This window comes from Nicotiana tabacum, chromosome 22 (assembly GCF_000715075.1).
Source record: "Nicotiana tabacum cultivar K326 chromosome 22, ASM71507v2, whole genome shotgun sequence".
Taxonomy (NCBI): Eukaryota; Viridiplantae; Streptophyta; class Magnoliopsida; order Solanales; family Solanaceae; genus Nicotiana; species Nicotiana tabacum.
In genome coordinates this window covers 163429606-163501694 of record NC_134101.1, presented here as the reverse complement: position 1 = coordinate 163501694, position 72089 = coordinate 163429606, and the positions used below count along the sequence as shown (strand labels likewise).

Here is a 72089-nt window from a genome sequence, read left to right as displayed (position 1 = left end):
TCAATTACATGTTGAACAACAGAACCATAGATAGAAACAAATTAGAAATATGATAAACTGAAGCAGTAGAAGAAACATATTGGTTTTGGAACTTGAATTGAAATCAGAACATACTAGTGAAGAGATAGTAAACACAAAGTGAAGAATAGGAGAGCATAATAATTAGCCTTGGCTTGCAGTCGGCTAACTCAGAATAATAGCAAGTAACCAAAGAGAGAGAGCAGAAAATTTTTAAGTGTGAGAGAGTTTGAACTAATGTGTTCGTGTGTGCTGACTGTTAATGAGAGAGAATATATATAGTAGTTCGAAACTAGGTAAAATAAGGTAAGAATCACAATTGTATAGTAATTATGGAACTCAGAACCAATTAGAGCAAAATCAGTACAAGTACTCCCTTAATTAAGGGAATCAGTTCAAACGGTAAGAACAGGTGGCAAATAAGGAAAGAAATCAATGTGTAACTGGAGCATAACAGACAAGGAAATAATTCAAACATAGTAGGCACAGAGTAAACAATTAGGGCTAGGTTCAGAAAATTCTAATTAAGGAGATAGTCGATAAGAATCAAGTAACAATGCAGAAAAGGTAAGGGAAAGTTAGTTTAGGCAAGCAAATCAATCATATTGAGTAAGAAGGTATGAATCGAAGGTTTAAAGAAAAGTTTTCAAATCAAACCAAGAAACAGGGAATTCATAATCAATTAAAGAGAAAGTCATGAAAAGAGTTAGCGTTTAGCATATAAATAAAGTAAGACATGGATAGTCAAGAGTCAACATACAACTCTAGCAAACATAAAAGTTAAACAATAATGATTCAAGGAGAAAGAGGCAAGTCTTGAACAGTCAAGATGAACACAAGCAAATAAAATCAGTGTAAGCTTAGGCTAAGAAACTCAGTAGAAACATATCAAGGTGAGATAATCACGAGAAATCACAGAAACGCAAAACGAGAACCGGTCAGTCATGCTAATACACAGAACGAAATGTAGAACCCTAAAAATTAGGGCTTTCAGCATAAACGAGTTAAGATGTGGTAAACTCACAGAATTAGTCAAAATATGTAAGAAATAGAAGTTTAAACACAAAGAATCAATTAGACAAGTTTTAAAAGAAGTTCTGAAAACCTTGGTTTTAGAAGAAGACGAAAAATACTTGAAATCACATGATTCTTGTAAAGAACCTCACGGATGGTGTAAAACATTTAATAAATAACTCAAATCGTCCTAGATCTGTACAGATCTAGGAGGTGTAGAAGAAAAATTAGGGTTTCAAAAGAAACCCATTCAGAGATGACGAAACCTGTCTAGAAACCCAAGGATCGTAGCAAATATAGAATGATTTCGCTTTGAATCACACTGGAGTAGCCAGAAATAGGCGGGAGATGAACCCTAGATGCAAGTCGGCATGGCCCTGGGCCCTTGAGGACCTTAGAGAAGACAAGAATGGCATGAGAGAAGCCATTTGAGGCTTAAGAAATGATGAGAGGTCACCGGAGATGACCAGAGATGGGAGGTCGGCGTTTGAATATTAGGGTTAGGTTGAGAGTATTTTGAGAGCAGAGAGGATTTTAGGGCGGTGGGTGCATAGAAAATGATTAGGGTTGGGGGTTGTTTGGAATTTAAAAAGGTAAGTTTTAACGAGGGCCGTTGATCTTTTAGATCAATGGCCATGATCTGGTGGGGTCTTGGGTTGGGTAATTTGATCTGAAATTGGGTTGGGGTATTGGGTTGAATTGAGGCTAAAATTGAAATACAATTTGGCTAAGCTTTAAATAGCCAATTTAACCCTATATAATTTAAAATAAATAATAAATGATTTCTACAAAAATAATTTCATGCACTAAAATGATTTAAAATAGTTGTTTAATATTTTAAAAATATAAAAGGCCATTTTATGTATTAAAACGTAATTATGCTTTAATAGGGCTAGTATTGCAAATATATGCAAATCGACTTTTAAAAATGCCAATGCAATTATAAAAATGCACAAAAAATATTTTAACAATATTTTAGCATAAATATAGAATTTTATGACTAAATAACCACAAAAATAATTTGAAGGATAATTATTGGAGACTTTATGAGTAAAAAGGAAGGAAATAAATCAATTTGAAGCCTTTAAAAATTATAGAAAAATTATAAAAAATGCTTATGCATCATATACGGAATTTTGAAAGTATACTTATGTATTAAAAATATATAGGGAAAATTTGGGTATCACAGCTGCCCCTCTTTACCCGAGAAGGATGAAAGAGTTTTCGGGTAAAGAAATGATGGCCAATTTTGACTGAGCGGGATGCTTTTAAAAAATAGATGTTGGACTCTGGTGTTCGAGTTGCCTACATATCTCTGGTTTTACAAGAATCAAGTCATGTGTAGTTCTGGATTCATCGGCGGAATATGCCGATGAAATTATTGCAAGAACGGACACGTGATGCGGAAGCGGCTATGGTGAGCGGTTAAGGTTCGGGACAGTTGAAGGAACTGGAGCGAGATCGCTCCTACTAGGATAGTGGTTGCTTACTGATTACCTGCAGATAAAAGATGCTACAAACATGTATTTGCAAAAATTTAAACATGATGTAGATTCCCTTTGGACCATTAAGGTTGTCTTTGGACGGTTAAAGATGACGTCCTTGGACCATGACGTCCTAGGCCATGAATTGTTTAGTGAGGGAATTGTAGGCCATGAAATGATGTTCTCGGGCCATGAAAATGGTGCCTTCGAACCATGACACCTTTGAATAATGATATGCAAATTTGAGAGATCCTCAGGCCATGGCATGGTGTCTTCCGGCTATGAGGATGATGCCTTTAGACTATGATGTCTTCGGATAGATCGGCGATATTTCAGCCCATGATATGCAGTAATGATGTTAACAAGACAAGGCTTAGTCTTGTAAAATGGAGGGCAGATCTTATCTCGATCGAAAAGCAAATAGATAGTGCTAGAAATAGAGCAAAATTTGTGCGAAAAGGGACAGTGCTTAGTCCCATGCAAATACGGAGGCAGGGATTAACCTCATGCAGATATGGAGGCAGGGATTAGCCTCATGCAAATAGGGAGGCAATGGATTAGCCTCCTAAAAAAAGGAGGCAGGGATTAGCATCATGCAGATATGGAGGCAAGGATTAGCCTCATGCAGGTAAGGAGGCATGGATTAGCCTCATGCAGGTATGGAGGCAAGGATTAGCCTCAAGCAAGTATGGAGGCAAAGATTAGCCTCATGCAGGTATGGAGGCAAGGATTAGCCTCATGCAGAAATGGAGGCACGGATTAGCCTCATGCAAGTATGGAGGAAAGTATTAGCCTCATGCATATATAGAGGTAGGGATTAGCCTCATGCAAGTATGGAGGCAGGGATTAGCCTCATGCAAGTATGGAGGCAAGGATGAGCCTCATGTAGATATGGAGGCAAGGATTAGCCTTATGCAAGTATGGAGGCAAGGATTAGCCTCATGCAAATATGGAGGTAGGGATTATATAGAGGCAGAGATTAGCCTCATGCAAGTATGGAGGCAAGGATTAGCCTTATGCAGGTATGGAGGCAAGGATTAGCCTCATGCAGAAATAGAGGTAGGGATTAGCCTTATGCAAGTATTGAGACAAGTATTAGCCTCATGCAAATATGGAGGCAGGGATTAGCCTCATGCAAATGCGGAGTCAAGGATTAGCCTCATGCAAATATGGAGGCAGGGATTAGCCTCATGCAAATGTGGAGGCAGGGATTAGCCTCATGCAAATAGGGAGGCAGGGATTAGCCTCATGCAGAGAGCGAGTAGCAAATAAGGGTAGTGTATTTCTTAGCTGGAAGTATATTCAGTGTCTGATGGCCAGATGGATGATGAATTTGCTTTGTGCATATATGTTTGTGAGTGCTATCGTTACGTCAAATGTGCCTGCGTTCAAAAAAAAGTTGTAAGTTTTGTGGGGGAAGGTTGGTTTGTGCTTCTGTCCGCTGGCTTTGCTTTGCTCCATTCTGAAGGCCTTTCGAGTTCTCCTGGGTGACACCTGACTATTATGAAAATAGAGTATTCAAAAATATGCAATTATTGATAAAAATAGAGTCGTTGTAGAAATATATATCAAGTAATTTTAGATGAACTAGTGATTGTAACACATTTCAAGAGACACTGCAGCTTTCTTATGTAAGAATTTTGAGGGTCCTCCTCAAATTTCTGCCCCGGTTTGGTAGATGATCTTTTTATCGTTTGCGGATGATGGATCCTGCTGAACCTTCTCCGGAATTTTGAGAATCCTTCTCAAAATTCTGCCCCAGTTTTTTAACTGATTACTGACTTCCTGGCATGCGATGGCGTCGGCTGGACTTGCTCTGGAATTTTGAGGACCCTCCTCAAAATTTTGCCCCAGTTTCTGATCTTGGGGGAAATGAAAATTTTATTATGATATGACCGAACCCATAAGGCTACCTACATATCCCCTCTTAAATGAGAATCAGGTCAAGCATAGTTCAATTACATCAGATGAGGAGAATGTAAATAATCTAAGCATATTATCTCGTGACTGCGTCTGAATTGATTGGTTTTGGCCAGACTTCTCCGTCCATTTCTGCAAGTATGAGTGCTCCTCCAATCAGCACCCTATGAACCATGTACGGACCTTGCCAGTTAGGAGAGAATTTCCCTTTGGCTTCATCTTGATGTGGGAAGATCTTCTTCAGCACCAACTGACCTGGTGCGAATTGCCGTGGTTTGACCCTTTTGTTGAAAGCTCTGGACATTCTGTTCTAATAAAGTTGGTCATGACACACTGCGTTCATCCTCTTTCCATTGATAAGGGCCAATTGTTCATAGTGACTTCTTATCCACTCTGCGTCGCTGAGATCAGCTTCCTGGATGATTCTTAAAGAAGGAATCTCTACCTCGACTAGAATGACGTCCTCATACCATAAACCAACATGTATGGAGTTGCCCCGGTTGATGTGCGAACTGTAGTGTGGTATCCCAATAAAATAAAGGGTAGCTTTACGTGCCATTGTTTGTGATTCTCTACCATCTTCCTTAGTATCTTCTTGATGTTTTTGTTGGCAGCTTCTACGGCTCCATTCATCTAAGGTCTATAGGTTGTGGAATTCTTGTGCTTGATTTTGAAAGTTTCACACATAGCTTTCATCAGATCACTATTGAGATTGGCGGCATTATCAGTAACAATGGATTCGGGAACACCGAATCGGCAAACAATTCGATCTTTGACAAAATCTACGACGACTTTCTTGGTTACAGATTTGTAGGATGCAGCCTCTACCCATTTTGTGAAGTAATCAATGGCTACCAGAATAAATCTATGTCTGTTTGAAGCAATGGGCTCGATCGTACCAATAACATCCATTCCCCAGGCGGCGAATAGCCATGGTGAGCTCATTGCATTGAGCTCGTTTGGCGGCACTTTTATCATATCGGTGTGCACCTGGCATTGAAAGCACTTGTGGACATACTGGATGCAATCTGTTTTCATGGTCATCCAAAAGTAACCGGCCCTAAGTATCTTCTTAGCCAAGATGAAACCATTCATGTGCGGCCCACAAGTCCCAGTATGTACATCCTCAAGAAGCTTAGAAGCTTACTTTGCATCAACAAACCTTAGTAAACCCAAATTAGGAGTTCTCCTGTACAAGTTTCCTCTACTGCGGAAGAATTGATTGGACAATCTCCGGAGTGTGCGCTTCTGAGTGTGGTTTGCATGCTCAGGATATTCTCCCTTTGACAAATACTCCTTGATGTCATGGAACCAAGGCTTTCCATCTGTTTCTTCTTCAATATTAGCAAAATATGCCGGCTGATTATGGATCCTCACCAGAATGGGATCAATATAATTCTTATTTGGATGTTATATCATGGATGACAAAGTGGCCAATGTATCGGCAAACTCATTCTGAATTCTGGACACATGTCGGAATTCTATTTTCGTGAACCTCTTTCTCAATTCCTACACATGGTGCAGATATGGCAATATCTTCGAATGTTTGGTGGCCCACTCTCCTTGTACCTAGTGCACGAGCAAATCTGAATCATCGATCACCAGCAGCTTCTGGATGTTCATGTCGATTGCCATGTTGAGCCCAAGTACGCAAGCTTCAGACTCCGCTATATTGTTGGTGTAGGAAAATCTGAGTTTAGTAGATACCGGATAATGTTGACCCGTTTCTGATACCAAGACTGCTCCAATACCCACTCCTTTAAAATTTTCAGCTCTATCAAAGAACATCCTCCAACCGTCATATGCTTCGGTAATGTCTTCTCCTACAAATGATACTTCTTCATCAGGAAAATAAATTTTCAAGGGTTCGTATTCTCCTCCCATCGAATTTTCAGCAAGGTGATCTGCCAATGCTTGTCCCTTGAACGCCTTTTGAGTTACGTTGACGATGTTGAATCTGCCATTTGGCCAACTTTTTAGTTGGCATGGGTTTCTGGAATATGTACTTCAGAGGGTCCATCCTGGATATGACGTATGTAGTATAGGCACAGAAGTAATGCCTCAATTTCTGAGCTGTCCAGGTCAAAGCATAGCAAGTGCGTTCAAGCAGAGAGTATCGTGCTTTATAAGGTGTGAAATTCTTGCTCAAGTAATATATGGCTTGCTCCTTTATTCCTGTCTCGTCATGTTTTCCCAGAACACATTCAAAGGCTCAATCCAATACAGATAGATAGAGTAGCAAAGGTCATCCTGGTTCTGGCGGGACCAGAACTGGTGGTGTGGACAGGTACTCCATGATCTTGTCGAAAGTTTTCTGACAATCCTCTGTCCAGCTTTTTTCGGCATCTTTCTCAGCATCTTGAAGATGGGTTCACATATGAATGTGGACTATGCTATAAATTGACTGATGTAGTTGAGACGTCCTAGGAAGCTCATCACGTCCTTTTTGCTCCTAGGTGGCGGTAACTCCTGAATAGCCTTGACTTTGGACGGATCTAACTCGATCCATTGATGGCCGATGATGAATCCCAATAACTTCCTTGCGGGAACCCCAAAGGAACACTATGTGGGATTTTGTTTCAAATTATACCTCCTTAGTCTGTCAAAGAACTTTCTCAGGTCCGCTATGTGATCTGCGGCCTTTTTGGATTTGATAATGACGTTGTCCACATACACCTCTATTTCTTTATGGATCATGTCATGGAAGATAGTTTTCATGACTCTCATGTAAGTGGCCCCAGTATTCTTCAAACCGAATGACATCATCTTGTAACAGAACACACCCCATGGCGTAATAAAAGTTGTTTTCTCTGCGTCTTCTCATCCATTCAAATCTGGTGATAACCCGCGAAGCAATCTACAAAGTATTGGAGTTTATGCTTGGCGCAATTATCAATCAAGATGTGTATATTTGGTAGTGGGAAGTCATCCTTGGGATTTGCTTTGTTTAAATCTCGATAGTCAACACATACTCTAACCTTCCCATCCTTCTTCGGAACTGGCACAATGTTAGCTAACCAGGTTGGGTACTCAACCACCCTAAGAACTTTGGCTTTGATCTGCTTGGTAACTTCTTCCTTGATTTTCAAGCTCATGTCTGGTTTGAACTTTCTGAGTTTCTGTTTCACTGGCGGACACATAGGATTAGTGGGCAACTTGTAAGCCACTATAGACGTGCTTAAGCCGGTCATATCATCATATGACCATGCGAAAATATCCTCATACTCTTTTAGTAAGCCAATGTACTCTTCTTTCTCTGTTGGTGACAAGTGAATGCTTATGCGAGTCTCCTTGACGGTCTCGGCATCTCCCAAATTCACTGCTTCGGTCTCGTCCAGATTAGACTTAGTCTTATTCTCAAATTTTTCAACCTCCCTGACAATTTCCTCGGGTATCTCATCTTCTTCATCTGAATCACTATTCTCATGTTGCATTTGTCACACCCCATTTTTACACCAAACTTCACTAACCCCTCTTAAATAAATAAAAGGAATTTATAAAAGCTTGAAAAAAGGTTTTCAATTTGAAAAGTGACAAAATTGTGTGTTCAAAAGGATTAACCCAGAGTCGCCACCTGACATTTGATTTCGGTGTGTCAGGTCACCATTTGTCCACAAGTAATAATTTTCCTTTCAAAACACTTTGAACTCTAAAACTAAGTCACCACCAGATTTTCGGGTAAGGGGGTTCATTTGACTCGGGGAGAAGGTGTTAGCCACTACCCAAGTCCCGTAACTAGTACGGTCGCATACTTGATTTAGTCGGCTTTCAGAATATTCGAATTGAGGTAAAACAAACAAGCAAAAATAAACACATAAAAGGGCTCGAGGTCGTCCCCTCCTAATAAAATAAAAATAAAAATAAAAACAAAATAAACTACTGCAAGCTCTACTTTTGGCCTCCAAATACAAGTACTACGGGGCATACCCCGGATAAAAATATATACAAAACTCTACGGGGCAATCCCCTGAATATAAACTAACGGGGACAACCTTTCACCTCGAAAGAAACTAAAAAATAAACGTACTAAAGGTTTTCCTACCCAAGTATTTACGGCTTAAGCGTGCTCCCATGATTAATTAGTTGAATAAAGTAATCAAATGATTAATCCCAGTTGTTACTGTGAGGTTTACTAAACATTTCATAGGCCTATGATTCAATTGGCTCAAAGAATATTGATCATACAAATCAATTCAGCCTAACCCACACGAAATGATTGCAGTAATTAATTACGGAAACACTGAATTCCTATGTCAACTTCTCTTAGGGTGTAGTAAAAAAGGAGGTGTGACAATTACGACCATAGTAAAACATAAAGCAAATTGCAAACTCACATAAAATTCTATTATAAGAGTGCATTCAGGGAAGATAACACAAATTCTCTCACACAATAACATATACGAACAGATTTGAAGCATAAGATTTAGAAACGGACCTCAAATGAGCAAACTTCTTTTAATATATGAATTTGATTACATCTAACTCCGGCAAACTGAGCCTGAACCGTAGAGATGACATGGTAACAGATCGATAGGAACTCGAATGCCTCAACAAACTTCACCTCAAGCAAAATTCATAGTTGAAATCTCAGAATCGGAACCTTCTTATTTGGTGAATCTTATATTTCCCTAATATGTTTCTATCCCTCACGTCCCTCCTCTCTATGTGTGTGTCTGTTTTTGTTGCTGTATCATGCGACGGGAGGGAGGTGGGCAACTATTGTAGCTCGTTTTCCGGCGAGCTGGGTGGCGGCCAGCGTGGTTTATGGAGGTGAAGGTGCCGCTGTTCTCGGTTCATCCATGTTCTCTAGTGTCTAGCATTTTTATAGTTGATGGGAACGGCTGAGGTGAGGTCGACGACTGGGAGATAAGGTGTTGCTGCTGGGTTTTTTGGGTGTTGCCGGAATTCCGGCGAGTTTGGTGGTGGAGTTAAGAGGGTGGCAGATGGAGAGTATTAGGGATCTTTTAGGGTTAGGTCTTGTGTGTAGGTTAAGGTGGCTGCTCCTATGGTCTAGGGATTTTTTGTGTTGTAGTCTAAGGTTGAAGAAGAAGACCCTAGGGTTGGGGTGTAAGGGTTTAAAGAAGAAGGGGTAATGGGTTAGGTCTTGCTGGGCTTAAAATTTGGCCAAAAGATTAAAAATGGACCTCTCTCATTAAAAATGTGATAAACTAACCCAAAAACTCACTCTTCCTTTTGAAAATGATATAAAATTTATAAATAAAAATATAAAGCTAATCATAATTAATTAAAACAAATAATATTATACTATGAAACTATTTTGGTATTTTTCAAGATTATGTAAAAATAAAATAGGTTCAAGGTAACATATCTTTCTAAAAATATCTAATACGTGAATCAAATAGAGAAATATGGAACTATTTTTTTTGTATTTTTCAATTTTGTGATAAAAATAATGTAAAAGAGTCAAACTTAATTGAAATAATTATATTAGACCTAAACTAAGTATTTTACGCTAAAATGGGTGAAATTTTGGGGAGGGTCAAAAATCACATGTCTACAGCTGCCCCTCTTTGACGGGAAACACAAAGTGTGTTCAGACAAAGAACAACAGGACATGTTTTTTGGCCCGACCCTTATTTAGAGAGACAAAAACTAAAGAAAAGAGGATGTGACCGAGCTCTGCCTACATATCCTTGGCTATAAAGGAATCAGGCCATGTGTAGTTCGGAGTGGGATGAGCGATGGAGTATACCGAGGTGGAGAGCCGAGTGAAGTGCCGTCGCGGTTCTGATCCGCGGGTCCTGCCATTATATAAAAAATAAAAGAAAAATTATAGCAGAAGAAAAACAAAATACAAGATCCTATCTACTTCTTGTCTTGAATCTTCCGTGAATCTCTATTTGATCTTCAATATGAGATGGAAAAGTTGACCTTGTTCTTCAGGAGGTCTCCTGATGCTTCTTGAATTTGCGAATTGAAAGTAACTCTGAAATGAATTCACTCGTTCTCCAGGTGGGCACCTTCCAATAGTTTGACTTTGGTATAAAATGTGTTCCCTCGTTCTCTAGGTGGGTGCCTGATTTCCAAAACTTGAATTGTATTCCCTCGTTATCCAGGTGGGCGCCTGATTACCAATAACTTGAATTATATTCCCTCGTTATCCAGGTGGGTGTCTGATTGCTAGAACATGAACTGTATTCCCTCATTATCCAGGTGGGCGCCTGATTGCTAAAACTTAAATTGTATTCCCTCGTTATCCAGGTGGGCGCCTGATTGCTAAAACTTGAACTATATTCTCTCGTTATCCAGGTGGGCACCTGATTGCTAAAACTTCAACTGTATTACCTCGTTATCCAGGTGGGCGCCTGATTGCTAAAACTTGAACTATATTTCCTCGGTATCCAGGTGGGCGCCTGATTGCTAAAACTTGAAACTGTATTCCCTCGTTATCTAACTGTATTCCCTCGTTTTCCAGGTGGGCGCCTGATTGCTAAAACTTGAAACTGTATTCCCTTGTTATCCAGGTGGGCGCCTGATTACCAAAACTTGAATTGTATTCCCTCGTTATCCAGGTGGGCGCCTGATTACCAAAAACTTGAATTGTATTCCCTTGTTATCCAGGTGGGTGCCTGATTACCAAAACTTGAACTGTATTCCCTCGTTATCCAGGTGGGTGCCTGATTACCAACAACTTCAATTTTTTTCCCTCGTTATCCAGGTGGGTACTTGATTGCCAAAAATTTGAATTGTATTCCCTCGTTATCCAGGTGGGTGCCTGATTACCAAAACTTGAACTGTATTCCCTCGCTATCCAGGTGGGCGCCTGATTGCTAAAACTTGAAACTGTATTCGCTCGTTATCCAGGTGGGCGCCTGATTGCTAAAACTTGAAACTGTATTCCCTCGTTATCCAGGTGGGCGCCTGATTGCTAAAACTTGAAACTGTATTCCCTCGTTATCCAGGTGGGCGCCTGATTGCTAAAACTTGAAATTGTATTCCCTCATTATCCATGTGGGCGTCTGATTACCAAAAACTTGAATTGTATTCCCTGATTACCAACAACTTGAATTGTATTCCCTTGTTATCCAGGTGGGCGCCTGATTACCAAAAACTTGAATTGTATTCCCTTGTTATCCAAGTGGGTGCCTGATTACCAAAACTTGAACTGTATTCCCTCGTTATCCAGGTGGGTGCCTGATTACCAACAACTTCAATTTTATTCCCTCGTTATCCAGGTGGGTGCTTGATTGCCAAAAATTTGAATTGTATTCCCTCGTTATCCAGGTGGGTGTCTGATTACCAAAACTTGAACTGTATTCCCTCGCTATCCAGGTGGGCGCCTGATTACTAAAACTTGAAACTGTATTCCCTCGTTATCCAGGTGGGCGCCTGATTGCTAAAACTTGAAACTGTATTCCCTCGTTATCCAGGTGGGCGCCTGATTGCTAAAACTTGAAACTGTATTCCCTCGTTATCCAGGTGGGCGTCTGATTACCAAAAACTTGAATTGTATTCCCTGATTACCAACAACTTGAATTGTATTCCCTCGTTATCCAGGTGGGCGCCTGATTGCCAAAAATTTGAATTGTATTCCCTCGTTATCCAGGTGGGTTCCTGATTACCAAAACTTGAACTGTATTCCCTCGTTATCCAGGTGGGTGCCTGATTACCAACAAAGCTTCCTTTTTTCTTTTTAGTCTTTCCTTGCAATGAACCGAAAGGTGAGAGGCAGGGCTCGGTTCTTCGTCTCAGTGCTCTCTCGGCGGCCAGCTCGTCAAAGTACCAAACCCTGGCTTTCAATTTTATTCCCTCGTTATCCAGGTGGGTGCTTGATTGCCAAAAATTTGAATTGTATTCCCTCGTTATCCAGGTGGGTGCCTGATTACCAAAACTTGAATTGTATTCCCTCGTTATCCAGGTGGGCGCCTGATTGTTAAAACTTGAAATTGTATTCCCTCGTTATCCAGGTGGGCGCCTGACATTACAACAAAACAGACAAAACAAAAGAAATTTTCTGCCCCAGTTTGGAATCTGGGCACATCTGTGAGTGTTAGTCGAATCATGTTACCTAAAGAGCTCTAAAAATTTAAAAGCTAAATCCCATTATCCAGGAGGGCCCTGAAAACTTCAAATTAAATCTCATCTTAAGAGTGACAACTTTAAAGCTAAATTATATTTCCAAAAGGTAGAACTTACGCTAATTCTTGTTATCTAGGAAGGTCTTGAAATTTAACTAGATCTCATTATCCATGAGGGGATTGAAAACTTAAAAAATTAAATCTCATTATCTAGGAGGGTCCTGAAAAGCCGAGAATGAACTTACCTGAGCCATGCTCTCTTCTTGGAGGATTCTGAACAGAATTTCTTGCCCCTAAGCCATGCCTTCTTCATGGGAGGGTCCCTGTGGATTAACAAATTTCTTGCCCCTGTTTCATACAAATAAAATCTTGTTGGTTTGAAAACATGGTGGTTAGTTTGTTGCATCATTGCTGAGTGTTTGCTTCTGCACTTGCTAAGATAACTTTGATTTCAACTTGGACGACCTTGACTGTTATCGACTACCTATTTTCTTTCAACCCTTATCACAGAAAACACCTCTACTCCATTTGATCCCAATATCCTCTATCTATCACATTTTGCTCATGAATTGACATTTACCGAACCCTTGCATTTCACATGAATCCCAAAGCATGTTGATTGTTACCCACTCAATGCGCATACCACTTTTCTTTGACTTATGCCACTTTGATGTGCTAGCCAAATTCGTTTTGTGCAATTGGAAAGCTTGTAGTAAATTTTAAAGTCATTTCTCACTTGTTCTAATCAAACAGACTCAAGAAGGGACTCAAACAAAACAAGAGGAACAAAATAAGGGACAAGGGAAAGAGATGATACCTAACAAGAAAATTACAAAATAGAAATTTATCAGATGTGGATACCAACTCTAATGATCATGACATGCACCTTTGGATTAAGTGGCCTAATCTCTCAAGCAAGTCTAATATTCAACTCTTATTGTACCTCTTCGCTGTGAAACTGGGCTTCAGCGCTTCAATTGTCCCATTTGATCCACAATCCTCAGTCGACTTATAGTGCCCTGAAGGTGTTCACCATCAAGCCTCTCTCATTTTGCTCTTTTCTCAACTCATCGTCGCCTTACGGCGCCCCTAAGGGTTTTTACCGATAAGATTCTCTCATTTTATCGTTTTCTCTCATTGTGCTGAGAACAAAGGTATTACCCATGATGCACGAAGATCATACTTTCACCATATACTTGATTTGACATCCTCAGAGATTGGTTGGAAGGTCTTTCTTTGGACCGTAATGTAGTCTTTTGGACAGGGTTAGAAAGGAAGGATGGCATGAAGACTCAAAATAATTTAAGATGAAAGGGTTCAAAATTACAACTTTTGGAATCAGATCTTTTGGCAAAATTAGAATTTCTGCCCCAGTTTCTTGGAGATTGGGGAATTATTATTTCTTGGGATTTCTAAGAAAAACTGCCCCACTCTTGACTTCGGGGAATTATGCAATATTTTATTTGGTGTGACCGAACAGTAAGGTTGCCTACGTATCTTGTGGCGACAAGAATCAGGTCGAACGTAGTTCAAAAGACAAAGTTGTTGTTTTTTTTTTCTTTTCCTTTTCTCTTTTTTTTTCTTTTTTTTTTATTTTCTCCTTTTTTCTTTTTTTTTTTTATTTTTCTCTTTTCCTTTTTTTTCTTTTTCTCTTTTTCTTTTCCTTTTCTAGTTCCGAACTCTATTTCTGATTCCAAAAGAGGGGTTTGAAACAAAAAATTAGGGCTCAAAATGGGTAGCAAAGGATAAAAGTGTTTGGGTAACAGAATAAAATGCCTTCGTCATACCAAACTTTAAGAATGCCAGGTACAAGCATGCAATTGAAGATAGACAAATAAATCATACATAGTATTCATTGACGGCATCAACACAAACAAAAAGTGCCAATGGGTCATACCTTTGTCCCAATGAATGACCCTTGCCAGTTCGAAGCATACTTGACTCAACTTGATCTTGATGTGGAAGAATGCATTTCAGCACTGACTGATTTACCTCATAATGCTTGACAGACATTTCCTTGTTGTATGCTCTTATCAACCTCTTGATTTCCCAGACTTACTACCTCAATTTCACTTAATCCAAAGTTCAGGTCATCTCAGAATGCGTGAATCTTTAATTATTTCCTCAAACGCATCCTTTTCTCATATTCAAAATTGTGTCATTGCTTCGTGATTAGACTAACTTTTAAGATCAGGCTGAGAATTATGCGGCATGTCATGTCACTAGAGTCGGCATGAAAAGAACTATAAAATGAAAAATGACCTAAACAAAAACTAACTAGAATTAACAAAAAATAGGAGATTGCATTAGACAGATGATGAAAAGGGTTTGAACAAGACAAGCAAAATAGACATGGATTACAACCATGGAACAATCCTAAATAACACTAGACGAGTTACTACAACTAAACGAACTAGACAAAGTGAGAAGAAGAAGAGTTTGAGTCACAAGACAATATCCGGATTACAACCCTGAAATAACCCGGACAAACAGAAATGACAACAATATAAACCACCAAAACTCCTCCCTGGCTAGCCAAGAAAGGAGTGTCTTTCCAATTACCAAGCTCGACATCTTAGCCACTAGGTTGCACATCAAAATTGCTAGGACCTTCACCAATTTCAATATCGTTAACTTCAGTCAGCAAGTTCCCAAGAGAATTCTCATACTCCCTGCCACCACGCATCTCCCCCACAAAATGTGCATATTCATGTGCAGGTAAAGGATATTGTGCGATATTCTGGGTGTCACTATACTGGACCACAATTATCCCTTCTTGAATCGTTATTTCTATCTCCCTTTTTCAAAGCACGACAATATTCAATGCTATGCCCTTGGACATTAGAGTGGTACATGCACCGTACAGAAGGAACAAAACCTTTTGCATATGGGTCCAGAGTATAGCCGAGGAGAGTCTCAATCAGGCCAGACTGTTTCAACTTTTCAAACAAGCTTGTGTAGGATTCTCCGATTGGCGTGAAACTATTTCTTTGCCTTTGTTCCCTTTTATTACCCTATTTCCTAGGGTTGTTGGGTGCTAGACAATGTTGTGAAGGCGAAAGAGTATTATGCGGTGCTGGTGCTCGCCATAAGGAGTGACCCAGTGGTTGAACAAATGATTGGACGTTGTTCGGAGGATAATACTGAGATGGATTATGTGGAGCTAGGGGATAGGTTTGGGGTTGGGGTCGGGGTCGAGGCTGATTATATTGGTGAGACAGACCCGTTGGGCCATGTCGCGATCCTGATACAGCCATGGCAACATCATCATGTTTTTTCTGAATTGCCTGTGTTTTGGCTTTTAAGGCAGAATAGCTCATGATCTTACTTGACTTCAATCCCTCTTCCACCATTTCTCCCATCTTTACCACATCATTGAAAGGTTTACCAATGGCTGAGATCAAATGGCTGAAGTAAGTAGGCTCCAGGGCTTGAAGAAAGTATTCAACCATCTCATCTTCTTCCATCGGAGGATTGACCCATGCAGCTTGCTCCCTCCATCGGAGACCATATTCTCTAAAGCTTTCACTGGGCTTCTTTTCTACCTTAGTCAGGGACAGGCGATCCGGGATAATATCTATGTTGTACTGAAAATGCCGAGCAAAAGCCTGAGCCAAATCATCCCATGTGTACCACCTGCTGACATCCTGGCAGGTGTACCATTCTAGAGCTACCCCACTCAGACTCTAGCTGAAGTACGCCATCAGTAATTCGTCTTTTCCCCCGACGCCTCTCATTTCACTGCAACAACCTCTCAGATGAGCTACAGGATCCCCATGTCTGTCATACAAGTCAAACTTGGGCATCATGAACCCGGTAGGCAGTTGAACATCAGGGAACATACACAAATCCTTATAAGCCATACTCACCTAGCTTCCTAACCCCTGCATATTTCTCAATGATTGCTCCAGACTCTTTACCTTCCTAAATATCTCCTCATGCTCCACGTTCTTGGGTGGTTTCTCAGTTTCAACATGAGGCTCAAAGTGAGGAGTGTAATAATAAGGATCTAGGACTTTGAAAGTCGGTTCCAGGGCATAGTATTGGGTATCTAGAGCTGGTAATGCGGTTGTTTTGGCTGGTGGAGCATGGAAAGTTTGGGAGGAAGTGCCAGGGCAATTGTGGTAAGGGGTGAAGCCTGGGGCATGTTGAGGGGAAAGAGCAACAGTAGTAGGAACCTAGGCTTGTGTTTGTGGTAAGATAGTTGCAGGGTTTTCAGTGTACTTAGTAGGGAAGGAGGGTGGAGGATGCCCCCTGATCCAAGATTGATACATTTCTGCCATCTGTTGTTTCAACCTTCGGACCTCCTCTTTCAGTTCCATTTCTGATTTTACAATCTCCCTTGGTGGGTGTACAACCCCAGTGTCTGTTTCTTTACTAGCCATGACTGCCTTGTGCTTTTTGGTGATGTATGGACGAATCACCAAAGTGCCACAAACTAACCACCCTCTGTTATGTTAACAATAAAAGTAACAAAGAGGAGCAAAACGAAGCCAACATGTTAGCGTTAGGACATTTGTCAGATAAAATATCACATTTCGTGCAATGCCCCTAGTCACAGTTAACGGTTCTAGAATGGCTTCGAGGGTACGAAGGTCATATGGCAGCATCCCAGATTCACTCTTCTTGCCCCATTTCCTTCTTCATTTTCTTTCTAACACCACTTGGTTTTTCATTTCTTTCCCCCTCTTTTCTTTCCACTCATTTCTCACGTCCCACAACTTCATTCTTTTTTTCTCTTTTTCTTCTTTTTGTTTTCTTCTTCTTCTTTTTTTTTATTTTTTTTAAATGATGATTCGATCGAACACTATGTAGGTTGCCTACGTATCATGTCCCTCATGAATCAGATCAAGCGTAGTTCTGAAAAAGTAATGGACAAAATAAATTAAGAAACAAAAATCTTTTTGAATTTTTCATTTATATTTTTTTTGGTCTTTCAAATACAAAACAAAAAGTACGATAATGAAAGACTCGACAAACTCTTAACCACCTAAAAGACTTAAAACCAGGCTCAAAATATAAAATGTCTCCTCAAGTAACTCCTGAACGCAATTGCCCTGGGATATCTGTCATGCTCGAGTCCTGGTACGTAGATCCACACCTGAATGAGAAAAATAGGGCCAAATAGATTAGCGACTCAAGACACTATGTGAGACCACACCTCCTATTGGACACATGCAAGACAACTATTTTTGAAAATTAACCTGCATGGCCAAGAGTGGCTATTAATGCAAACTCAACAAGATTGACCTCATGGACATGGAAAATGCCTCATTTTGCAAAAATGACTGATATGGCCAGAAGTGGCTAAAAATGCAAACTCAAAAGGACGAACCTTAAGGTAGTGGGACACTTAGTTGCGAACTCGGGATTCTGAGACATGGGTCAATGAACTACTTTTGCGAAAATGACCCTATTTTGAAAGAATGGCCAATGTGGCTAAAAGTGGCTAAACATGCAAGATATGGCTAAGACCCCGCAAAGCCAAGAACCTAAGACTTACTAGGAAGACCGGACCCTATGTGGGTTGCCTACGTATCACGTCTCGAAAGACGAGAATCAGGTTCGCGTAGTTCGAAAAATTGAACATGGGAGAAAGCTTAAAAAATGATACTAATTCGAAAAAAAATATATTTTGGCCAGAATTGGCTAAAAATGACCGATACGGCCAGAAGTGGCTAAAAATGCAAACTCAAAAGGACGAACCTTAAGGTAGTGGGACACTTAGTTGCGAACTCAGGATTCTGAGACATGGGTCAATGAACTACTTTTGCGAAAATGACCCCATTTTGAAAGAATGGCCAATGTGGCCAAAAGTGGCTAAACATGCAAGATATGGCTAAGACCCCGCAAAACCAAGAACCTAAGATTTACTAGGAAGACCGAACCATATGTGGGTTGCCTACGTATCACGTCTCGAAAGACGAAAATCAGGTTCGCGTAGTTCGAAAAAATTGGACATGAGAGAAAGCTTAAAAAAATGACACTAATTCGAAAAAATATATATTGTCTTTTTGAAAAATGATGGAAAATGTAAAATCTTTTTGGATTTTCTTTTTCTTTCTTTTTTTGATTTTTTGGAAAATGATGGGAAAGTGTAAAATCTTTTTTTTTTTTTTGGTTTTTTTTTTTGAAAAAGTTGTGAAAGAAAAATATAACTAAGCCTACTTGCTTCATTTTTCACCCTTCTTTCCCAAGCATCGGTCTGCCAAATAACCTTTTTACCCTCAAAGATGCAACATGTATCACATAAGGATGATTGAATGTCTTTTTGGGCCACGGGCCCATTTTGACAAAATTTGAATAGGCTTCCTACAAAGGGACGCGGTACCTGGGACCGAGCTCTGCTAGGTCTAAATGACATGATGCAAATAAAAATGACCTAAAGGCTGACCTAGGTTTGGGGTTCACTAACAAGGCAATTCGGGGGAGCGTATGGTCGATGGTGGTTGCTCAAGCTTTCCACCCACTCCATACGTCCGACGGCCCCCCTTCTAAATTAAGGGTGACTCAACAAAGAGTTCGTGCACGCGACGCATACTCCGAGACTTGTTGCAGAAAGAAGACCCATGGTTATGCAAATGATGACAGTTTATAATCAGTAACACATTAAGAAAAGCGATAAACAAATAACCAACAAAACAAGAAATAAAACAAACAAACTAAACAAACAAAGCAAATAAATAAAACAAACACCTCTACCGAATATCCTAAAAGCGAACAAGATCAAATATCAGCTCGAACCTGCAACTCCCCAGCAGAGTCGCCAGAGATGTCACACCCCTTTTTTACACCAAACTTCACTAACCCCTCTTAAATAAATAAAAGGAATTTATAAAAGCTTGAAAAAAGGTTTTCAATTTGAAAAGTGACAAAATTGTGTGTTCAAAAGGATTAACTCAGAGTCGCCACCTGACATTTGATTTCGGTGTGTCAGGTCACCATTTGTCCACAAGTAATAATTTTCCTTTCAAAACACTTTGAACTCTAAAACGAAGTCACCACCAGAGATTCGGGTAAGGGGGTTCATTTGACTCGGGGAGAAGGTGTTTGGCACTCCCCAAGTCCCGTAACTAGTACGGTTGCATACTTGATCTAGTCGGCTTACAGAATATTCGAATTGAGGTAAAACAAACAAGCAAAAATAAACACACAAAAGGGCTCGAGGTCGTCCCCTCCTAATAAAAGAAAAATAAAAATAAAAACAAAATAAACTACTACAAGCTCTACTTTTGGCCTTCAAATACAAGTACTACGGGGCATACCCCGGATAAAAATATATACAAAACTCTACGGGGCATTCCCCTGAATATAAACTAACGGGGATGACCTTTCACCTCGAAAGAAACTAAAAAAAATAAACGTACTAAATGTTTGCCTACCCAAGTATTTACGGCTTAAGCATGCTCCCATGATTAATTAGTTGAATAAAGTAATCAAATGATTAATCCCGGTTGTTACTGTGAGGTTTACTAAACATTTCCTAGGCCTATGATTCAATTGGCTCAAAGAATATTAATCATACAAATCAATTTAACCTAACCTACACGAAATGATTGCAGTAATTAATTACGGAAACACTAAATTCCTACGTCAACTTCTCTTAGCATTAAAAATTCATTTAAGCTCTAAAATGACTACCATAGCAAAGCATAAAACAAATTGCAAACTCACATAAAATTCTATTATAAGAGTGCATTCAGGGAAGATAACACAAATTCACTCACACAATAACATATACGAACAGATTTGAAGCATAAAATTTAGAAACAGGCCTCAAATGAGCAAACTTTTTTTAATATATGAATTTGATTACATCTAACTCCGGCGAACCGAGCCTGAATCGTAGAGATGACATGGTAACAAATCGATAGGAATTCGAAAGACATCGGGGAACTCGAACTCGAACGCCTCAACAAACTTCACCTCAAGCAAAATTCATAGTTGAAATCTCAGAATCGGAACCTTCTTATTTGGTGAATCTTATATTTCCCTAATATGTTTCTATCCCTCACGTCCCTCCTCTCTATGTGTGTGTGTGTTTTTGTTGCTGTATCAGGCGACGGGAGGGAGGTGGGCGACTATTGTAGCTCGTTTTCCAGCAAGCTGGGTGGCGGTCGGCGTGGTTTATGGAGGTGAAGGTGCCGCTGTTCTTGGTTCAGCCATGTTCTCTAGGGTCTAGCATTCTTATAGTTGAGGGGGACGGCTGAGGTGTGGTCGATGGCTGGGAGCTAAAGTGTTGCTGCTGGGTTTTTTGGGTGTCACCTGAATTCCGGCGAGTTTGGTGGTGGAGTTAAGAGGGTGGCAGCTGGAGAGTATTAGGGATCTTCTAGGGTTAGGTCTTGTGTGTAGGTTAAGATGGTTGCTCCTATGGTCTAGGGTTTTTTTGTGTTGTAGTCTAAGGTTGAAGAAGAAGACCCTAGGGTTGGGGTGTAAGGGTTTAAAGAAGAAGGGGTAATGGGTTAGGTCTTGCTGGGCTTAAAATTTGGCCAAAAGATTAAAAATGGACCTCTCTCATTAAAAATGTGATAAACTAACCCAAAAACTCACTCTTCCTTTTGAAAATGATATAAAATTTATAAATAAAAATATAAAGCTAATCATAATTAATTAAAACAAATAATATTATACTATGAAACTATTTTGGTATTTTTCAAGATTATGTAAAAATAAAATAGGTTCAAGGTAACATATCTTTCTAAAAATATCTAATACGTGAATCAAATAGAGAAATATGGAACTATTTTTTTGTATTTTTCAATTTTGTGATAAAAATAATGTAAAAGAGTCAAACTTAATTGAAATAATTATATTAGACCTAAATTAAGTATTTTACGCTAAAATGGGTGAAATTTCATAAGGGTCAAAAATCACATGTCTACAGTGTTGCCTCATTACATGTCACAGTCACTGGTTCATCAGGAAAAGTAATAATAACGTCGTAGAAAGGAAAAATGTAAAGATAGTAGTGAATAACAAAGAGCAAATATGTTTGATTAAAATTGAAAAATCATCTGAACAAAGTGTGGCTCGATGAATCGAGCATTTATTTTGAAACAAGTAAATCTTAAAACAAAATTACTGAAAATCTTAAATGCCTAGAATGGCTATAGAAGTAAAATCTGCCAAGCTACCCAGGGACTCGGCGGGCTCGAGATGGTGTAGCGGTCCAATTCCTGAGAACAGCTCCCTTGTTTACGGTCTGAATGGTGAGGCCTTCTTCCTCCTCCTCCTCAATTATGGCACTGCAGTCCATGTCCTCATCCTCCAAGAACAAATTCTTCAACCCAGCTAGTACTTCCTCTTCTGCAGTCCCCCATATCGTATCAGCTTGGTGAAAAGCTTGTTCTAGGTGTTGCACTGGTTGCTCGAGAGGGTAATATGTTCTGCGCCATGGAGGCGACCAATCATTGTATTCTTGCCATGTGTACTGATATCCAAGCCCAAAGGTGGTACCATGTTTTTTCAGCCATATTGGTTTGGTGATACCTTTGAGGCTCTTTCCTAATCCTTTGTTGGGTTCATATCCAGACTAGGCCAATATGCTTTCTATTTTACCACTCCACCATTTATCCTTCTCGACGGCGTTGACCCATTCAATATGATGATAGGTTTCCCCTCCTAGCCTTCTTCTATGTCTAATGTCCAAGATGGTTTGACTAGTGTAAATGGGGTTACTTCCATCTCCGTGAATGATTACCTACTGACGGTTCCATTCAAACTTCACGGCTTGATGTAGTGTGGAAGGCACGGCTCCAGCAGCATGGATCCATGGTCGGCCCAACAGAAGGTTATATGAGGTTGGTATGTCAAGCACCTGAAACTCGACGTCGAACCAAGTTGGCCCCATTTCCAAGCAAATATTGATTTCCCCGATCGCGGCCCTCTGGGACCCGTCGAAAGCCTTCACATTCATGCTTCCTACCCGTATCTCATGGAGTCCTTTGTCCAACCTTTTCAGAGTGTCCAATGGACAAATATTTAGGCTTGAACCTCCATCAACCAAGACCATAGCAATGGATTTGTCTTCAAATTGCACTGTAATGTGCAATGCCCAATTGTTATTCAACCCTTCAGGTGGTAGTTCATCTTCATGGAAGATAATCTTATGACTTTCCAATACTTGCCACACCATATTAGCCATTTCTCTGTTAGTGATGTTATTGGGTACGTAAGCCTCGCTCAGCACTTTCATTAAAGCGTTCTTATGTGCCTCTGAATTTTGCAATAGTGACAGGATAGATATCTGAGCTGGTGTTTTGTTTAGATGGTCAATGACGGAATACTCATTTGCTTGTACTTTCCTCCACAAGTCATCTAGCCTTGTCTTGATAGGTTTCCTAGTAGTGGCATCCTTACTTGAACCTCCCAAATGTTGAGGTGTATAGACTCTCCCAGTTCTAGTCATTCCTTGTGCAGCGCCAGATTCCTCTACCTTGGCCTTCCCTTTTCGTCGAGCCTCGGCAACATAATCCCTAGGTATTGCTTTTGAGTTGAATGGAGGTGTGGTTGATACTGTTACAGTGAAAGGTGTGACCACTTCTACTTCAAATGGAGCGGAAGTGACCGCAGGCAGAGCCACCTCTACCTCGAATGGGACTGATACAGTTACCTCAACCTCGATTGGTGGCTGAGTCTGTACCACGATAGGGGTAAGTGTGACTGCAACTTTAAAGTCATCACCTTCTCGAATAAGCCCAATCGACCCTTCGGGGTCCCATTCTTTGTTCGTCTCTATCACATGTACACCATCACCTCTATGATCAGGGATGGGGTTGTCGTGGATATTAGGTACGGCTTCCCTTGCCTGTATGACCTTGTTGTCAATTAACATCTGGATCTTATCCTTTAATGTTCGACACTCAGCAGTGGTGTGCCCCTTCATACTGGAATGGTATGCATAAGTCTTGTTCGAATTAACCCATTGGGATAGGTTTTCTAATGCCACAGCGGGAACAGGAGTGACGTAACTCGCGGCTTTCAACCTTTCATACAACTGGTTGATGGGCTCAGCAATAGCGGTGTATTATTTGGGCGGCTTGCGGTCAAAGTTGGGTCTTGGTCTTGGATAATTTTGGCGAGCTGGTGGTGATTGGAAGTGGGATGGTTGGGAGTTATAAGTGTGATGGACAGTGGTTGTTTGAGAGTATTTGGGAGATGAAGGTTTATATGTAGGCAGTGGTGCTTGGTATGTGGACGGAGGTGTTTGATATGTGGGTGGAGGTGTTTGATATGTAAGTGGAGATTTCGGGCCTTGGGCCACCATTACTGCCCCAACATCTCTCTCCTTTGATATGCAGCCTAATTGTAATGCCCTATTTGTGGCCGATAGTGCCTCAAAATTCGTTATCATCCCGCTTTTGATCCCTTCTTCAATTCTTTCTCCGAGTTTGATGATATCAGAGAATTTATGATTTTCGATAACCATCAACCTTTCATAATATTGCGGATCATATGCTCTGACGAAGAATTTGTTCATCTGTTCTTCGTCCAAAGATGGCCTGACTTTGGCTGCTTTCGACCTCCAACGAGTAGCATAATCACAAAAAGTCTCAGTAGGTTTCTTCTTAAGATTCTGAATGTAGAAAACATCCGGTGTGTTCTCTGTGTTGAACCTGAACCGGTCCATGAAATCTGACACCATACTTACCCAATTGGACCATTTCTTGGGATTTTGGCTGACATACCAGGACAAAGCATCCCCAGTAAGACTCCTCATAAAGAGTTTCATCTGGATCTTTTTATTTTTCCCGACCCCGACAAGGTTGTCACAATAGGTCCTTAGATGAACCTTGGGATCACCTGTGCCGCCGAACATCTCGAACTTGGGAGGTTTGTATCCCTCTGGCAGTTCCACATCTAGCTTTATGCATAGGTCTTCATAGTTTAAACCTTTTATTCCTCTGTCGCCTTCAACACCCTGAACTCGGGTGGTTAACTTCTTCAGCTCTTCAGCCATGTTTTTAATGAGCAAGTCCTTTTCGGAGAATTTTGGTGTATAGGAGATGGGTTGGATAGAGCGAGGTACAGTTTCTACGTATATAGGATTGCTTTGATGGGTGCTAGGAACTTGGGTGTAGTGATGGTCGTTAGTGGAGTGTTGGGGATCGGGAATGGGTTGTGGTGTATTTTGGGGAGTGTGGTAAGTGGTGGTTGGTGGGTACTGAATTGGTTGAGTGTGATGTTGCGGTGGAGTTGGTATTGGAAATGGATTGAGATTTTGGGGTGGAGTTGCATATTGATTTGGTGCGGGAGAATTTTGTGGATGTTGGTTTTGTGTGTTCTGGGGAGGTGCTAGGTTCTTTGTGTTTTGTTGGTAGATGTCGAGGACATTTAAGGTGAGTGATAGGTTTGCCAAGTTGCGAACCTGCTCAAGTTATCCTTGCAGTTCCAGTATCTTTTGTTCTAGTCTCGAGACTAGATCATTTAGGACCGGAGTACTACGGCCATCTGAGGTTTCTGCGTTCTCAATATTTTCCTTTCGGATACCACTTAAATCGTCCATTTTTGCTTTTCCTCTACCTTTTGTATTGCTTGGAGGAGGAGGAGGTGGAGGGCCTCTAAATCTGGTATGATATGCTGATGAGGCTAGTATAAGTGAACCAACTTAAGGGGATGGGAATAATCAAAATAAAGAAAAAACAAAAAAGGTAACAAGTCAGTGAGGATCCTAAAATGTTTGCAGTATTTAAACACATATCGTGGAAATGTAAATTCGCGTCTTAATTTGGGAGTCTCGTTGTGCCCGAGGCAGGCCTAGCGACAAATAGATTTGGAGAACTTTAAATGCCAATAAATGCTTCATTTCATAATATAAAAATAGACGAATCCCAAAACGATACTAAGATAATAGAAAAATAAGTCACTATTGGCACTTGGCCTTATTACATTTTAAGAAAGCAAATAAATCTAGCCTACTTGGTCCCAGAAGGATCTTCCCCAGATTCGATCTTCCTGACTCTATCATATAGGTTCCCCAGTTCGCGCAGACCCAACAACAAGTAGGCTCTGGCCAAATGTCCTCCTTCAGCTCTTTCAGCATTCTGGCAATCCTCGATCCTCTTTATGACTTTACATTCCAGCTCCACTATTCCTCGCTCCAGATATTCCAACTTCCGGTTTGAAGTGACTGCCATTTCTTTCCATTCTTCAATCAACCTCGCATTCCTCTCATGTATTTCTCGGTGCTCATTCTTAGAGTCGTGGACCCTCTTGCGCAGCCTATTGTATTTGACTTGAGCTTCAGCTTCTTCATCTAGGACTCTATTCCCTCGACCAGCTCCTGGCATCACCATTCCCTTTAGATTGTCTTCTAGCCATGGTGGGTAGAGAAGCTCATACCCCGCATGATACATGTCTGGCTCGATGGTATTCTTTTCAACGATGATTTTGTAGTGCCACATGTGTTGGGCTTGGCACTTGTAAGGGACGTCGTCGTCCTGAAAGTCTGCCCTGAAATGTCTCATCTTGGCAACCCTTGGTACAACCGGTTTCCTGCCTGCTTGCATAACTCGGATAGGGACATAAAGGTATATCCCTCTCAACCCAATCAGCACCAAATATGGAGCGTCTCTAGATCTGATGATGAATTCATCTATCGGGAACCATTCAAACATCCATTGCACTTGTTCATCGGTCAGATTGTCGAAGAACTCTACCCATTCCTTGGCACTTTCCGGCTGAGCAAATCTGTTTGGAATGTAAGTCATCCGCTTGTGGTGATGGAAGGCAATATGGTCGTTCAAAGCCCTTCGCGAAAATTCTTGGCGATAGTGACCCTTTTGGAAATTCTTCAACAACCATAATTGCAGCAACAAATTACAACCCTCGAAATGTTTGACCCCTCTTTGACAGCGCTCCAAAGCCTTATAGATGTCGGTTATGATCATGGGGACTATGGTATATGTCTGTTCATTAATCCCTTCCATCAAAGTCTTGGCAATCATAGCCAACCTAGTGTAGATTCCTCCCTTTTTCATTGGGAACACTGTCAGGCCTAAGAAGCATACAATAAATACGAACACTCTGCGGTGGATGTGACCCAGAGAAGTGAGAGAGATCTCATAATGGTAGGTACGGAAAGACTTGTTATGGACATACCTCTCATACGGGTATTCGAAAGGTATATAATATTCCTTCAGGCACACTAGGTGGGCATTCTTCTTAAGCCCTATCATCTTTAAGAACCCTTTGCCAGTACGATTTTCTGGTACCAATAACCCGGGACTATCCCAAGTCAATCCCGCAAGCATTCCAATTTCTTCTTGAAGCGGTGTCATTTCTATGTCACCGAAACGAAACACAACCCTTTCACTATCCCAGAATAAAGTGGAAACCTCGATCAACTTGTTATTTGGCTCAATATCTAGCAAGGAAGGCAAGTTACCTAGGTACTTTCTCGCATGTTTCTTATCACTCGAGGAAAGGTCCTCCCACCAATCTAGCGGCAATGGTGGGATGTTGCTAACCATAACGAATCTGGGGACCTCGTGCCTCATTTTCTACAAAATAAAAGGGTTAGTCCTTTCTCCCCCACCAGACTCGACTATTTATACATTCATGATTAGCATATTGGCATTTAGTTCTCCAAATTAATGCACAGGACGTGGTTGTATCCGTTGGGATTGTGGAAACCTCGGTGGACTTTTGGATAAGGCTTATCTTAAAGGATCATTATGTGGACAGCATAATTGATCCGACTAGGTTTGACCATGATGCATGCATAATTTCAATCAGAGTAAGGTTACTATGGGGTTTTAGACTGGTACCCTCAAGCGAACAACCTAAGGGGGAAGGCACGGAACCGTCGACTGCACCGTTGATCGACTGGTTTTACCGCAAATAAGCCTTTTCGAATTTAAGGGTAGTAAATAGGAAGAGTGCAACCACTCATTAAGCGTTGTTATAGGATTTGATACGCACGAGTGGAATATGATGTGGAACATGATATATGCAGCAATAAATAGCATGTAGTCAAGTATTTGCACGTAGAAAAAATAAATGCAGTATTTAAATAATTGAAATACAGTTACGGAAAAGGAAAACAAAGAGACAAGTCAGTTTCATGAATAAAAGGAATATAAATGCTTAAAATAGGCAGTTAAATTCAACTAAGGGGAAAGGGTACGAGGTAAAACATGCTTGGACTGATTCACAAAAGACAAGTTCGTTATGCTAAAAGCCTAAAGGTATCCCCAGCTGAGTCGTCATGCTGTCGCGCCCCTTTTTTCCCTCCGCGGAGAGAAGTCCGGGTTTCGACATTACATGGGGAGTAATAACTCATTTCCTTTTGGAAATTGGGTATTTGAAGAGTCGTTACCTAACGGATTACGGTGCGTTAGGGCACCTAGAGCGATTAACTCTTGGATTGGTTTGCATTACCAGAGATTTAGGGTAAGGGCTTGAAATAACCTTGAGGGAAAGGTGTTAGGCACCCCTCTCGGTCCATAACGGTGGATCCCGACCGAACTTATACTTATGAACTAGTCCATTAACAAATAAATAGCTTTAAACACATAATTACAAATAAGACATGTGACATTGCATGACTCAGATAATAAGACAAAGGATTTGAACAAGTTATGTACATATAAAATAAAGTTTTAATCAGAAGGGATTTGGGAAAGAGGGATCCTAGGTTGGTTAGCCTACAGGATCATCCCACGCAATGTTCGGTAAACACTCCTTAAAAAGGGGCTACACGTGACATTAGCGCGTAGTCATCATATCATGTTCTACCCTTCCCACCCCTTAACGGTTATTAAAGCGAGTGTTGTTTAACGATCTTTATTGCGTGCTGTTACCTGTCCCTTCTTAATGGTCCTGGAGGAAATCAGGACCTCTACTTATAGGCAGTTCTAGACAGACCCTTAAAGTTTAAAAGGAGAAAATACTAAGCAACATGCAAGAACAAATAGGACTTTAGCACATAAGGCATAAAAGAAGCAATTAGAGGCTCAGGTTTACCTCAACAAATAATGCACATAAGCAGCACGGCTCAAACACAAATAAGGGCAGTATTATTAAACAGGATCCTAAGGCATGATGTCTAAGTGAATATCAAAACATAAAAGATAGACAGTTTTTATTTTGTAACTCAGAAGCAGGGGCCCTAATCAGTTTGCCTACTGATTTTAAGCATGTTAATCATTAAGCAGTACACACAAAGAGGCAGCTTTCAGTTTTATAAGAGTTGATTACCTAAGGCTTTGCCTGAGAGCATGCTGTTCTAGGTGTTACAAAACACGGGGATTATTACCAGTTTGTTTAAAGCAGGATGAGACTGTTTATATTTCTTTTCATGCACCAGTAATTTAACTAGGCGTAGCTGAGTGAGTATGAACGAGAACCTAAAAATGGTATCTAATATGCACACATAAGGTATAGAATGATTTATATGCAAGATTCCTAAAGCAGGATTTCTAAATGCACAACATGATTGCAAAATTTCCTAAAAGCAAGATTTCTAAATGCATAAAGGTTACAGCATTGTAGAGTATACTGTCAAGTGTGCAGGAGTAGCAGTTTTTGTTTTAATGCCCTTTATCCTAGAACAGGATTTCTGAGTGATAGCAAGAATGTCAAATGAGATGCTGAAACATTATACATGAAACCTAAGAGCATGGTCTCTAATACATGATATGTTTTGCACATGTTGGTTCTAAACATGGATTTTATTGCGCATATAGAAAATGTAAACCTAAAGCATGGTTTCTACCCTTTTGATGTCTATAACATACATAGCTACCCTCCCATTTTCACTATCCATCTCCAGTATCTGTGTACAACAAATTATTACAACCAATATTGCATGAATTACGTAAGTAGATAAGAAAAATAAGAAGTTACACTATAGGGAGCCTGAAGCAGACCTAAATGATTTTCCCAAGCCTCCAATAGCCTCAAATGCCAAATTCCATAGACAATATCATTGTCTAGGTGCGTTAGAGTTCCCTAAAGATCTCAAGGATCCTGGGCAGTGCTCACACCTAGACTTTATAACCAGAACTGAGTAGATGCAGTGTGGAAGAGCCAGCTCCAGTACATCAGAGTTCAGAGGGATCTCATAGGGATCCCAAGGCAGTCACACACTTGAGGGGCAGAACTTAAGGACCTAAGAGTGGAGTGAGAATGCTTGACATAGTTTTGAAAAGATTAAACGAGAAAATAGTTTGAAAAGAGACTTGTTTGAAAGAGTCTTGTAAAAACAATAGAGGGAGTTATTCAATAAGACAGTTTCGAAAAGAGAGTAGAGTAACAGTCCAAACACAACACTCAAAACAGGTTCATACATAATCAAAAAACATAGAACCAAGGCAGGTTCAGCAACCACAAACAGGGGTAACGGGATTTGGGGACACATAGAGCATATAGTATATAGGAGCATAGCAATTCTTGCTGGGGTTTAAGGGATTAGAAGATATCTAGTGGTACCAACACAGTATGAATTTCAGAAACAATCATAGAATCAGCCATTTAAAGTGGCAGATCAATTTGCACAGTAAATGTATATCAAAACTGAATAACAAGTAGACAAGCATTCAAAACAAGGTTGAGACAGACTACCCGGGGAGTAGAACATGTTCTGAAATACCCTAAGAGGGTTAGACTAGCATGCTAGATGAAGCAATAATGCAAATATGTCAATTACATGTTGAACAACAGAACCATAGATAGAAACAAATTAGAAACATGATAAACTGAAGAAATAGAAGAAACATATTGAATTTGGGACTTGAATTGAAATCAAAACATACCAGTGAAGAGATAGTAAATACAAAGTTAAGAATAGGAGAGCACAATAATTAGTCTTGGCTTGCAGCCGGCTAACTCAGAATAATAGCAAGTAACCAAAGAGAGAGAGCAAAAAAGTTTTAAGTGTGAGAGAGTTTGAACTAATGTGTTCGTGTGTGTTGACTGTTAATGAGAGAGCATATATATAGTAGTTCGAAACTAGGTAAAATAAGGTAAGAATCATAATTGCATAGTAATTATGGAACTCAGAACCAATTAGAGCAAAATCAGCAAAAGTACTCCCTTAATTAAGGGAATCAGTTCAAACGGTAAGAACAGGTGGCAAATAAGGAAACAAATCAATGAGTAACTGGAGCATAACAGACAAGGAAATAATTCAAACATAGTAGGCATAGAGTAAACAACTAGGGCTAGGTTCAGAAAATTCTAATTTAGGAGATAGTCGGTAAGAATCAAGTAACAATGCAGACAAGGTAAGGGAAAGTTAGTTTAGGCAAGCAAATCAATCATATTGAGTAAGAAGGTAAGTATCGAAGATTTAAAGGAAAGTTTTTAAATCAAACCAAAAAACAGGGAATTCAGAATCAATTCAGAGAAAGTCATGAAAAGAGATGGCGTTTAGCATATAAATAAAGTAAGACATGGATAGTCAAGAGTCGACATACAACTCTAGCAAACATGAAAGTTAAACAATACCGATTCAAGGAGAAAGAGGCAAGTCTTGAACAGTCAAGATGAACACAAGCACATAGAATCAGTATAAGTTTAGGCTAAGAAACGCAGTAGAAACATATCAAGGCGAGATAGTCACGAGAAATCACAGAAACTCAAAACAAGAACCGGTCAATCATGCTAATACACAGAACCAAACGTAGAACCCTAAAAATTAGGGCTTTCAACATAGACGAGTTAAGATGCAGTAAACTCACAGAATCAGTCAAAATATGTAAGAAATAGAAGTTTAAACACAAAGAATCAGTTAGACAAGGTTTTAAAAGAAGTTCTGAAAACCCTGGTTTTAGAAGAAGACGAAAAACACTTGAAATCACAAGATTCTTATAAAGAACCTCACGGATGGTGTAAAACATTTTAGAAACAACTCAAAATCGTCCTAGATCTGTACAGATCTATGAGGTGTAGAAGAAAAATTAGGGTTTCAAAAGAAACCCATACAGAGATGACGAAACCTGTCTAGAAACCTAAGGATCGTAGCAAATATAGAATAATTTCGCTTGGAATCACACTAGAGTAGCCAGAAACAGGTAGGAGATGAATCCTAGATGCAAGTTCGCATGGCCCTGGGCCTTTGAGGACCTTAGAAAAGGCAAGAATGGCATGAGAGAAGCCACTGGAGGCGTAAGAGACGATGAGAGGTCACCGGGAATGACCGAAGATGGGAGTTCGGCGTTTGAAGATTAGGGTTAGGTTGAGAGTATTTTGAGAGCATAGAGGATTTTAGGGCAACGGGTGCATAGAAAATGATTATGGTTGGGGGTCGTTTGGAATTAAAAAAGGTAAGTTTTAACGAGGGCCGTTGATCTTTTAGATCAACGACCATGATCTGGTGGGGTCTTGGGTCGGGCAGGTGTATTTAGGGCCTGGGTCGGGTAATTTGATCTGAAATTGGACTGGGGTATTGGGTTGAATTGATGCTAAATTGAAATAAAATTTGGCTAAGTTTTAAATAGCCAATTTAACCCTATAAAATTTATAATAAATAGTAAATAATTTTTAAAAAAAATAATTTCATGTACTAAAATGATTTAAAATAGTTGTTTAACATTTTAAAAATATAAAAATCCATTTTATGTATTAAAACGTAATTATGCTTTAATAGAGCTAGTATTGCAAATATATGCAAATCGACTTTTAAAAATGTTAATACAATTATAAAAATGCACTAAAAATCTTTTAATAATATTTTGGCATAAATATAGAATTTATATGGCTAAATCACCACAAAAATAATTTGAAGGATAATTATTGGAGACTTTATAGGTAAAAAGGGAGGAAATAAATTAATTTGAAGCCTTTAAAAATTATAGAAAATTATAAAAAAAATACTTATGCATGTTTATATATGCACATATGCTATTTTGAAAGTATACTTATATATTAAAAATATATAAGGAAAAATTGGGTAAAAATATATATATATGCAGCAAAGCAAACCAACTACAGTACTTTTTATACTCTAAGAAGTAGTTGAAAGACAAAGTTGTTAATCAACTCCATCTATTAAAGGGAATACTAGGTAGGGTTTGTGAAAGTTGAAACTTGCAGATAATAAAAATTGATGTATATAAATAAGTATCAAAACAGATATAGACGAAATCGCCAAATAATAATATACAAATTGTCCAAAATGGCTTATAAAATTTGAAAGATTTTAAAATAGAATAGTCTAATTTTGTGGCATCAATTTTGGCTTAGGAGTTGGAATATCTACAAAACACTACTAGATAGTATAACTTGATATGGCGATTCAAGTATTCTATCAGTTACTATACTGGTGTGTCTTCACTGGTAGCAAATTACAACTTTCAAAAACACTTGGTGTCATGACCCGGATTTTCCCACCGTAGAGATCGTGATGGTGCCTAACTCTTTGAAATACTAGGCAAACCAACATATAAAGATCTAATACGTTAACCGCTATCCAAAACAGTAAATAACAATAATTAATCCAAAACGAAGTAAAGAAGTGCAGAAATTTATAATAATTCAAAAACTACTACATGACTACCCAAAATCTGGTGTCATAATCCACGAACTTCTAAGAGTCACTACAAATACTGGTTTTAAGAAAATACATCTATTCTCAAAATAAAAGAAAAATGGGAAACTAGGATAACTGGAAGGGGACTCTAGGGTCTGCGAATGCCGGCAGATCTATATTGGCTATCATGTGGACTGAAGGCACCAACCCAACCCTGGTCAATGCAGTCCAGTACCAGAATTTGCACAGAAAGTGCAGAGTGTAGTATCAGTACAAACGACCACATGTACTGATAAGTGTTGATCCTAACCTCGGTGAAGTAGTGACAAGGCTAGGACACGACAATAACATGAACCTGTACATTTAAATCATATACGAGAAGATAACAACAAATGAAAATTTAGCATATATTAATGGGAAGGGGGAGAAACATGCTCGGAGGAATATCAATTCTTGAAATAGTATAGTAAAAAACGCAATAAATAACATGCCTTACACCTATGAAAGTAATAACACAGCAAACAAGTGCATGGCATCACCTTTCGTGTTTTTACTCGCATTCTAATCATAAAAAGCAACAGAAACGGCACAGCATCACCCTTCGTACATTAGCTCGCTCATAACATGGCACGGCATCAACCTTCGTGCATTAACTCTCTCATAGAATACGGCACAGCATCACCCTTTGTGCATTATCACTCACAAAATACGGCACAACATCACCCTTCATGCATTATCACTCACTCACAATACATTGCACGACATCACCCTTCGTGATTTACACTCTTCCTCACCCAAACAACAGAACAATAATAACCCGGCAAGGAAATCATCAATAACCAACCTCGTTTCAATAATTAACTTCACAATATAAATCTCAACTTAAGTCAATAATCAACCAATATCTAATTCCAGGAAAAACATGATAAGATTTGTTTAACATGAAGAATATCCAGTTTAAGCATGAACAGTACGAATAAAGAATACAACAGTCACAAGTAATAGACTCACTCGCATGCTATGACTCGATGACAACGTATACGTACTCCTCACCTCACCTATACGTCGTACTCAACAACCAAACACATAGCAAATAAGGCAACAACATCTAATCCCTCAAGCTAAGGTTAGCCACAACACTTACCTCGATTCCACGGCCGAACTCAAGCCTCAATCGCCGCTTTTCCCTTAGTTTCCACCTCCGAACCACTCGTATCTAGTCATAATTAACTTAATAATATCAATTATCGCTAAAGAAATCAATCCCAATGCACAATTACAAGTTTCCCAACATTTTTCCCAAAAAAGTCAAAAATCGACCCTAGGCCCGCTTGGTCAAAACTCGAGGTTCGAACCAAAACCCATTCATCCATTCATCCCCGAGCCCAAATATGTAATTAGTTTCAAAATCTGACCCCAAATCGAGGTCTAAATTTTAATTATACAAAACTCCCTAATTCTACCCAAACCCCAAATTTCTACCATGAAAACTCTAGATTTTAGGTTGAAAATTGATGAAATGCAATGGATAATTGAAAGAAAGTAGTTTAGAATCATTTACCAACACTTTGGAGAAGAATTTGTCTCTTGAAAATCACCTCTAAGCCTTCCAATTTTTGAAAATATGGAAAAATGGCCTAATCCCGTTTTTTGTTCTGTTTTTAAAACACTGGACAGGTCTTCATCGCGTTCGCGATGGACCTGTCGTGTTCACGATGCATTGCGGCCAGAAGGGCCTTCGCATTCATGAACAACTGCTCGCATTCGCAATGGTCTATCCCCCTGACCATCACGTTCGCGGGCCTGGGACCGCGTTTGCGAAGAGCAACTCAATGATTCCCCAACCCACCTCCATTTTACTCCACGCGTTCGTACGATGCCGGTCGCGTTCGCGAAGAGCAGCCCCCCAGTGCTCCGCGTTCGCGACCATGGCTACGTGCTCATGATGAACAATCACCTCCCTAGCCCAGGTTACACTTCACGTTCGCGAGAGTATCTTCGCGAACGCGAAGAAGAAAAACCAGAAACACTGACTGCAGCAAAACACACCAGATTTCTAAGTGCAAATCACCCCGTAGCCTATCCGACTCACCGAACTCTTGGGGCTCAACACAAAACATGCACACAAGTCTTAAAACATCATACAAACTTGCTCGCGTCATCAAATCGCCAAAATAACAGCTAGAACGACGAATTTAGCAATCAAATTGCATGAAATTTTCAAGAAAGTTCAAAAGTTTTATTTTCTCAACAAAGGTCCAAATCACGTCAAATCAATCCCGTTCCTCATCAAATTTCACATATAGGGTATAAATATCATAACGGACCTGTACCAGACTCCGAAAATACAATACAGACCCGATATCAACAAAATCACTTATTAATCAATTTCTTAAAACCTTTATAATTCCAATTTAACAATTATCATCACAATTTTATTTCTCAAGCTAGGGACCTCAGAATTTAATTTCGGGCATACGTCTAGGTCTCATATTTTACTACGAATCCTCCGGGACCGTCAGAACATGAGTCCATGTCCGTTTACTCAAAATGTTGACCAAAGTCAACTAAACTTAACTTTTAAAGGCAAAAATAATATTTTCCTCAAATTTACATAAAGGCTTTCCAGAAACGCGCCCGGACTGCGCCCACAAATCGAGGAGAATTAAGATGAGGTTTTGAAGACCGTAGAACCCCGAATTGGGTTCTAAAATACAAGATGACCTTTCGGGTCATGACCTTTCGGGTAATCACATTCTCCACCTCTAAAACAACTATTCGTCCTCGAACGGACATAGAAAAGTACCTGAGCTAGGGAAAAGATGGGGATATCTGCACTGCATGTCGGACTCAGACTCCCAGATGGTTGCCTCAACAGGCTGACCTCTCCACTGCACACGAACCGAAGGATAACTCTTCAACCTCAACTAACGAACCTGCCGGTCTAGAATAGCTACCTGCTCCTCCTCGTAGGTAAGGTTGTGCATAATTTGGTAAATACCGAATTACCATGCCGAAACCGAAAATTTTGGTATTTGGTATACGGTATTTTGTATGGTATTTGGTTTATGTTTTTAAAAAAAATGGTATTAGGTATGGTATTTAGTATTTAAAAATAAAATACCAAAATACCGATACCGTACCGAAATATATATTATATTACACAAAACATATATTATCAATTATAACACAAATATTAAAAATCTAAAATTTTACTTTCCTCTATTCTCTAAGTTCATCAATTAACTCTAAACAAGTAACAAGACGTTTCTAATGATAAAATATTCTTTTATGTACAATTTTCTCAATTTGGGTCGATATTTACTAGTTTTGGACAAAATTTTGTCAACAAACATTTTCAGTTTTGTATTTTTGAGTATTTTAATTAAGAATATTAGAGTTTATAGCTCTATGCACTAGTTAGTATTCAAACCGAATAAACCGAAGTTACCGAACCGAATAAATCGAAACCGAAAGGAGAAAAACCAAACCATACCAAATTTAATTAGGCACGGTATTGGTATAGGATTTTAAGAAACCGAATACCGAAAATACCAAACCGAAATGTTTAAATATCATACTGTATCGACCGACGAACACCCCTACTCATAGGTCAAATCCTTGTCCAGTTGGACAGTGCTTAAATCTAACACGTGGGATGGATCGCCATAATACTTCTGAAGCTTGGACACATGAAACGCTAGGTGTACTACTGATAAACCTGGTGGCAACGCAAGTTTATAGGTCACCTCTCCCACTCGATCCATCCTTTTTCTTTACAAACAACACTGGTGCACCCCAAGGCAATACGCTAGGCCTAATGAAGCCCTTATCAAGCAAATATTGCAATTTCTCCTTCAATTCTTTCAACTCTGGCGGGGTCATACGGTATGACGGAATAGAAATAGGTTGAGTGCCCGAAGCCAAATTAATGCAAAAGTCAATATTCCAGTCGGGCGGCATCCCCGGCAGGTCTGCAAGAAATACCTCTGAAAACTCACGAACAATTGGTACGAAATTCATGGAAGGAACCTCCGCACTGGAATCACGAACATAAGCCAAATAAACCAGACACCCCTTCTCGACCATACGCCAAGCCTTCACATAAGAATAATCCTACTGGTAAAATGACCAAGAGTCCTCCACTCCAATCGAGGCAACCCCGACAAGGCTAAGGTCACATTCTTGGCATGACAGTCTAATATAGCATGATAAGGTGACAGCCAATCCATCCCCAAAATAACATTGAAGTCAACCATATCGAGAAGTAGGAGATCTACGCTGGTCTCAAGATCCCCCAATAATAACCATACATGAGCGATAGACACGATCTACAATAATAGAATCACAAACCGGTGTGGACACATACACAGGAGCACTAAAAGAATCACGAGGCACAACCAAACATGAAGCAAAGTAAGATGATACATACGAATAAGTAGATCCCAGGTCAAATAATACTGAGGCATCCCTACTGCAAACTGAAACCGTACCTGTGATAACGGCATCGGATGCCTCAGCCTCAGGCCTGGCTGGAAAAGCATAACATCGGGGATGGGCCCCACCACTCTGAACTACATCCATGGGACGGCCTCCTGCTGGCTGGCCCCCACCTCTAGCGGTCTGACCTTCACCTTTAATACCTCGACCTCTACCTCTACATGTTTGACCCCTACCTCTACCTAATTGAGCAGGCGGTGGAACACCCGGTGCCGGGACCATGGAACGAGAACCCTAATGTTGAGAACTGCTCGATGTTCGAGGGCAATACCTAGAAATATGCCTCGGATCGCCACAAGTATAACAAGACCTCAGCTGCTGAGGCTGCTGACCCTGAAACTGACCTTGACGACCTGGATAACCACCCTGAAAACTCTTGAGCGGAGGTGCACTGATAGGAGCTGATGGTGCACTGTAGGCTAGCTGATCAGAATACTGCATATGAGAGCCATGGCCACTTAAAGCATCGTGAAAAGCCTGAAGTGCTGAATGAAACGGCCTAAGAGGATGGCATCTACCAAAAGAATCCCTACCTCAAGATGAGGCACCACTAAACCTATTAGAATGACGAGGCCTCTTGTCAGAACCCTGACCACTTCCCTGAGCTAAAACCATCTCAACTCGCCTGGTCACATTGGCCGCATCCTGGAAAGAAATCTCGCTCTCTATCTCCTTAGCCATCTGCAATCTGATAGGCTGAGCGAGTCCCTCAATAAACATCTTCACCCTCTCTCGGTAAGAAGTATAAGAAGAGCATGACGGGCCAAATCAACAAACCTAATCTCGTACTGAGTGACAGTCATAGAACTCTACTGAAGATGCTCGAACCGCCTACGATAGTCCTGTCTCTGCGTAACAAGAAGGAACTTCTCGAGAAATAGCTGAAAGAACTGGTCTCAAGTCAAGGCAGGCGACCCAGCTAGTCTAGTCAACAAAAAATCATTCCACCATCTCTTGGCGGACCTTATCATCTGGAATACAGAAAAGTTGACTCTATTAGTCTCCACTATCCCCATGTTCCGCAATACATCATGGCAGCGGTCAAGATAATCTTGTGGGTCCTCAGAAGCTGCCCCACTGTAATGAACCGGGAAAAGCTTGGTGAACTTGTCCAACCTCAACAAAGCCTCAGAAGACATGACTGATCCACCAGCGGCCTATGCCGCAATAGCTGGTTGAGTTGTCGGAGTCTGAAACTGAGGAACCATCTGCTCCGAAGTGTGGGTAGCGAGAGTCTAGATCCTCCCTCAGCCTGAGAGACTGCTGGTGCTACAGGAAATGTGCCAGTCTGAGCTACGCTCTCCATAAGGCACTAGACGGACCAAAGCATCCTGAAGTACCGAGGTGGCGATGAACCCCTCGGGAACCTGAGCTGGCCCTGCCGGAATGGTCTGACCCGGAACCTCATCATGGAACTCCACCTGAGGCTCCGTTACTGGTGTTGCTGCTCGAGCTCTAGCCTGAGCCCTGCCCCTACCTCGGCCTCTGGCACGGCCTCAGCCTCTGCCCCTCGTAGGAGCTTCCACTGGGGGCTTGAGCTACTGATCAGTTGATAAAGAGGTACGTGTTCTCGCCACCTGCAAAAGAACAAGAGTATAAAGTTCGATTAGCATTGAGAAATCAAATCGCACGACAGAGAAGAATAGAAGTGAAGTTGTTCCTAAGCTCTATAACTTCTAACGGATAAGCACAGACGTCTCCATACCGATCCCTCGGACTCTACCTAGCTTGTTCGTGAATTGTGAAACCTATACAACTTAGTACTCTGATACCAACTTGTCACGACCTGGATATCCCTACCGTCAGGATCGTGATGGCGCCTAACTCTTCGAAATGCTAGGCAATCCAACACATAAAGATCTAATATGCTAACCGCTATCCAAAACAGTAAATAACAATAATTAAGCCAAAACGAAGTGAAGAAGAGCAAAAAATTTATAATAATTCAAAAATTACTGCACGATTATCCAAAAATCTGCTCTCGCAATCCACGAACTTCTAAGAGTCACTACAAATACTAGTTTTAAGAAAATACATTTGTTCTCGAAATAAAAGAAAACAGGGAAACTAGGATAACTGGAAGAGGACTCAAGGGTTTGCGAACGCCGGCAAATCTACCTTGGGTCTCCTATGGACTGAAGGCAGCGAACCAACTCTAATCAATGCGGTCCAATACCAGAATCTGCACAAAAAATGCAGGGTACAGTATCCGTACAACCGACCCCATGTACTGGTAAGTGTCTAGCCTAACCTCGGTGAAGTAAAGACAAGGCTAGGACACGACAATAACATGAACTTGTGCAGTTAAATCATATATGAGAAGATAACAACAAATGGAAATTTAACAGATATTAACGGGAAGGTGGAGAAACATGCTGAGGGGAATATCAATTCTTGAAATAGTACAATAAAGAAACGCAGTAAATAACATGCCTTACACCTATGAAAGTAATAAAACGGCAAACAAGTGTGTGGCATCACCCTTCGTGTTTTTACTATCATTCTCACCATAAGAAGCAACAGAAACGGCATGACATCACCCTTCGTGCATTAGCTCGCTCATAACATGGCATGACATCGCCCTTCGTGCATTAACTCTCTCATAAAATACGGCACGGCATCGCCCTTCGAGCATTATCACTCACAGAATATGGCACGGCATCACCCATCGTGCATTATCACTCACAATACATTGCACAGTATCACCCTTCGTGTTTTACACTCTTCCTCACCCAAACAACAGAACAATAACAACCCGACAATGGAATTATCAATAACCAACCTCGTTTCAATATTTAACTTTCACAATATAAATCTCAACTTTAGTCAATACTCAACCAATATCTAATTCCACGAAAAACATGATAAGATTTGTTTAACATGAAGAATAACCAGTTTAAGCATGAACAGTACAAATAAAGAATACAACAGTCACAAGTAATAGACTCACTCGCATGCTATGACTCGATGACAACGTATACGTACTCCTCACCTCACCTATATGTCGTACTCAACAACCAAACACATAGCAAATAAGGCAACAACACTTAATCCCTCAAGCTAAGGTTAGCCACAACACTTACCTCGATTCCACGACCGAACTCAAGCCTCTATCACTGTTTTCCCTTAGTTTCCACCTCTGAACCACTCGTATCTAGTCATAATTAACTTTATAATATCAATTATCGCTAAAGAAAGCAATCCCAATGCACAATTACAAGCTTCCCAACATTTTTCCCAAAAAGTCAAAAACCGACCTCGGGCCCGCTTGGTGAAAATTCGAGGTTCGGACCAAAACTCATTCACCCATTCATCCCCGAGCCCAAATATGTAATTAGATTTGGAATCCGACCCCAAATCGAGGTCTAAATTTCAATTATACAAAAATCTCTAATTCTACCCCAACACTCAATTTCTACCAACACTTTGGGGAAGAATTTGTCTCTTGAAAATCACCTCTAAACCTTCTAGTTTTTGAAAATATGGATGAATGGCCTAATCCCGTTTTTGGTTCTGTTTTTAAAACACTGGACAGGTCTTCATCGCGTTCATGATGCATTGCGGCCAGAAGGGCCTTCGCGTTCGCGAAGAGCTGCTCGCGTTCATGATGGTCTGTCCCCCTGACCATCGCGTTCCAGGGCTAGGACTGTGTTCGCGAAGAGCAACTCAATGATTCCCCAGCCTACCTCCATTTTACTGTACGCGTTCGTGTAATGCTGGTCGCGTTCGCGACCATGGCTATGTGTTCGCGATGAACAATCCCCTCCCCAAGCCAGGTTACACTTCGCATTCGTGAGAGTATCTTCGTGAACGCGAAGAAGAAAAACCAAAAACACTAACTGCAGCAAAACACACCAGATTTCTAAGTGCAAATCACCCTGTAGCCTATCCGAAACTCACCCGAGCCCTCGGGGCTCCAAACCAAACATGCACACAAGTCTTAAAATATCATACGAACTTGCTCGCGTGATCAAATCGTCAAAATAATACCTAGAACTACGAATTTAGCATCAAATTACATGAAAATTTCAAGAAAGTTCAAAAGTTCTATTTTCTCACCCAAAGGTCCAAATCACGTCAAATTAGTCTCATTCCTCACCAAATTTCATAGATAGAGTATAAATATCATAATGGAGATGTACCGGGCTCCGGAACCACAATACGGACCCGGTATCAACAAAATCACTTATTAATCAATTTCTTAAAACCTTTATCATTCCAGTTTAATAATTTTCATCAAAAATTCATTTCTCGGGCTAAGGACCTCGAAATTTGATTCCGGGTATGCCCAGGTTCCATATTTTACTACGGACCCTCTAGGCCGTCAGAATACGAGTCCGGGTCCGTTTACTCAAAATATTGATCGAGGTCAACTAAAATTAACTTTTAAAGGCAAAAATAATATTTTTCTCAAATTTTCACATAAAGGCTTTTCGAAAATGCGCTCGGACTGTGCACGCAAATCAAGGAGAAATAAGATGAGGTTTTGAAAGCCTCGGAACCCCAAATTGGGTTCTAAAACACAACATGACCTTTCGGGTCATCATACCTGGCATATTGCAATACAACCTCCAGCAAACAGGGTACCTGCATAGCCGCAATGTCACATCAAAGAACACCTTAAAAGAGGGACGAAGATGAGTTCTCTTAGAAATTAGTTCCCCTAAAAGTAAAAGATAATAAATGGACGCTTATTAAAGACAACATTTATCTGCACCACATTCTATATGCATCTTTTGACATTAAAGCTGGACAATATATTTATCGTCCTATTTACATATAATACACGAAAGACAAAGTGCAAAAAAAAGTAAACAATGCCCTCAGGATAAGTTTCTTTCATCAGAAAGTAAACATATCCGAAAGACAAAGTGCAAAAAATTCCTTATAAAAATATTATAACTCATCTTAAACATCGGTATTATTAGTATACCAGTGTGCTACTCTACTTTGATACTCTGTAAGTGGCACACTGCATCTGTCTAAGTTACCACCTTGCTGCGAAGGTCAATTCGATAGTATTACCCTTATTTTTAATTAGAGACATTCTTACTTCTATTTTGCTTTGCATTCTCGGAATGCTTATTAATGAAAAGGCTTATTTTGTCAACAAAAAAAAGGAACTACCTGAGCTATTGATGTAAAGCACTCTAGTAGGGAAGAAAGATCTTTGTGTAAATGTGAAAGCTGCTGCAAGTTTTCAAACTTAAGATCAGGATATAATTACCAGTAAATGAATAATAAAGAACAATTAGGTATTAGAAGCCTAATATTTTTTAATAGGCAAAAGCATTACGAAAAAGTACCTGTGATCATTATTAAAAAAGTCACTAACATATAGAAAGATAAGAGAACACAAACAGTGAAGTAAGGTATTAACTGTACCTGATTTATCCGTCAATCCCAACAGTATTTTACAATTTTCCAATGACATCATAAACAACTATAAGGTTCCCTCTGCAATATATTCTAAATGCACACATCAATAAGAAAAGAAGGCAGTTTTGTTTTACATTTTGTATATCAATACCCCCATATACCCCAATGCTTTTGGCTGGTGAAGACTTAGTAAAAAAAAATATTTTTGTCTTTATTACTTATTTGCTTACGTCTTCATTAAAAAGTTCAAAAAAGATAGTGCACAGAATATTATAATCACTAAAATATGGAGCATTTTATAATACGGAGTAGAGGGTTGAGTTTGGGAATAAAATCAGGTGAAGCATTATAACTTTCTCAATACAAAATGTCTGTGTAGCTCAATTTCTAACATGTGGAAGGTCCCTATCTACCATAAAAAATTTGCACATTCTACTGCAGTATCAAAGCAATCCAGTGCAGCTTTGAAGTTGAAACATACCTGGTGCACGGGAGTATGAGAAATAACTTCACCAAGACTCATGCATAAAGACCTGGTGAGGTCTTGCACTTCTTGTCCATCTCCTCCTGTTTATGAATTTCAACAAAAGAAATTAGTATATGCTGACGAAGATGAAATAACAAAATTTAAAGTAGGGAGATGTAACACCCCGTAAATTCGGCTTAGGTATGAATGAGTTAAAGAGTAGTAAGGTTATATTTTGAACATGTGAAGTCCCATCGGGATGATTATGGGTGAAAATAGTTGTTTCAAAATCAAGATGGAAAGTAAGGCGCATAAGATTTGACAAAATCGACTAAGTTTGCAGAAGGTTTGTCTTCCATCAGGTTTTAGTGAAAATGTGTAAAGCATTTAGGAAAACTCAAAACACGAAAGTTGTAGGCCTTTGAAATAGCTTTCCAACGATATATTATAGAGCCCGATCGGATCTCTGTGCAAAAAGTTATGCACGTTTTACAAAACAGTATGTGATGTGCGCGCCCTGTAGCGCGCGCCCCTAGCTCGGCCACGCTTGTTTTGAGGCAGTGTTACTGCCGTTTTACGCGGTCAGTAGCGCGGTAAGGTCTTCAGGTGTGCGGACGCGCTCGTGGGGGATCGTTTTAAAGCCATATTTCGTCCCCCACAGCCCCAAAACATAAAAACTTGCTCAAGAAAGGGGAACTCTCAAAAACCTAACTCCTTAAGGGTCCTTCCACCACCCAAGGTAAGTTCTAATGGTGATTCTAAGTTAATTTCAATTCCCCAACATCTTATTAACATGGGTAAACCCTCCAAATCATTAGATATTTGATTGGGGCATCATTGTTGAGAGAAGGAACCCTAGAACTCGAATTCAAGAAGATTGAACGTCAAGAAGGTAATACATTCACCCTCTAATTGATTCTAGCATTGGATTAATGATTATAGACTCTAGTTCATGAGATATGAGTTAATGGGTTTGATAGAAAAGCATGAACGGATTATAGGTTTGGTTGTTGATTGTTGATTATTGGTTAAAGGTATTGTTTACATTATGGGTGATAAAGAATGATGTTGATTGTAACCATTTGAGACTTTAGAATTTATTAGGAACAACAAAATGTGTTATTGGGTGTAGAGACACCATTAATAAGGACCATGAAGCATTATGCCATCAAGTGTTTGAGAAAATGCCTAAGTAATCAAAACATGAGTATTATTACTAATATGGAATCTCTTTGACTTGTATTGATATAGATTAAAGTTGAAAGGGTTGGCGAACGTTGCATTACGCTCAAGAGCAGGAAGTTAAGGTATGTGAGGCTAACTTTCTATGTTTGGGAATGTTAAAGATTCTCCCTACACTATGTTTCTTTTACCATGTTACCAATTACCTCAGAAATATAGTTAAGCCTAGTTTCCTTGAATAGTTGCAGAGCTTCTATTCTCTAGCTTCGTAACTCGTTCATGACTTTCATTCTGAATGTCGTGAGCTCAGTGCGTATTCAATATAGACTTGGGTTTGATGCCCCCGAGTCTTAGTATAGATTACTCAGTATGCCATAAATAGTTGAAGTTTCAGTATTCATAATCAGTTCAAGAATACATGTCTCAGCCTAGTCCTATTCAGTATTTCAGTATCATGTAAATCAGTGTGATTCAGTATTTCACTATCATATATTGCAATATGATTCTCAGTTCCTGATTTCAAATCCCTGAATGTCGAACACCTGTATTTGGGCTTGAGGCCGTAGTTTATGCTTTATGCATGTTTGGGCCTGAGGCCATAGTTTATGTTTTATGCATTTTGGGCCTGAGGCCGTAGTTATGTATACGTATACTTGGGCCTGAGGCCGTAGCTTGTGCACATATATATTGGGCCCGAGGTCGTAGCTTATTCAGATAAACAGGTTGTTCATCATTCAGAAGAGGAAGTATTCATATCCTTACTTCCTTTATCATTTCAGTTATCAGTTACCAGTTATCAGTTCAGTTATCCGTTATCAGTTATCAGTTATCATTTCAGTTTCAGTTTCAATAGTTATCATTTCAGTTATCAATTATCAATTCTCAGTTATCAGCTTAGTTTTAGTTTCAGCATTTATAATTCTTTCTTTTAGTTGTTTTACATACCTGTGCAATTCAAATGTACTGACGTCCCTTTTGCCCGGAGCCTGCATCTCACAATGCAGGTAATAATTTACAGGTTGATGATTCAGAGCGCTAGGATTCTCGTACCAGCTACTTGGTGATCCCCAGTTCTTCCGAGGCATTATCATTACCTTACAGTTTTCAGTATTTTCAGACAGTCAGTGTTTTTAATACTTCATTAGAGGTTTCATAGACTAGAGTAACAGTTAGACAGAGTCTCAGGCCTTTCATGTTAAGCAATGTTGGCTACATATATGTTTCAGACTTGTTTTAGTATTTCCGCACTTTGATTTATATCATCCAGACTTTCAGTATATCAGCATGTGTTAGTTTATCTTCCGCATTCAGTATGTTATGATATCACATGTTGATTCAGCCAGCCACTTGGTTCGCTCGGTCACATGTAGTTAGGCACCGAGTGTCGTGTTACATCTAGGCTCAGGTTCGGGGCGTGACAGGAGACACTGGCCAAGTATAGAAGAAAAATGAAACATTATAATGAATATACTTTATAAAGCTTTATAAAGCACATCACATATTTAAATAGAGATTATTATATTCTATTTCTTATATCTTCGCTCTCCAATTCACTTATCCAACAGTTCTTCTCAATATTCTTATCAATAGTTTTTGTTTTGACAAAAAGGGATTGTTATCCGTACTTCAAATCTTAAAATTAATATAACTTTCATAATTGTGGATATAAGCTAATCAGTATTGATTTTCAAGATACACTTCCAATAACCTATCTAAACAAAATAATTTTGTACCGTAATGATGAAGAATTTAAAGAATCTCGAAAGTCAGTAGTCACCTTGAATTTTCTTGTAAGGTCCTCGTGACTTCATAATGGAGCAACTTTCGTCATTGCTTTCTTTGAATTGCTGAGTTTATGATTTACCTCTGCCTGTAAAATGAGAAATGTTCAATCTTGTTACATCTTGTGAAAGTATTGCTTCAAGACTATTGTGATATATAGGATCACAAAAGTATGCATACAGAAGATCTACATGTTGAACAGAATAACAGATAAAAGAACGTAAAAATTGGAAGGCACTGTCATGAAAGACTGGAAAAGCTCTCGAATACAGTAACCATCAGGTATTAAGATCCAGAACTTCATTAAATTGTTCAAAGGTTTAACGCCATCTTTATGGAATTGTCTTATTCTTTAGCCAGATGATAGAAGATACAATAATGAAAAAGCAAATAATTGATACTCCTAGGGTAACATGTGATCGTATGTCACCAATGAAAGTTCCCAGGTGGTAGTATCTTTAATAAGCAACAACAGCTTTCTGTTCAGAATAATTACAAACTACTTTCTCTGACGTTTCTAAATGGATGGAACACTTGCAGTGCTTTTATCTTGCTCCATTTCTTTAATGAGTTGAACTATGTAGTTGAAGCATTAGATCTTCAGTTTCTTTTTGATAAAAATTGGAATTCGATCTTTTCTATATTTAGTCGAGATTTTTGCAGAATTTTAGTGATCAAAAGCTTTAGCAGCTTTTGAAGTGGAAAGTCTCTTTGCAGCTGCCCATGGCATTAAACCACTTCATCTTTCTTTATCCCCCAAAATATGAGACAATGAGCTCCATTGAATTCTTTGATTTCCTTATGTTCCCTTTTCCCAAGCATTGTCACCTACATTCGACCCTCGAGGTTTGCCAGCGGAATCACTAATGTCAAATTTATCTATGGCCTCCTCGTTTTGAGAAATTATGGCATAGGGGTCGACCGCGTTAATATGCAAATCCCTGCTATATATAAAGAAAAATGTACAAAAAAACCACATAAAAGAGTGAAAATTTTCATTAAATGCGAAGAGCATAGACTAAGTTGCAAAGCCAGAGTGCGACATTCAGTCGAGGGAGCAGCTTCACCAGAAATATCAATTGATGAAGCTGCCTGCGAGCAAGGGAAGCAATAACAGAAAGCAGATTTGGGGTTTCGACTAATGCCTCGATATTCAATTCCAAAGCAATGAGGAAAGAAATTTTATACATTCGATTTCAAAATCAAATAACATAAGTGTTGTATGAAAATAATTTTCAGCTTTAAATCAACATACAAAGCTAATAATTGATCAGAAACTCAACTGTCCACCGAAAGAAAAATTCACACCCAGATGAAAAAATCACATAAAAATAGACTCGAAAGAAAATAACACGAAAAGAAAATTACCGGCAAGTTACCAAGAGAAGAAAGAATGAAGTTGAGACAGTGATCGAAAGCGTCAGAAAATTTTGTAACTTATAGAGTTAGCGGAGAAAGGTTGGAAAACAGGAGGAGGAGAGAAACGAGAAACGGTGTCTGTTCGTCGGCAGCCTGGCCATATGACGATGATAGACGTGTATACTTTATTAAGTGTGTCACGACCCCAAAGTATCTCGCTAGTGAGACGTGTATCACATTACTGGGCAAGCCAATTAAACTTTTACCATATTCAACTCTTTTTGTAAATTTATTTTTCCAAAACAGGTTAAGTTTTAAATCTTTCATATGCAATATAAATATGTGAAATATATATATATATATATATATATATATATATATATATATATATATATATATATACAGTATTATGTGGAAACCAGTACGAAAATACACTAATACAACCCGAATCTGGTGTCACTAGTCATGAGTCTCTAAGTACAATCCAACATTATCTAATTAATACAAAATAAGTCTGAAATACAAAGTACTAAGATAGGAAGGAGAAAGGCAGGGCTGCGAACGTCGTGCAGCTACCTTGCGATCTCCGGATAAGACTCTGAGAGTGCTGGAAGCTCTCACTCTGATGCTCGGGCACCTGGATTTGCACACAAGGTGCAAGGGGTAACGTGAGTACACCAACTCAGTATGTAACTAAAGTAAATAAAGTCTGAGTGCAGTGACGAGCATTTTAAAATCACTTGCATACTTATCAAGAAATCTCCATAGAAATATCAAATCAAAAATCTGCAGTTCAATAACCAATTATCTCGTAAAACTCCAGTTTCAATTAAAATCCTTTAAGTAATTTATTCAACATTTTTCAATAGAGGCTTAGTATAAAAGAAGAGTGAAAGCAGCAAAATGTCATAAACAAGCCCCATGGGCAAGGTATCACTCATAAGTATAGCCTCTCGGGCAAGCCTCTCAGTCACTCGTGACTCATCTCTCATCAATCAGTATTCATACTCAACACTCCAGCTCAATAGATATCTCATAATAATAATAATAATAATAATAATAATAATAATAATAATAATAATAATAATAATAATAATAATAACCAATGCGGCGTGCAACCCGATCCATAATATATAGTCGACTATGCTCACTAGGGGTGTACAAACTCCGGAGGGGCTTCTACAGCCCAAGCATCATATCATTGTGGCGTGTAGCCCGATCCATATAAATATCGATGCGGCGTGCAGCCCGATCCATAACACACACACACACACACACATATAAATATATATATATATATATAAAATCCTCACCATTAGGTCCTTAACCTCTCTCAGTCATTAACCTCACGGCCACTCGGGCATATCAGTAAAAATCAGGGAAACCCAACCCAAATATTTTTCATATATTAAGAAGTAAAGTGATGAAATCAGATTAAACAATAAACAGGTAAAACATGAGTGAGGATATGCTTTTAAATCGAATTAGTGTAAGGGAAGTAATAAAATACCCCTAAGGGTTTAAACTGGTCGGCACAAAGGCCCCAAACATGGCATTCAGCCCAAGTTAACAAGCCAATTTCTAAAACACATGGATATCATATACAACATATCAAAATATGCAACTATACAGTCGCCACAGGACAGACCAAGTCACAATCCCTGCGGGTTCATGCCCACACGCCCGTCACCTAGCATGTGTCTCATCTCATTTATCAAAACATTACGAAATTTCGGGGTTTCATACTCTCAGGTCTAGATTTACAATCGTTACTTACCTCAAACCGGATGAAATACTACTACGCGATGCCCTTTCCTCTCGACTCGGCCTCAACTCGTGTCGAATCTATCCAAAATCATAATCATAACATCAATAAATGCTAAGGGAACGAAGCCCATGCGAAAATAATCAAATTACATCAAGAATTCCAAAATTGGTCAAACCCGACCCTGGGACCACGTCTCTAAATCCGATTAAAATTACATCAATAGAATCTTTATCCTCCCACGAGTCTATACATACTAAGAACATCAAAATCGGACCTCAATTGGTCCCTCAAATCCCCAATTTTACCTCTCCAATTTTAAGCCCTAACTTTCCCAATTTTTCGTCCTTAATCTCATAAATTTCATGCTTAAACAACTAAAAATCAACATAGAATTGAGTTTTAGATTCAAGAAACTCACCTCAATGGAAACCCCCTTGATTCCCTCTTCAAAACCCTCCAAAAAACTTAAAACTCCGGATAAAAATAGTGGAAAACAACCCAAATTCGCGAAGGGGAACTTATATACTTTCTAACTCAGGGATTCTGCACCTGCGGTCCTTTTCACGCTTCTGCGGTCTAACCCACCACATCTGCAGTTTCCACTTAATGTCCTGGGACCGCACCTGCGCCCATCTATCCGCACTTTCGGTCTCGTAGGTGCGTTACACCTCCCGCACCTGCGACTTCTGGCCTTCTCACATATGGCTGCATCTACGGCTGATCTAACGCTTCTGCGATCTCGCACCTGCGGTCCCCAATCCGTAGGTGCGGTTATGACAGGAACTCAGTAGGTTCAGCTGCAAACTCTAACTTTCAACTTTCCGATAACCATCCGAAATTACCCCGAGGCCCTCGGGACCTCAGCCAAAAGTACGAACAAGTCATATTCCACTATTCAAACTTATACCAATCTGCAGAACACTCAAAACAACATCGAATCATCAAAACACCCTCGAATTCACACCTAAGGTTTCCAAAACTTTCACATCCCGCAAATGATCAAAAAGTCTACCAAACCTCGTCCGAATGACCTGAAATTTTGCACACACGTCATAAATGATACAACGGACCTACTTCAATTTCTGTAATTCCATTTCGACCCCGATATCGAAATTTTCACTACCAACCGAAAAATGCCAAAATTCCAATTCAAGCCTAAATCTATCACGAACCTCCAAATTACATTCCAAACATGCTCCTAAGTCCCAAATTACCTAACGAAGTTATCCGAACCATAAAAATCAAATTCCGAGATCGTTTACACATAAGTCAACTTCTGGTTGATTTTTCAGCTAAAAGGCCAACTTATGAGACTAAGTGTCTCATAACACTCCGAAACTACATCCAAACCCGAACCAACCGATACTGTGAGCACGTGATTTTTTCTTCACAAAGAACTACACCAAAAGAAATCAAGATAAAATAATTTTTCCTTTACACAAAATTTTGAGAGTTTTTTTTGTGGCATGTTGTTAATTATCTGTATTTGTCTGTGCATGTTTGTCTTCATTTTATTAAAGGAAAAATATAAAATATATGTTGCATGCACATTTAGGATTTAATTTTGCAATTAGGAATTAATTGAACCATATTTGGTTTTTAAAAGAACGAAAATCACAGAAAATATGTATTTTAGTCCAATTGTGTGATTTTGTTTGTAATTGATGTTTAATTGTGTTAATAGTTGTAATAGAAGTTAATTTGTATTTTTAACAAGTTAATTTAAGTTCTATAATTTAATTTAAGATTTTTTGGAATTTAATTTTTGGTAATTAGGAATTATAAAGAAGTTAAAAGAAAAGGAAGAAATGAAAAATCCAAAGAAATCGAAACTGGGCCATTTTATTTTGACCAAAACCAGGCCCAAATTTCACCCCTTTACCCAGTCCAATCACCAGCCCAGTTTGCCCCCCTGATCTAATCTGGACCGTCAATCTTCATTGATCCAACAGACCACATTAATCTCACCATCTCAATATACCAAACTCCTAAACCCCTTACCCCCCATTTCCCGACCCCTCTTCTTCGTCTCCTAAACCACAGACCAAACGACCCCTCGAAACCCTAGAGCCACCACCCCACACCTTCGCCAGAAACCCGGCGGCAACAACGCCGTCGGCCACCCAAATAACACCGCTGAACCTCCATGCCTTCCTCTTTCCGAATCCATACCCCTTTAACCTCGAATCATGACAAAGCTCTTCGAATCTTAGATCGAAAAATCTGACCAAAAAACCTAGTTTACCCAATTGCCCCCAAACTTACACATGTTGACCACTAGACCTCCCCAGTCCCAAATCACACCCCAGTTTCGTTCGAATCTCATCGGAACTATTCAAATCCCAAATCGAACAAACAAACCCTAACACCAAACCTAGAGGCAGTCCGAGGAAAAATTGGGGGTTTCTAATCGACTTTAGTCGATTAAAGTCCGTTTTTACCCCAAAAGGCTCAAGTCGGAGTTACGAGCAGAGCGAGTGAGAGATAGGTCTGAGTTCGGAGGTATTTCTTCTGTTTCTCTGTTTGTTTTTCATGTTTTGTTGTTTGTTTGTTTAAGATGAGTTCAAAGAATCTCGAAAGTCAGTAGTCACCTTGAATTTTCTTGTAAGGTCCTCGTGACTTCATAATGGAGCAACTTTCGTCATTGCTTTCTTTGAATTGCTGAGTTTATGATTTACCTCTGCCTGTAAAATGAGAAATGTTCAATCTTGTTACATCTTGTGAAAGTATTGCTTCAAGACTATTGTGATATATAGGATCACAAAAGTATGCATACAGAAGATCTACATGTTGAACAGAATAACAGATAAAAGAACGTAAAAATTGGAAGGCACTGTCATGAAAGACTGGAAAAGCTCTCGAATACAGTAACCATCAGGTATTAAGATCCAGAACTTCATTAAATTGTTCAAAGGTTTAACGCCATCTTTATGGAATTGTCTTATTCTTTAGCCAGATGATAGAAGATACAATAATGAAAAAGCAAATAATTGATACTCCTAGGGTAACATGTGATCGTATGTCACCAATGAAAGTTCCCAGGTGGTAGTATCTTTAATAAGCAACAACAGCTTTCTGTTCAGAATAATTACAAACTACTTTCTCTGACGTTTCTAAATGGATGGAACACTTGCAGTGCTTTTATCTTGCTCCATTTCTTTAATGAGTTGAACTATGTAGTTGAAGCATTAGATCTTCAGTTTCTTTTTGATAAAAATTGGAATCCGATCTTTTCTATATTTAGTCGAGATTTTTGCAGAATTTTAGTGATCAAAAGCTTTAGCAGCTTTTGAAGTGGAAAGTCTCTTTGCAGCTGCCCATGGCATTAAACCACTTCATCTTTCTTTATCCCCCAAAATATGAGACAATGAGCTCCATTGAATTCTTTGATTTCCTTATGTTCCCTTTTCCCAAGCATTGTCACCTACATTCGACCCTCGAGGTTTGCCAGCGGAATCACTAATGTCAAATTTATCTATGGCCTCCTCGTTTTGAGAAATTATGGCATAGGGGTCGACCGCGTTAATATGCAAATCCCTGCTATATATAAAGAAAAATGTACAAAAAAACCACATAAAAGAGTGAAAATTTTCATTAAATGCGAAGAGCATAGACTAAGTTGCAAAGCCAGAGTGCGACATTCAGTCGAGGGAGCAGCTTCACCAGAAATATCAATTGATGAAGCTGCCTGCGAGCAAGGGAAGCAATAACAGAAAGCAGATTTGGGGTTTCGACTAATGCCTCGATATTCAATTCCAAAGCAATGAGGAAAGAAATTTTATACATTCGATTTCAAAATCAAATAACATAAGTGTTGTATGAAAATAATTTTCAGCTTTAAATCAACATACAAAGCTAATAATTGATCAGAAACTCAACTGTCCACCGAAAGAAAAATTCACACCCAGATGAAAAAATCACATAAAAATAGACTCGAAAGAAAATAACACGAAAAGAAAATTACCGGCAAGTTACCAAGAGAAGAAAGAATGAAGTTGAGACAGTGATCGAAAGCGTCAGAAAATTTTGTAACTTATAGAGTTAGCGGAGAAAGGTTGGAAAACAGGAGGAGGAGAGAAACGAGAAACGGTGTCTGTTCGTCGGCAGCCTGGCCATATGACGATGATAGACGTGTATACTTTATTAAGTGTGTCACGACCCCAAAGTATCTCGCTAGTGAGACGTGTATCACATTACTGGGCAAGCCAATTAAACTTTTACCATATTCAACTCTTTTTGTAAATTTATTTTTCCAAAACAGGTTAAGTTTTAAATCTTTCATATGCAATATAAATATGTGAAATATATATATATATATATATATATATATATATATATATATATATACAGAAATATGTGGAAACCAGTACGAAAATACACTAATACAACCCGAATCTGGTGTCACTAGTCATGAGTCTCTAAGTACAATCCAACATTATCTAATTAATACAAAATAAGTCTGAAATACAAAGTACTAAGATAGGAAGGAGAAAGGCAGGGCTGCGAACGTCGTGCAGCTACCTTGCGATCTCCGGATAAGACTCTGAGAGTGCTGGAAGCTCTCACTCTGATGCTCGGGCACCTGGATTTGCACACAAGGTGCAAGGGGTAACGTGAGTACACCAACTCAGTAAGTAACTAAAGTAAATAAAGTCTGAGTGCAGTGACGAGCATTTTAAAATCACTTGCATACTTATCAAGAAATCTCCATAGAAATATCAAATCAAAAATCTGCAGTTCAATAACCAATTATCTCGTAAAACTCCAGTTTCAATTAAAATCCTTTAAGTAATTTATTCAACATTTTTCAATAGAGGCTTAGTATAAAAGAAGAGTGAAAGCAGCAAAATGTCATAAACAAGCCCCATGGGCAAGGTATCACTCATAAGTATAGCCTCTCGGGCAAGCCTCTCAGTCACTCGTGACTCATCTCTCATCAATCAGTACTCATACTCAACACTCCAGCTAATAATAATAATAATCATAATAATAATAATAATAATAATAATAATAATAATAATAATAATAATAATAATAATAATAATAATAACCAATGCGGCGTGCAACCCGATCCATAATATATAGTCGACTATGCTCACTAGGGGTGTACAAACTCCGGAGGGGCTTCTACAGCCCAAGCATCATATCATTGTGGCGTGTAGCCCGATCCATATAAATATCGATCAAGGTGATAAGGCTCGACCTAACACACACACACACACACACACACACATATATATATATATATATATATATATATATATATATATATATATATATATATATATATATAAAATCCTCACCATTAGGTCCTTAACCTCTCTCAGTCATTAACCTCACGGCCACTCGGGCATATCAGTAAAAATCAGGGAAACCCAACCCAAATATTTTTCATATATTAAGAAGTAAAGTGATGAAATCAGATTAAACAATAAACAGGTAAAACATGAGTGAGGATATGCTTTTAAATCGAATTAGTGTAAGGGAAGTAATAAAATACCCCTAAGGGTTTAAACTGGTCGGCACAAAGGCCCCAAACATGGCATTCAGCCCAAGTTAACAAGCCAATTTCTAAAACACATGGATATCATATACAACATATCAAAATATGCAACTATACAGTCGCCACAGGACAGACCAAGTCACAATCCCTGCGGGTTCATGCCCACACGCCCGTCACCTAGCATGTGTCTCATCTCATTTATCAAAACATTACGAAATTTCGGGGTTTCATACTCTCAGGTCTAGATTTACAATCGTTACTTACCTCAAACCGGATGAAATACTACTACGCGATGCCCTTTCCTCTCGACTCGGCCTCAACTCGTGTCGAATCTATCCAAAATCATAATCATAACATCAATAAATGCTAAGGGAACGAAGCCCATGCGAAAATAATCAAATTACATCAAGAATTCCAAAATTGGTCAAACCCGACCCTGGGACCACGTCTCTAAATCCGATTAAAATTACATCAATAGAATCTTTATCCTCCCACGAGTCTATACATACTAAGAACATCAAAATCGGACCTCAATTGGTCCCTCAAATCCCCAATTTTACCTCTCCAATTTTAAGCCCTAACTTTCCCAATTTTTCGTCCTTAATCTCATAAATTTCATGCTTAAACAACTAAAAATCAACATAGAATTGAGTTTTAGATTCAAGAAACTCACCTCAATGGAAACCCTCTTGATTCCCTCTTCAAAACCCTCCAAAAAACTTAAAACTCCGGATAAAAATAGTGGAAAACAACCCAAATTCGCGAAGGGGAACTTATATACTTTCTAACTCAGGGATTCTGCACCTGCGGTCCTTTTCACGCTTCTGCGGTCTAACCCACCACATCTGCAGTTTCCACTTAATGTCCTGGGACCGCACCTGCGCCCATCTATCCGCACTTTCGGTCTCGTAGGTGCGTTACACCTCCCGCACCTGCGACTTCTGGCCTTCTCACATATGGCTGCATCTACGGCTGATCTAACGCTTCTGCGATCTCGCACCTGCGGTCCCCAATCCGTAGGTGCGGTTATGACAGGAACTCAGTAGGTTCAGCTGCAAACTCTAACTTTCAACTTTTCGATAACCATCCGAAATTACCCCGAGGCCCTCGGGACCTCAGCCAAAAGTACGAACAAGTCATATTCCACTATTCAAACTTATACCAATCTGCAGAACACTCAAAACAACATCGAATCATCAAAACACCCTCGAATTCACACCTAAGGTTTCCAAAACTTTCACATCCCGCAAATGATCAAAAAGTCTACCAAACCTCGTCCGAATGACCTGAAATTTTGCACACACGTCATAAATGATACAACGGACCTACTTCAATTTCTGTAATTCCATTTCGACCCCGATATCGAAATTTTCACTACCAACCGAAAAATGCCAAAATTCCAATTCAAGCCTAAATCTATCACGAACCTCCAAATTACATTCCAAACATGCTCCTAAGTCCCAAATTACCTAACGAAGTTATCCGAACCATAAAAATCAAATTCCGAGATCGTTTACACATAAGTCAACTTCTGGTTGATTTTTCAGCTAAAAGGCCAACTTATGAGACTAAGTGTCTCATAACACTCCGAAACTACATCCAAACCCGAACCAACCGATACTGTGAGCACGTGATTTTTTCTTCACAAAGAACTACACCAAAAGAAATCAAGATAAAATAATTTTTCCTTTACACAAAATTTTGAGAGTTTTTTTTGTGGCATGTTGTTAATTATCTGTATTTGTCTGTGCATGTTTGTCTTCATTTTATTAAAGGAAAAATATAAAATATATGTTGCATGCACATTTAGGATTTAATTTTGCAATTAGGAATTAATTGAACCATATTTGGTTTTTAAAAGAACGAAAATCACAGAAAATATGTATTTTAGTCCAATTGTGTGATTTTGTTTGTAATTGATGTTTAATTGTGTTAATAGTTGTAATAGAAGTTAATTTGTATTTTTAACAAGTTAATTTAAGTTCTATAATTTAATTTAAGATTTTTTGGAATTTAATTTTTGGTAATTAGGAATTATAAAGAAGTTAAAAGAAAAGGAAGAAATGAAAAATCCAAAGAAATCGAAACTGGGCCATTTTATTTTGACCAAAACCAGGCCCAAATTTCACCCCTTTACCCAGTCCAATCACCAGCCCAGTTTGCCCCCCTGATCTAATCTGGACCGTCAATCTTCATTGATCCAACAGACCACATTAATCTCACCATCTCAATATACCAAACTCCTAAACCCCTTACCCCCCATTTCCCGACCCCTCTTCTTCGTCTCCTAAACCACAGACCAAACGACCCCTCGAAACCCTAGAGCCACCACCCTACACCTTCGCCAGAAACCCGGCGGCAACAACGCCGTCGGCCACCCAAATAACACCGCTGAACCTCCATGCCTTCCTCTTTCCGAATCCATACCCCTTTAACCTCGAATCATGACAAAGCTCTTCGAATCTTAGATCGAAAAATCTGACCAAAAAACCTAGTTTACCCAATTGCCCCCAAACTTACACATGTTGACCACTAGACCTCCCCAGTCCCAAATCACACCCCAGTTTCGTTCGAATCTCATCGGAACTATTCAAATCCCAAATCGAACAAACAAACCCTAACACCAAACCTAGAGGCAGTCCGAGGAAAAATTGGGGGTTTCTAATCGACTTTAGTCGATTAAAGTCCGTTTTTACCCCAAAAGGCTCAAGTCGGAGTTACGAGCAGAGCGAGTGAGAGATAGGTCTGAGTTCGGAGGTATTTCTTCTGTTTCTCTGTTTGTTTTTCATGTTTTGTTGTTTGTTTGTTTAAGATGAGTTCAAATTCGTCTTTTATTAATTACTCTTTTCTTTCTCCATCAGACCTTTTATTTGGTCCAATTTTATCATTGCTTCTGTTTGTTGTCGATTGTTATATGTTATAATTTGTGTAATCAATTGAATAAGTGTCGTCGATTAGTCTGTTATGCTTGAATGTTAGATTAGCATGATAATAGTTTAATTTTTGGTTCATTCCAATAGGTTTACCCTCCTGTTTCTTTTCTGTTTTAATTTTGTGTTGAAATAAACTTGTTGGTATCATTTGTTTCAAATTGTTCCAATTTCCCTTTCTCATTGTTATTCACCATGTTTTTTTCATATGAGTTTAGTTTGTTTCGTTCAGTGTTCATTTGTTCTTGTTTAGGTTAGAATTGGTTAGCTTATTCACTGTATCTGTGTGAATCAATCTGACCTTAATAGTTCAATATATGTTGCCCGGAATCATTGGTTTCATTCTGATGATATTTGATCTAAACTAAGTTTCTAGCTTGATTCGTTAACTAATTCTAATAAGTTTGAATTGGTTATAGCTGATGTGTTTATTGGTTTAGAGTCAGTTCATTTGTTTTCAGTCATTAATTAAGGATTAGTTTAGGTTAATCAGTGATTAGGTTTCTTATTTAAGAATTGATTATAGTTGATATGGTCGCAAGGGTTTGAGGTAGAATAGTTGTTCAGGGCATCACAGGGTAATTTGGGGTGTCAAAACTTGAAAAATGTTTTAGTTTGAATGGCTGTCAGTAAGGTACTAATGGATCATTAAACTATTGTATTTGTTTAAGAGTAGTGGGAAACAAGACATAGTGATATAAATAAAGGAAAAAGGGGCTGGAAAGTAAAAAGAGGGGAATAATAATGAAAAAGCTAAAATGGTTCACATGGGGAGGAATATTAAAAAGCTGGAAAGCAAAAGAAACTTAGGGGTAATAATAAAAGATCCTTCTTACAGCTGTAAAGAAAGGAGGAGGGCCGAAAAGGGTTGAAGAGTTTGGGTTTAAATATAGAGATGAGTAGAGACATAAAAGGAGGGGGGAACAGGCAGAAAAGGAAAAAAGAGTTAAAAGCTTGAATACAAAAACAGAGTGTTGAGAGTTTGGGGAATATTTCTAAAAGCATTGAAAGAGAGTCTGAAGAGTTCTTAGACAACATTTTGAGAATTCTTAAGAGCATTTTTTATCAGTTCAGAGAGAGTTCAAAAGCCGTCAAGCATTTTAATTTTGGAGAGTGAGGAAAGGTCATTGTTACCTTAAAAAGAAGAGCTGGTTGCTTGCACTTCAGTCCCTGTGTTCAAACTTGAGTTTTGGTATTATTTTGGGGCTATTTTATCGAGCCTGTTTGGTTTTCTTCAAATCTTTCTGGGCTTCGAGTTTGGTTTGAATCGCTGTTGTTGGGTTGCTGTTGTATTGTTGTGTTATTACTGTTGCTGACTGCTCCTTCATCTTCTTGTATTTCCATTATCCAGGTGCACGTTCTAAAGCTCTCAAATTTAATGGAAAGGAAGTAAAGAATTGTTGGAATGGATTTCTGAATTTCCCCTGTTTCTTTGTGTTTAATTTAATGTATAAGCAGTAGTTCACTTGATATTTCATAGTATGTATTAGAATGACTTTGGAATGCATAAACTGGACTGATTGAATCTATTTCTACAAACATGTGAATATCAATTGTAATTAATCTTAGTTGGTGGTTACTAGTTATGAAATATACTGTATTTAATTCTTTTTCAGTAGTCGTGAAATAGTTTCAAATAGTTTATGTCACAAAACAGGTTCAAATAGTTTATGGAAATCAGCATGTTTGTTTAATAGGTCTAATTCTGAAATTGCGAGTTCACTTGAGTAAATAACATCATTTTAAATAGCAATGTAAATAATGTTAGTAACTAATGTTAGTGATTAATGTTAGCCTGATGTCAGTTTTTAAGCATTGATGCATTTTTCAACAAGTCGTAAAAAGAGTTCAAAAAATGGCTTTGTATTACACATAGTTAATTCCAATAGCCCAATTCATCTAATAAAGCTAAAGTTGAATTGGATCGAAATGGTAGCTGGTTTGTTAATATTTACAATGGCAGCCGGCGGATCTTAAGTTAGGTAGCGGGTTCAAACTAGAAGGTGTTACCTTTTGTTTGCACCCAGACTTGAACTTGAAGCCCGAACTTTTAATGATAATTGATTAGGATTTTTCTTTATTCTTAGAGACAAATAAATAGAAAATCATAGTCGCTTTAAGATATCCTTGAATAAAAATGAGATGAGCCTCGCCAAATAAAAATGCAACTTTGCGGGGCCCTCAATAAATGGGTAAAATAAAACATTTAGAATTCGGGACGGGCTGTTTAGTGAATTTTATGGCCTTCCCCAAAATAATAATGTGTTAGTCTCTTTAGGCGCGTATTTTAATAACACTACCTCCCTAAACTCGGGTGCACATTTATGTGACCCAAATCCAATTCTCAACGGAGTCGAGATGTGTCAACAACCACGGGTACATTGATGTGACGTGGTTCGAGACGCGCTTTTACGACGTTGCAATTCTCTATTAAAATAATAATAAAGCGGTAAAAAGTTAAAATTTGCACATAGGTTCAACATGTATTAAAATCAGATAAATAAGCCGAATATGACAGTTGAGCGACCGTGCTAGAACCACGGAACTCGGGAATGCCCAACACCTTCTCCCGGGTTAACAGAATTCCTTACTCGGATTTCTGATTCGCGGACTGTAATATAGAGTCGATCTTTTCCTCGATTCGGGATTTAACCGGTGACTTGGGACACCATAAATCTCCCAAGTGGCGACTCTGAATCTTTAAATAAAATCTCGTTTCGATTTGTCCTTTAATTGAAAAAACTCATTTACGCCCCTGCGGGCGTAGGCAAAAAGGAGGTGTGACAGATACGATACGATGAAATGAAGCTGAACAACACATAAAGAATCAGAAATGGGGAAAACAGAGCGGTAACTCATAAAACAACCGGTCGGGTCGTTATAGCTTCCCCCTCTTAAACAAACGTTTGTCCTCGAACGGGTCAAAAAACATACCTGAAGCCTCAAATAGGTGAGTATATCTACTCTGCATCTCCCGCTCAGTCTCCCAGGTATCCTCTTCCACGGGCCGACCTTGCCACTACACTTTCACTAAAGCTATATCCTTTGATCTTAACTTTCGAACCTGGCACTCCAAAATAGCCACTGGCTCCACATCATAAGTCAAATCATCATCTAACTGAACCGTGCTAAAATCCAAAACATGAGACGGATCGTCAATATACTTCCGGAACATAGAAACATGAAATACCTAATGCACACTCGACAAGCTGGGTAGCAAAGCAAGCTCATAAGCCACCTCCCCAATCCTTCGAAGCACCTAAAAAGGCCCAATGAACCGAGGACTCAATTTACCCTTCTTCCCAAATCTCATAAGACCCTTCATGGGTGAAACCTTTAGTAGAACCTTCTCCCCTACCATGTAAGACACATCACGGATCTTCCTATCAGCATAACTCTTTTGTCTGGACTGCGCCGTACGAAGCCGCTCCTGAATCACATTTACCTTGTCCTAAGCATCATGCACTAAGTCTGTACCCAAAAGCCTAGCCTCACCCTCTCAAACCAACTAACTGAAGATCTACACCATCTCCCATATAAAGCCTCATATAGAGCCATCTGAATACTCGACTGATAACTGTTGTTGTAAGCAAGCTCCGCGAGCGGTAGAAATGGATCCCATGACCCTCCAAAATTAATGACACAAGCGTACAACATGTCCTTCAATATCTGAATAGTGCGCTCAGATTGTCCGTCCGTCTGAGGGTGAAAAGCTGCACTCAACTCAACCTGAGTACCCAACTCTCACTGCACGGCCCTCCAAAACTGCAAAGTGAACTGAGTACCTCTGTCTGAAATGATGGAAACTAGGACACCATGCAAGCGAATAATCTCTCGGATATAAATCTCTACTAACCGCTCTGAAGAATAGGTAGTACACACAGGAATTAAGTACGCGGACTTGGTCAGCTGATCCACAATCACCCAAATAGCATCGAACTTCTTCAAAGTTTGTAGAAGCCTAACTACAAAGTTCATGGTGATCCGCTCTCACTTCCACTCTGGAATATCCATCTGCTGAAACAAGCCACCCGGTCTTTGATGCTCATATTTCACCTGCTAACAATTGAGAAACCGAGCTAAAAATCTCATAATATCTTTCTTTATTCTTGTCCACCAATAATGCTGTCTCAAATCCTTATACATCTCCGTGGCACCCGAATGGATGGAATACTGCGAGCTATGGGTCTCCTCCAGAATCAACTCTCGAAGCCCATCCACATTAGGTACGCATATTCGGACATGCATCCTTAATACTCCGTCATCACCAATAGTCACTCTCTAGTATCATCGTGTTGAACCCTGTCCTTAAGGACAAGCAAATGAGGATCATCATATTGGCGCTCTCTAATGCGATCGAACAAGGAAGACCGAGAAACCACACAAGCTAAGACCCAACTGGGCTCCGAAATATCCAACCTCACAAATCGATTGGCCAAGGCCTGAACATCAACTGCAAGAGGTCTCTCCCCAACAGGAATATACACCAAACTCCCCATACTCACCGACTTCCTACTCAAGGCATCGGCCATCACATTGGCTTTTCCCGGATGGTACAAGATAGTGATATCATAATCCTTTAGCAGCTCCAACCATCTCCGCTGCCTCAAATTAAGATCCTTCCATTTAAACAAATACTGGAGGCTACGATGATCAGTAAACACCTCACAAGACACACCGTACAAATAATGCCTCCAAATCTTCAACGTGTGAACAATGGCAGCTAACTCCAAATCATGAACAGGGTAGTTCTTCTTATGGGGCTTCAATTGGCGAGAAGCATAAGCAATCACTCTACCCTCCTGCATTAACACACACCCAATACCAACTCTCGAAGCATCACAATACACGGTATATGAACCTAAAGCTGAAGGCAAAACAAACATTGGAGTTGTGGTCAAGGCAGTCTTGAGCTTCTGAAAGCTCGCCTCACACTCATCCGACACCTGAATGGAGCACCCTTTTGAGTCAATTTGGTCAAGGGTGATGCAATAGATGAAAATCCCTGAACAAACCGACGATAATAGCCCACTAAACCAAGGAAGCTGCGAATCTCTGTAGCTGAGGACGGTCTGGGCCAACTCTAAACCGCCTCTATCTTCTTCGGATCTACCTGAATACCCTCACTAGACACCACGTGCCCCAATAAATCCACTGAATGGATCCAAAACTTACACTTGGAGAACTTTGCATAAAGTTTCTCCTCCCTCAATCTCTGCAACACAACTCTCAAGTGCTCCTCCTGACTACGCGAGTATACTATTGATACCCAATTTTTCCTATATATTTTTCATATGTATAAATACCTTTTAAATAGCATATATATGCATATATAAGCATGCACAAAGTTTTTATAATTTTTTTTCCATAATTTTAAGGATTTAAATTGATTTATTTCCTCCCCTTTTATTCATAAAATCCCAATAATTATTTCCCAAATTATTGTTATGATGATTTATTCATTTAATTTCTATGCTTCTACCAAAATATGGTTAATAATTTTTTTATGCATTTTTATAATTAAATTTGGTATTTTTAAGCTAAATTGCATATAATTGCAATGTTAGCCCATTTAATGTATTTTATATGCATAAAATTGGTCCTTATATTTTTAAATGAAAATTACATATTTTAAATCATTTTTGTATAGAAAATTATTTTTTAGAAATTGTTTATTACTTATTATAAATTAAATAGGGAAAAGTGGCTATTTAAATTATAGCCAGATTTAGCTTTCAATTGTAGCCTAAATTGAATTCAAACCCAGCCCAATTTCCTACCAAATTACCCGACCCAGACTCTATATACGCTTACCCAAACCCGAAACCCATCTACCCGATCAAATCTTGGTCGTTGATCTCCTAGATCAACGGTCCATACGATCTCTTTCCTTTTTTAATCCTAATCCCCCCTAACCCTAGTCATTCCTCACAGTCTGCCGCCTCTGAAACCTCTCGTCTCCTCTATCCATTCAACCTAACCTTAAATCCTTTTCAACTGCCTCCCTTCTCCGGTCTTCTCCGGCGACCACTCTTCAACCGCAAGCCTCAAATGGCTCATCCATTGCCCTACTCATCCTCTCTGAGGCCTTCAAGGGCCCTGGGCCATGCCGACTTGTATCTAGGGTTGCTATTTTGGATGTTCATGACTTCTCCGGTGTGATTTTGGGAAAAGTTACACTATATTTGTTACGATCTTTGAAGTTTAAAGCATGTTCTTCCATCCATATTTAGGTTTCTTTTGAAACCCTAATTTTCGTCTGTATTTCTTAGATCTAGGGCATTTTTAAATGATTCGAGTCTGTTCCTTCTATGTTTTATACTGTTCTCGAACCTCTTTTGAAAAATCATCGACTTCAAGCTATTTTTACTTTCTTTAAAGTTAGGGTTTCTCGGAGTTTCTTCTACACTTGTTTAAACCGATTTTTCTTTATGTTTAAACCTCTATCCTTTGCATATCTCGACTGATTCTGTGTTTCTACTCCTTTTTCAACTCGTCTATGTGAAAACCCTAGCTCTTGGTCTTAACCCTGGGTTCTGAGTCTGTATTTGATGATTTGTTCGTCTAATCTATATGCTTGCTTGTTTCTCATGAATCCCTGAATTTTCTGTGATTTTACCCTACTATGCTCATTAGGGTTTCTAATTTTTTGCTTCTTCCGCCTCTACTATGTTTATTCTATTAAACTCCTCTAATCAGTACTATGTTCTATGTGAATCCCTGATTTTGTATGATTTTTACCCTACTGTGCTATTAGGGTTTCTGATTTTTGCCTCTTCCTGTCTATCATGTGTTTATTCCGTTTGTTCATAGAAATTTATGGTAATTCCCCCTAAATCAATACTATTGTCCATCGGAATCCTTGATTCCCTGTGATTGATATCCTTCTAATCTCTTGTAATATTCTCTACTGATTTTCAGCCTCTAAGTTGTTTTCCTTGCCTTATTTTATGGTCGACTATGCTGTCAACTGACTCTTATATTATTTCCTTAATTGGGATATTATGTACTTAGCCTTAATTACATGTTCTATACTTGCACTATGGTGAAACTATTTCCTTGTGTGTTATATTCCAGTCTTATGTGATCTCTTTCCTTATTTGTCTTTACCGTTTGAAATTAACTCCCTTAATTAAGGGAGTACTTCTACTAATTTTATACTAATTGATACCTGGTTCCATAATTACTGCTTGATTTTGATTCTTACCTTATTATTCTACCTAATTTCAAATTATATATGATCTCTCATTAACACACACAGACACGAACTCTTGGTTCAAAAACTATCTCTCATACTTAAAAATTTCGGCTCTCTCTCTTGTGCTACTTGCTACTGCTTTAAGTTAGCCGGCTGCAAGCCAAGGCTAATCATTTGTGTTCTCTTGTTCTTTCATTCTGCTCACTATCCTCTTTATTGGTATGTCCTAGTTTCAATTCAAAGTTCCAACAACAATATGATTCTCTTATTGTTTCAGTTTATCTTGTTTCTAGTTTGCTTCTATTTGTGGTTTTGTTGTGAAACTTGTAGTTGAGGGTTACATTATTAGCATGTCATCATGTCTTCCCCTCCCTTAAGATCAGTATATTTCCCCTTCTGTTTGTTTCTGAGCATGTCTACACCAATCATCTCTTACTTGTTATATGTTTACCACCATGAATTCCCCAAATCCCTATCCCCCTGCATGTGAGTCTGTCCTTTATGTCTGATTTTGTGACTATGTCTAGTTAGTTGCTTATGGGCATGACTATACTAATTCCCAGGTCTTTGCTTAATTATGTGTCCTATGTATTCCCAAATCCCCCTTTACCCCTGTTTGTGACTACCAAACCTGCCTTGATGTTGTGACTTCTGGCTGCGTATGAACTTATCCTAAGGTGTTTGGACTTTGTTAACTACTCCAATCTCTTTTTCAAATAGTCTGTGTTGCTTTACTAAATTACTTTCAAAAAGACTTTTGTTTTAATACAGATTTTTACTAAAACCTTCCAACTTGTGTAAATTACTTTCACTCTACTCTTAGTTAATAAGTTTGCCCCCTCCAGTATGTGTACTGACTTGGGATTCTCTTGAGAACCCTCTGAACTCTAGCATACTGAGGCTGGCCCTTCCACATTGCACTTGTTCAATTTTGGTCTAGGTGTAAGCACTGCTCGGGATCCTTGAGATCTTTAGGGAACTTTGATGCACCTAGACTATGTCATTGTCTATGGAATTGAGGCATATGAGGTCATTGGAGGCTTTGGGAAATCTAGGCCTAATTGAAGGCTCCCTATAGAATAGCTTCTTGATTTTTTATTTACTTGGTAATTCATTCATTGGTCGGTAATAACTTGTAAACAGATATTGGGGTATTTAGTGAAAAGGGTGGGTAGATACATGATTTATGGGGTAATACGGGTAGAAATCATGCTCCTAGGATCTTACTTTTAAATATGTTTGCTTTACTAAGTAGAAATCATGCCTATAAGGTTCTACATCTTGTCACGTCTAGAAACCATGCCTATAGGATTCGGATAATTTCGTAATAAGAATCATGCTTTCAATGTCTTAAAAAATCGGATTAACTTATAGATGCCATGCCTATAGGACTTAATTCGAATTCTGGTGCAACGAATGTTATGTATGTTTCCATGCCTGCAAATCGTTAAAATCGGTATTACACTTAGATATCATGCCTATAGGGAATCATATTCGAAATTCTTCCTTTCAATCTAATTTAGTCTAAATAAGTCAACTTGATCACGCCTAGTTCATTTCTGAATTGGCTTTATTAAGTATTAAGTATTTCCTGAAACAAGTTCTTTCAAACTGCCTCAATCTCATTAGATATCATGCCTATAGGTATTAAATAAGTCCGTTTCAAAACCCGCTTTGCTTCTGTATTAATATAGACATCAGTACTTCGAGTATAGGCAAGCCCTTAGGGCATTTTCAAAACTGCATCTCTGAAACTGTCTCTATTGCTTAATGTCTTCTGATCCTAACAGGCTTTAAAAATCCATAAGCAATTGCTAGGGTTATAACTTCTGAGTCTAAAAGAGGTTATTTGTCTTCTGCATATTCAAATAGATATCCTGCTTTAGGACATTGTCTAATAAAAGACCTTAACTGTGCTTGAGTCGTGCTGCTTATGTGTTTGTTTGAGGAGGAAATTCTGAGCCTCTAATTGCTCCCTTTATGTGTTGAAAGTCCTAAGTGTTTTTGATTGTCGCCTTTAAAAACCTTAAGGGTACGTCTAGAACCAACTATATGTAGAGATCCTAAATCCCTCCAGGACCATTAAGAAGGGACGGGTAGTAGCACATAATAGAAACTGTTGACCAAACACTCGCTTTGCATGATCAATAAGGGGATGGGAAAGGTAGATATGGGATTTGATGACTACGCGCTAATGTCACGTATAGCCCCTCATTGAGGAGTGTTTACCAGACATTGTGTGGAGTGATCCTATAGGATAACCAACCTAGGACCCCTCTTTACCAGATTCCCTTTTTATTTAAACCTTTGTTTTACAACTTGTCCAAATCTTACTACTTGAGTTATCCCAACGTGTTTTGCTTGCGACCTATTTGATTTAACTGTTTACTTGTAATGGACTAATTTGTGAAGATAAGTTCGGCCAGAACCCACAATTGTGGACTAAGAGGGGGGCCTAACACCTTCCCCTCGAGGTTACTTCGAGCCCTTACCCTAATCTATGGTAATACTAACCAACCCAAGAGTTAATCACTCTAGGTGCCCTAACGCACCATAATCCGTTAGGTGGAAACTCTTTAAATACCCAATTCCTAAAAGGAGATGAGTCATTACACCCCGTGAATGTCAAAACCCGGACTTCCCCGTCAAAAGAGGAAAAAAGGGGCGCGACATATACCAGAATACCATCAATGAATACAATAACGAACGAGTCGAGATAAGGTCGAAACACGTTGTTCATCAAATGCATGAATGTTGTTGGGGCATTGGTCATCTCAAAAGACATCACAAGGAATTCATAATGACCATATTGGGTCTTGAAAGCTGTCTTAAGAATATCCGAGTCCCTGATCTTCAACTGGTGATACCATGAACAGAGATCAATCTTGGAGAACACTCTCGCTCCCTGAAGCTGGTCAAATAAATCATAGATACGAGGCAAATGATACTTGTTCTTGATTGCAACTTTGTTCAACTGGCTGTAATCAATGCACATTCTCATCGTGCCATCCTTCTTCTTCACAAATAGAACAAGCGCACCCCAAGATGACACACTAGGCCGAATAAACCCCTTATCAAGGAGTTCCTGAAGCTGCTCCTTCAACTCTTTCAAATCCGTCAGTGCCATACGATGCGGCAGAATAGAAATGGGTTGAGTGCCTGGCACCAAATCAATATCAAAGTCAATATCCCTGTCTGGTGGAATGCCCGGCAGGTCTACAGGAAACACATCGATAAAATCCCTCACTATAGGAAAAAAATCAATATTAGGAGTCTCTGCACTGACATCCCTCACAAAGGCTAAGTATGAAAGACAACCCTTTCCAACCATCCGCTGAGCCTTCAGAAATGAAATCACCCTACTGGGGACAAAATCAGTCGAACCTCGCCACTCAATCCATGGCACACCCGGCATAGCCAACGTCATTGTCTTAGCATGACAATATAATATAGCACGACAAGGAGATAGATAATCCATGCCTAATATCACATCAAAGTCCACCATACAAAGCAACAAAAGGTCCACTCGGGTCTCCAGACCCCCAATAGTCACCACACACGACCGATACATACGGTCCACAATAATAGTATTGCCCACCGGAGTAGATACACAAACAGATGAAACAAGAGACTCACGAGGCGTATCCAAATAACGAGCAAAATATGATGACACATATGAAAAGGTGGAACCAGGATCAAATAATATAGAGGCATCTCTGTGGCAGATTGAGACAATACCTGCAATCACAGCATCTAAAGCAATAGCTTCTGGTCTGGCTGGGAGTGCATAAAAACGGGCCTGACCACCACCTGATCGACCTTCCCCTATGGGGTGACCCCTAGCTGACTGACCCCCCACCCCTAGCTACCTGAGCAGGTGGTGAAGTAACTAGAGCTGAAGTCGATGGCTGACTCCTTTGCTGAGACGAACCTTCAAGAAGACGAGGACACTGCCTCCTCATATGTCCAAACTCTCCACACTCGTAACAACTCCCTGGTACGGGGAACGGGGACTGAAGGGAACCCCTAGCATCGGAATGACCAGTAGAAGGACCTGGCATGGAGGAACCTGATCGCGGCAAACTCAACCTTACGCAATGGTAGGAAGAGTGGGCGCTAAGACTTTTACTCGAATAGTGGTATCAGGGTCAATTTCCACAGGGAGCTTGGAATGGAGTTGCGTATTTGTTCAGACTAGGAATGCGTATTTGCTCCTAATTGTGCTTCTATCATTTTTTTGGGTCGATTCCTAATTGTATCAACTACAAGTTTAAGCTAATTTATGCTAAAGGGAGATGTTTTAAGTTGTGATTAATATAGAAAAAGGTATTAGGGTCGTGGCATCACCTAGGTGGTTAACTAACGGGTAGAGACTAATAATAATAGATTGACATATTTGGGATCAATGTTATAACCATTGCACAATTATACCCACTCTCACACCTCTCGGTAGAGAGAGCGATTTTGCCTAATTGACTCTCTCGAGACCAATTGGGTAGGCCAATTAGACCAAACAACTAGGGTTCAAGTAGGGTGATTACTCTCTCGAGGTTTAACCTGTTAATTGGGACTACCATTGCTCATGGGTCCATCCCAATTCCTTGTTGGGTCAATTTTGGGGTCATAGACTCTTTTTCTCAAGAAGAGTCAAGACCCACTAAGCTAGAATCAATGTTTGCAACCAACAATCCTTAATTAAACCATAAAATTAACCCAAATAACAAACACCCAATATCAATCTATCATTAAGAAGCTACACCCATTAATTACCTACACTAGGGTTGAGCCACAACCCTAGCTAATGGGTTTAGCTAGATATAATTAAAGAAGAAAATAAAGAAATAGAAGATGAAACAACCATATTAATTAATTGCTAATGTTAAACTACAATAATCTATGATGAAACTAAGCTAAAAATGCCCAAGATAGGACAAAACATAAGTCTCACGAGTGCAGCAGCTATCAGATGTACCCAACTTAACCTAAAAATGGTAAAATGTTCTATTTATAGTGGGCTGGAAAAACTGGACAAAACTGCCCCTGCGGGGTTAGTGCGGTCCGCACAAATATGGCACGCGGCCGTACTGGGTTGCTTGACCTCTGAATTTTGCTCTCTGAAGATGGTGATGCGGACCGCACAAAGTTGGAATGTGGTCGCATGAAAACTGGCGCGGACCGCACAAAGTTGTTATGCGGCCGCATGAATGGTTTTGGCAGCTTCTATAAACTTCACTGATGCGGGCCACGTGACCATAGAGTGCGGCCGTATGGAGAGGGACGCGGACCGCATGAAGTCGAACGCGGCCGCGTGGTTTGCTTCTGGAATATGACACTCTCTGAACTTCTTGGACGCGACCGCATAGCAATATTGTGCGGCCGCATGAGTGAGACGCGGGCCGCATGAAGTGGGACGCGGCCGTATGAGCTTGACTTGTAGTTTCACAGTCTCTGAACTCCTATGGTGCGGCTGCATGACATGATGGTGTGGTCCGCACCAAGTTTTGAATGTCCTTACTTTAATGATCTTTGACACTTGAGCAGGTTTCACTCCAATTTGAGCCGATCTTTGACGATTTGTCACTTTATAGCTCAAACCTGCAATCAAGCACATTCTGTAAGCATTTTGGGACTATTTTATAGCAAATTACACTCAAAGCGTAGGCAAGTATGGGTATAAAACATGTTAAAATCCTACTTATCAACTCCCCCAAACTTAAACCTTTGCTTGTCCTCAAGCAAACAAAACAAGACTCACCCCTCAAAGGCAACATCCAAGCAATTTTAGCTTATCCTAAAGTAACCTCAACAAGCATCAATTGGGACTAACAATTGCCCTCAATGCGAATGCATCATTAAAACATTTAAACTTTGAAAACTTGTGGATCAAGTGTGACACAAGAGCATCAAGAGTTGACACATTTCATCAAAGAACTTTTCTCAATTACTTTGGCCATTGTGGAACCCAAACTCACACATCCTCAACTCTCCCTAAGTGAATCTCACCTTTTAAAGTATTGACACACAAACCGAGGTTGATGGATTTTCACTCATCTCTCTCAAGAAAGAGGCCACAAGTCCGGCTCTAAGTACCATATGCTTGCCCCTTATGTAAGTATCCACTAATGTAGGTTCCCTTCAACTCAAAATCATGTAGGGCTTTTGTGGAGTCATTGTGAAGGCTTTTGGGTAAGGGTAGGACATATTTTTGTTCAAGTGCGTTCAATCTTCCCTTAAGCACTTCTTTTGATTCATTTTGGCACACTTTTTTGACTCATTTGAGTATTCACTTCTTTTTCAAGGGGTTAGAGAGACACATTGTCACCCTTTCTTATGCAATTCAACACATTTCTCCTTTTTCTACTTTTCCCCCCACCCTTTTTCACTTTTGTTTTCTTTAAATCCCCTTTTTGACCTTATTCAATTAGGTCTTTCTTTTTGTCTTATCTTTTCTTTCTTTTTTTTCATTACCTTTCTTTTCTTTTTGCTTTTGTACCTTTTACCACATTGTTTCCTTTCTTGTCTCCCCTAAACTTAGATATTTGCCATCTACTCAAGGGAAGATTTGGGTTCCAAGAGAGGGTATCATTAAGAACGGGTATAGGCTTGTAGCTTTGGTTCTTGAAAGAAGAAGGTTCAAGGCTCAAAAGGGTTAACTAGGGATCATTTCATTGGTAGGTCATGGAATTGTTCAATCTTAGCATTTTGGATCAAGAGAGCCTACAATCACTTCTCAAGCCAAATTTCACCTAAGATTTCGCCTCAACAAACATTCGGGGCAAGTTCTAGACCATCGGCTCGGGACTTGGACTCGCAAATCGAATTCTCACCACACACACTCAAGGATTGCTAAAGATATTGAGTTGAGGGCCCACAACGACCTTAGTTATGATTCAAGCGCACAATGGTCCAATACGACCACATGATGACTGTTTGGTCAACACAAGAGTCTCAAGGCCATGACTTTCACCATCCTACGCACAACATTATTTCTTTAACCATGGGATCAAAGGCAAATGTGTTAGGCCCAAGTGAAGCTTTGCCTGAGGTACCTTTAATTGCAAAAACGAACCGTGG

At 39.4% G+C, this 72089-nt stretch overlaps 1 protein-coding gene and 1 long non-coding RNA gene across 15 annotated transcripts; both read right to left on the bottom strand.

The window, feature by feature from the left end:
* Positions 1-17462: 17462 nt before the first annotated feature.
* Positions 17463-47844, bottom strand: LOC107799570 (uncharacterized). 14 transcript variants are annotated; one of them, XR_012705019.1, is made up of 8 exons: positions 47626-47830; positions 46253-46345; positions 43309-43394; positions 42576-42638; positions 41998-42035; positions 37442-39025; positions 34093-34164; positions 17463-17576 (listed from the first exon to the last, which is right to left on the bottom strand). XR_012705019.1 is itself a non-coding variant. In XM_075244101.1 (7 exons), the coding sequence occupies exons 4-7, from the start codon at positions 43348-43350 to the stop codon at positions 38881-38883; spliced, it is 285 nt and encodes a 94-aa protein (XP_075100202.1). In that variant the 5' UTR covers positions 43351-43394; positions 45421-45569; positions 46253-46345; positions 47626-47844; the 3' UTR covers positions 32892-38880. The 14 variants fall into 14 exon arrangements, 10 of the variants coding, with proteins under 10 accessions (XP_075100202.1, XP_075100201.1, XP_075100196.1 ...); XR_012705020.1 differs by lacking the exon at positions 17463-17576 and adding an exon at positions 32927-33303; XM_075244101.1 differs by lacking the exon at positions 17463-17576 and adding an exon at positions 45421-45569 and having other exon boundaries at positions 32892-39025; positions 42576-42635; positions 47626-47844.
* A 251-nt stretch (positions 47845-48095) lies between these two features.
* On the bottom strand, positions 48096-53556 carry LOC142176492 (uncharacterized). The gene is made up of 3 exons (XR_012705142.1): positions 53349-53556; positions 51976-52068; positions 48096-48253 (listed from the first exon to the last, which is right to left on the bottom strand). It is a non-coding gene; the product is annotated as an uncharacterized LOC142176492 (long non-coding RNA).
* Positions 53557-72089: the final 18533 nt, after the last annotated feature.

What these genes read in the sequence shown, in the direction of transcription:
- LOC107799570 (XM_075244091.1), bottom strand. Translation starts at nt 46,286, where the DNA reads ATGAAGTCACGAGGACCTTACAAGAAAATTCAAG. An exon ending in ACCTTACAAGAAAATTCAAG is followed by an intron (nt 43,395 to 46,252) that starts GTGACTACTGAC and finishes ATTCATAAACAG; the next exon opens with GAGGAGATGGACAAGAAGTG. An exon ending in GCTTTACATCAATAGCTCAG is followed by an intron (nt 42,036 to 42,575) that starts GTAGTTCCTTTT and finishes GCGGCTATGCAG; the next exon opens with GTACCCTGTTTGCTGGAGGT.